Genomic DNA, 72089 nt, shown 5'->3' with positions numbered 1-72089 from the left:
AATTCTGCCTGTGCCCCTTTGAGATCACTTTTTATAAAAGCCTTTTGTCAGTTTTCCAACCCAGGAATGTCTTTCTCAGGGACTGGGAGCCATCTCTATGAAGTGTAATCACTGAGGGAGGTTCAGTTCAGTTCAGTCGCTCAGTCATGTCTGACTCTTTGCGACCCCAGGTAGTACCCCTAATTGCCAGATTCTGTATGAGGGGGGATGAGCTTAACTTCAGAGGGCAAATTGATCCAAACTGTTAAACTGCCCCCTTTCATGAAGGTTCAAAAAGTGGCCTTTTCCTTTGAGTACAACCAATTAGCAAACGCCAAGGGTCTATAATTTCCCCACCTAGCTCTTAAAATCTCCAACCCTTTATTTCAACAGAGTTGAGCCCAGACTGAATTCTGGCCTCAATTCCCCATTTTAATAGCATTGAATAAGGTCTCCCTTGCCTGTTTAATTTTGTACAGCACAAATTTGGTTTTGACAAGCTTATTTCTTTGCATGTTCGTTGTAATATCATTTTTTTTTCCTGTTTCCAAATTCTTCATTTGTCAAAACACTCTCCTCTGCTAACAACCGAAGAGTGAAATCAAAATGGCCCAAACAGTGAGGATGTGTGTTATCATTTATCATAAAGTCCAGAAAAGGAGTGGTATTCACCCTGATCCAAAAGTTTAGTGATATAATCAAAGAGCACAGGTGTTTCTGGGTCCCAATTTGCTTTCCACAATGTTGGATAAGTGCTGAAATTCTTCAATCTCTTGGTTATAAGATGACTGCCAATAAAAACGAGGCTGCATGCTTCCCTTTTAAAGAGAAGAGAGAGAGGAAGAAACTTTCATGTATCTGGCTTGAAAGTTGGGAAAAGTTAATACCAAGACTTCCAGCAACTTTCTAATTTTAATTTTTGCTTATATTTCACTGTAATTCAATCATATTCCTGAAGCAAACACTAGCTGCCATATTGACATTGTTAAGAGTATATGGTGAAATGACTGTTAGCTTTCAATAGTACTGTCTACTGCAGTATGATATTCCTAGAGTTCTTGAACTATAAACCTTAGTTGATTTCAATATTTTTTAACTTAGACAAATTAAAATTTAAAATCCTAATATTTTTAAAGTGACACTTTCCAAATACCAGTCTTTTTCTTTGATGTACGTTTCATTCTGAACATGAATTTCTATATAGTAACTGCTAACACTCTGATAATTCTCTTTTACAGTTCTTCACTTTTAGCATTTTGCTGGAAATTACTGATTTTGTGTTATATTTGCTGAGGTTTTAATATAATTTAATAACTACATAATAAGATTTTTCTTCTCATGGTATGAATGTTTTCCACCATTCTTTTCCAAGCACAAAATTAATGATCATCCTAATCATAACCTTTAACTTCATTACTGAAGAGTAAGATGAATATTTAACATTGAATTCATTACTGTAGGTCAAGAAATATAGGAAAAAATTGAGGATACATAAGATAATCTTAACAATATACCTTGTCATCATATAATGAAAATATGTGTATTCAAATTGGTATATTAAAGTTAGATTAACCTCAGTTTGTATTGTGAATAATTCATTGTTACATTAAAGCAAATGGCATGTGATAGGCTTGTTATTTTGAGTTTATTTTTGTTTCTCTTTGTCATTTGATAATTGTAAATCTGTGGCTTGAGACTTGGAAGAGATATACTTTCATTGTTACCTGTATGGCTTCTTTTATAGCCTCTCCACGACGATTCCAAAGATGTAACTTAAGGATGATTCATGTGAGCACATGAGTTACATCATGTGCATTAAAATGCTATGATACTGCTTTCTTACTTATTTTAAATTTTGGGGAAGAAAATTTCCATTTGTTAAATATGGCATTACCGAGTGCAGACTCGTTCTTTTCCAAATCTGTTCTCAGAATTTCTCAACAAATTATCTCAGCAACTTTTTAACCCACTAGAAGGATTTGATCTGGTTTAGGCATCATTTACCTCTGAGAAGTCACTGATGACTCTTAATTCATGTGCCAATTTGTGGGTTAGATTCCAGTGGGTTTAAAAGAAATCTATAGATTAAATACATGAAAGATTATACAGGTGCTGTTCATTCAGTCTTACTGAGTTTCAACTACAAAAACTCTGTAGCTATTTTTAATGGCAAAGATAAAAATATCTGATAAATATTAAATATGTTCTTAAATATACATTTGGTATTTAATTGGAAGATATTTTAATGAGCCTTCATAGTTTAATGAATTTTATTTAGATATAGTAAATTATAGGCACTTTATGTGTAAATATTTCCAAAGAATTTTGACAAATGTGAAAACCATAATTAAAATATGGAGTATTTCCACCTGTCATAGAAAATTCCATTTGGTCCTTTGCAACCAATCCTCCTGTATGACTGCCTACAGACAACCATTCATTTACTTTATGATTGCATTAAGTGATTTGTATTGTCTAGATTTTCCATGTAAATAAATTCATATAGAATCTTTCATGTCTATCATCTTTTGCTCAGCATTATTATTTTGAGATTCATCCATATTGTAGCATACATGGACATCCATTCCTTTTTATTGCTTAATCGTATCCATTATAGGAATGTGCTTGCTGCGGTTTCTTTTAATCCATTCACCTGCTGACTGTGGCTTCCCAGGTGGCACTAGTGATAAAGAGCCCACCTCCCAGTGCAAGAGACCTAAGAGAGGCAGGTTAAATCCCTGGGTCAGGAAGATCCCCTGGAAGAGGGCATTGTAAGAAGAGGGCATTTCAATCCACTCCAGTGGAGAAATTCATGGACAGAAGAGCCTGATGAACTACAGTCCATGGGGTAACTAAGAGTTGGACATGACTGCAGTGGCTTGGCATAGTTTTGGAAAAACAGTTTTTCAAAGTGGGAGTTCCCAGCCTTTGTATTTTTACATTTGCATGTACAGAGATTTAAGTATATATATGAAAACTACTATCTACCTATTTATCAGGGAAAACTACTATCCAATCATGCTTACGGTTGATATGATATAGAACATACTAATAAATTCTGTATGCAAATGTTTACATGTAAATATATACTTTACATGCCGTTTCATAATCCTTGTTGTTTCTTCAATTTATGCAATGTTTGTCTATCTCTGTGTAGTAAAGTGTTTTGCAAGATTATTCTGATGAATTTTAATGGCGTAACATAGTTTGTTTAATCAATAACTTTTTAAATTGATTCTTTTTTATTATAAGAATCCTACAAAGTGATTTTATAGTTAATTTTGATGTGCATTTCTGATTAATTCCTCCAAATAAATTTCTAAATATAACATTATGGGTCAAATAAAATGACTATTTTCTGTAGGATTTACAGGTTGCACTGCATGAACCACAGGCTCCATTCCATTTTCAGAAGATGTTGTTGAGGCAGTCATGCATGGTATGGCTATTTAACCCATCCTGCAATTTGAAAAGAAACTATATTTTTGAAAACCCTACAGGATATTTGTTTTATTTTACATTTATTTGGCTAAATAAGAACCTATAATTCAGATTTTTAAATACATAAATGTGATTTCATATCCTTCCTTCACTCAGCTTTATTTTATATATGTTATTAATTTTTAGCCATTTGAATTTAAGTTGGCTTCATAAAATAGAATTTTCTCCCATATACATCTTGAATATTTTTATCCAATTTGATTAATTTTTTTTACTATGTAGAACTTTAAATGACTATATTTAAAATTGTTATTAATAGTTTATATAAATTACTTTCCCTTTTGAATACTTATTTTTTTGTTTATTCCTATATTATATAGATAAATTATTTACATATTTATTCAAAGAATATTACAATAGGAAAGTTATATTGATAATAAAAACTTACTTTGTGTAGGATATTTTAATCTATTCTTACGAGCCACTTATTTTTATTTCAGAACCATACTGCCTACAATGTATTTCTATTTTTAGAGGTACAAACTTCTCACCATATCTTTTCCAAAATTGTGTTAACGATTCTTAAATATTTGTTATATAATGTATGTTAATCTATGATTATCGTGAATCATAGATCTGATTAATTAAGGAAGATGTTAAAACCAGTTTTAGGTATATTTAAGGAGTTAGCTATTTAAATACTATTTAATAGTGGAGCTTTAGGAAAAGAATGTGAAAGCAGATACAGAAATGTTTAGTTAACAACCAACAGAGCAACAAGTGATGATGACCTTTGGAGTTTTCTGTCTTACTGGACAAAAATCATTGATGTCTAGAACAGATAAATATCTACCTATTAAATTCTCCTTCTTCTGAACTATAAGATTGCTCAGTACATAGAAAATCTTTTAGGATACAAGCCCAGTATAGCATTATAGAGGGGAAAAAAAACAAAAACAAAAACAAAAAACAGCAATCACTTCAGCCTACTCCCACGTTCTGTTAATTATTCTGACAATCCAAGCTTGTGTGATCATAAATAATCTCCAGAGATTATTCATAATCACAGAGGGCTATCCTCATTAGGTTTGGTCTATTTATTTTCATAAGTATAGGAAAGAATTAATCATGACTGTTAAAAGATAAACTGAGACATATTTTTTAAAATGTAAGAGTTTATTTGAGCAATAACCAAATCCAGCAGCATCAGGCTGGAAGTAGGTAGAAGGGCTCCACAGACAAGGAGATTAGGGCAAGAGTTTTACAGAGAAGTAGAAGCAAAGTCAGAAAGAGTTTGGCTACAGCTTAAGTGGTTGCAGTATTTGGGAAAGACTGATTGTCTGTTTATGATTGGTTGTCCTTGGGTTTCTATTTCTTCCCCTTGAGCGGTCATAGGTTAATATTTTGGTTTACTTACATAGACTACTAAGACATTAAAACTTCCTCCGTCTAATAATCATGTTTTTTAATTATTTTAATTCTAAATAATGTCATGGCTGCAGTCAACATCCACAGTGATTTTGGAGCCCCAAAAAGAAAATCTGTCAATGTTTTCACTTTTTCCCCATCTATTTGCCATGAAGTGATAGGACTGGATTTCCTGATCTTAGTTTTTTGAATGTTGAGTCTTAAGCCAGCTTTTTCACTCTCTTCTTTCACCTTCATCAAGAGGCTTTTTAGTTCCTCTTTGCTTTCTGCCATTAGAGTGTTAATATCTGCATATATGAGGTTGTTGATATTTCTCCCAGTAATCTTAATTCCAGCTTGTGATTCATCCAGCCTGGCATTTCACATAATGTACTCTGCATATAAGTTAAATAAGCAGGGTGACAGTAGACAACCTTGACGTACTCCTTTCCCAATTTTGAACCATGTCCATTGTTCCATGTTCAATTCTAAACTGTTGGTTCTTGTCCTGCCTCCAGGTCTCTCTTCCCGACCCAGGTATAGAACCCGGGTCTCCTGCATTGCAGGCAGATTCTTTTACTGTCTGAGCCACCAGGGAAGCCCCTAGAAACTGAGCCAGTTCTCTCCAGGGGACTTTGTGTAGGGCATTGGTTTCACATATAAAGTGAATTTGTGTTCCTTAATTGTGTCCTTGTCAGAACTGATTAAATGAAAATCATTCTCAAATATGGCACCCTAGGTAGGAAATAATTAAACAACTATTAGAATTTATGCTGGAAGCTAGGAAAAGACGTGCATGAACTTAAGCAGCCCATGAAGTATTCTTCTATAACAATATAGTTTATTGGCTATCTCAGGTAAGTCTGTTTTGGCAACTTGAAGATGTCTTGCAAAAATAGTAAAGTATACTTTTCATAAAAATGTAAAATTTTGACTCTAATGCAAATATAAAATACATACATGACAAAGATTGAATTAATTATGCCTAAAATCCTTTCTCTGTTCTTACAACCTTTCTCTTTTTTTTTTAAATATCTTCAACGTGGTGTTCCTTCTCCTACACCAGGGCTTTCAACTATTCCACATAGAAAGGGGGAAAAGTCTCTTTAGTTGGTTTGTATTACAAAGATGATTTTTCTCAGACAGGGACTTTAGTCCGCCAGGCTCCTCTGCCCGTGGGATTTTCCAGGGGAGAATATTAGAGTGGGTTGCCATTTCCTCCTCCAGAGGATCTTCCCAACCCAGACATTGAACCTGCTGGTGCTGCTGCTAAGTCACTTCAGTCGTGGCCGACTCTGTGCGACCCCATAGATGGCAACCCATCAGGCTCCCCCGTCCCTGGGATTCTCCAGGCAAGAACACTGGAGTGGGTGGCCATTTCCTTCTCCAATGCATGAAAGTGTAAAGTGAAAGTGAAGTCACTCAGTCGTGTTCGACTCTTGGTGACCCCATGGACTGCAGCCCACCAGGCTCCTCTGTCCATGGGATTTTCCAGGCAAGAGTACTGGAGTGGGGTGCCATCACCTTCTCCATCTCAGACACTGGCTAGGTGATAAAAAGTTCTTATTATCTGTTTCTATACTGAAAGGAATAGTGATTGCTTGGCCCACTGTTTATGCTTTTAATGCCAATTCAGTCTTCCATTCACCAATAAAGCTTTATTAATTTCCACACTAGTTATTTAAAAAGGAATACATACTGCAAAGGTGAGGATTAATTTTATTTTTTTTAATTTTTATGTTATTGATTTTTATTTTTCCGGAGCTAATTCATCATAGTTTTATGGGAACACACAAAAACACCTATTTCTTCCATTATTAGGAATCTTGACACTGTTTCTTGAAACATAATAGCCCTAGCATTACTATGATAAGGTACACTTGACTGCTTTGACAACCTGACTTCCATTTAATCCGCCACCACTTTTAATCTTAATAATTCTGTTTTAGCCTAACACTGGAGGTGATACCAGCTCTAGTTAAATTTTTTTCAGATGCCTCAAACTAGTCCCTGGGCAATCACCATTAAGCCAATTTAGAGGAAAATAACATTTCTGCCATATTAGGGAAGTTATAAAATGTCTCAGTTCTCCTTAAGTTTACAGTTAGTGCAGTGAATATTCTGTATGATAAGGAGAACAATCTCACAGGACTTTGTGGATAGAAATAACAAGACTTATGAAAATTCTCTGCCAAATAGTCCATGTCCTGAATCATTTTTCAATGAATTATCCTTTGAGGTTTCATTTTAGGTTGCACTCTTCCCATTAGTTTCATTCTTCATCCTGAAAGGGGGAAAAAAAAGGAGAGACAGAGTGTTCTCTGAGAATTCTATACCCTTAGCATATCACTTGAACATAAGAGCAGGGCAAAAAAAAAAGTCAAGGATTTCATTTGAATAAGAATGATTTATGTACTGAGTGCTGAAGGACATGAATACATTATAGGTATCTTTTGCATTTGACTTTTATTTCTTTCTTAGCAAGTAGATGGTTTCAGAGAATGCTTAAAAACAATTCTAAAACAGTATGAGGCATTTATTTCTCTCAGTGGCATAGATTTCTATATAAATTGTTGAGCTATACATGAAGTAAATCTCAGACTGCTCCATAAAGTTTAGACTAGTGGCATAGTTACTTTTGCATTTTTGAAGTTCACTGTACAGCTTTATAAACTTCCATGTGTTAATATACTTCAGTATTTATGATTGATAATTTTCATACTAAATAATTAGAGAGTAGCAGGGGTGTGGTTTCCATTTCCTCTAATCTGAATTCCTGGCTGAACAATTTAAGAACAGCTTCTCCCTCTATTTTTATCTTCCTGATACTTAGCATAGTCTTTGCCATATAGAAATCACATCATTTATAATATGATGGATTTTGAGAAGCCAGCTTATTATATTCTGAATTTTAAAGCTTAAGGATTAAAAATTCATGAATTAGTGTTGCTACTTATAATTCAGGAAAATATTTTAGAAAATGTCACAAGGGATTCTAGATAGATGAGAGTATGAATAATTGTATGTGACACTGAAAGTTAAAAAATTTTTAAATGAATAAAATTTGCACTCCTTGGCTTGATAAATGAGGTAATTTGGGAGATTCCAATTGGATGTAGCTGTTGCTTCAGCAGCTGGAAGTTTTACCACGTATTTATCCTATATTCAGACATATTCGTCTCATACTCTAAGAAGGCAAGGGCCACGAAGAGTTTGGTCACCACTATTAGCGTGTCTGCTGCTCCTGCTGCTGCTAAGTCGCTGCAGTCGTGTTCGACTCTATGCAACCTCATAGACGGCAGCCCACCAGGCTCCCCTGTCCCTGAGTCCCTGGGATTCTCCAGGCAAGAACACTGGAGTGGGTTGCCATTTCCTTCTCCAATGCATGAAAGTGAAAAGTGAAAGTGAAGTTGCTCAGTCGTGTCCAACTCCTAGCGACTCCATGGACTGCAGCCTACCAGGCTGTCCACTGGATTTTCCAGGCAAGAGTACTGGAGTGAGGTGCCATTGTCTTCTCTGAGCATGTCTGCACCAAGCGTCTTTTCATAATGCTCTTCCTTTTCATTTTCCCTGCTGTATCTGCTTCCAATCCACATATTAAATTTATAAAGTTCCTTTCTTGTGATTATTTGAAACAAAAGTCATTTGTTCTTAATTTGCCTTTTTTTTTTTTTTTTTTTTAGTGCCTGGTCATATGTCAGATCAGTTAGGAAATATTCAGTCAGTTAGTGTTTAACGATTTGCAACACTCTCTGCTTAACCGGCAGTGGTGATCTTGTGTTCAGATTCTGAATTAAACTTATGCGATGAGATAGTCTTCACCCAAGACTATTAGGTTGAAGAATGAATGCTTAATTAGGCAAAGTCAGAGCATGAACATCGAGAATATTGTAGAGATCATGTGATTGCAATATCAGCTTCTTTGCATTGGGAACATGGGCATTCACAAGTGATGAGACCGTGTGGGTGCAGACCACTGTTAAAGAAAATGTGTTCCATGAAATTCATTAAAATGGTAAGGTTGACTTTATTCATGACCATTGTTATAGACACAGGGACCACTGTGATGGAATTTTACAGTGAGAGAGAGACATCGAGCCAACCTTGAGTGCCCACAGCATGGGCAAGTGGGAATTCATAAACAGAGGTATGAGTAGGGGGTCACTGGATGGAAAACTACTACATCAGGAGTAACGGGGACTCTGGCTAAATCAATCTTGCAGAATAGTTGCTGAAGACAGGCCAAGGTCAGGGATCAGACATCACGTAGGGGTGGTAGATAAGAAACCTGATCAGAGAGAGGGGGTAATCAGAGTATGGAAGGTTGGGGGGGGGGTCTGGATAAACTGTTTTAGCAAAGTTCTTGCTGAAACTAGACTTTGCAGGGAAGTGCACAGTTGTGCCAAGGAGATGGGTTAGCGGTTTGACGAAAGCTTGGCAAAACAAAGAATTGTTTTGACCACCTCAGGTCAGGAAAGCTTTCAGGAGCTCATCTAGTTTTGTAATTTACTAATTACATAATTCCCTAATAAATTACTAATTATATAAGCCCCTCAAAGTTATATCCACCAGGGAAAAGTAGCACAATTTCAGTGGTTATAGGCTTTGATGGAGTTGGCCCATTTAGGAAGATAAAGAATTAAATGCAACATCATCTTCTACTGCAGAGTAGGTGTTGACTCAATTTATGCCAGCTCTGCAGCATTAGCTCTTCTGATCTCTGCATTCCCTTATTCTGTCTGTATCTCTAGGCTCCTGCTGCCCTACAGATTTTTCTAATGATTTTGCAATGGACTTGCTGTTCTCATTATTTGTGATTGAAATACCTACAACTGCTTTCTGTTTTCTTTTCCCAAATTTGCCTGAAACATTAATAATTGAATTACTGAGCCAATAATGACATACAATTTTAGTGGGAACTTATTAATTACTCATCACAAGCTCTGCTCTATTAAGGCTTCACAAATAGGCTAATATACCATGAGAGTCTGCATTATTAAAACCCTCTTCAGAGGTCCTACCTAGTTTAGCAAAATATTCACACCTTAACCTGAATTCTTAAAATCTGTTGTAGTAACTGTATGAAAAATCTACATTGTGAGTTCAGTTCAGTTGCTCAGTAGTGTTCCACACTTTGCAACCCCATGAACCGCGGCACACCAGGGCTCCCTGTCTATCACCAACTCCAGAGTCCACCCAAACCCATGTCCATCGAGTCAATGATGCCATCCAGCCATTTCATCCTCTGTTGTCCACTTCTCCTGCAATCTTTCCCAGCATCAGGGTCTTTTCCAATGAGTCAGATCATTGCATCAGGTGGCCAAAGTATTGGAGTTTCAGCTTCAACATCAGTCCATCCAATGAACACCCAGGACCGATCTCCTTTAGGATGGACTGGTTGGATCTCGTTGCAGTTCAAGAGACTCTCAAGAGTCTTCTCCAACACCACAGTTCAAAAGCACCAATTCTTCGGCACTCAGCTTTCTTCACAGTCCAACTCTCACATCCATACATGACCACTGGAAAAACCATAGCTTTGACTAGATGGACCTTTGTTGGCAAAATAATGTCTCTGCTTTAGAATATGCTATCTAGGTTGGTCATAACTTTCCTTTCAAGGAGTAAGCATCTTTTAATTTCATGGTGGCAATCATGATCTGCAGTGATTTTGGAGCCCAAAAAAATAAAGTCTGACACTGTTTCCCCATCTATCTGCCATGAAGTGATGGGACTGGATGCCATGATCTTCGTTTTCTGAATGTTGAGCTTTAAGCCAACTTTTTCACTCTCCTCTTTCACTTTCATCAAGAGGCTTTTTAGTTCTTCTTCACTTTCTGCCATAAGGGTGGTGTCATCTGCATATCTGAGGTTATTGTCATTTCTCCTTGCAATCTTGTTTCCAGTTTGTGCTTCTTCTAGCCCAGCGTTTCTCATGATGTACTCTACATAAGCAGGGTGACAATATACAGCCTTAACGTACTCCTTTTCCTATTTGGAACCAGTCTGTTGTTCCATGTCCAGTTCTAACTGTTGCTTCTTGACCTGCATACAGGTTTCTCAAGAGGCAGGTCAGGTGGTCTGGTATTCCCATCTCTTGAATAATTTTCCACAGTTTATTGTGATCCTCACAGTCAAAGGCTTGGGCATAGTTAATAAAGCAGAAATAGATGTTTTTCTGGAACTCTCTTGCTTTTTTGATGACCCAGTGGATGTTGGCAATTTGATCTCTGGTTCCTCTGCCTTTTTAAAACCAGCTTGAACATCTGGAAGTTCATGGTTCACGTATTGCTGAAGCCTTACTTGGAGAATTTTCAGCATTACTTTACTAGCATGTGAGATGAGTTCAATTGTGCGGTAGTTTGAGCATTCTTTGGCATTGCCTTTCTCTGAAAACTGACCTTTTCCAGTCCTGTGGCCACTGCTGAGTTTTCCAAATTTGCTGGCATATTGAGTGCAGCACTTTCACAGCATCATCTTTCAGGATTTGAAAGAGCTCAACTGTAATTCCATCACCTCCACTAGCTTTGTTTGTAGTGATGCTTCCGAAGGCCCACTTGACTTCACATTCCAGGATGTATGGCTCTAGGTGAGTTTTCACACCATTGTGATTATCTTGGTTGTGAAGATCTTTTTTTGTACAATTCTTCTGTGTATTCTTGCCACCTCTTCTTCTTTTTTTTTTTTTAATTTTAGTTGGAGGCTAATTACTTTACAATGTTGTATTGGTTTTGCCATATATCAACATGAATCCACCACGGGTGTACATGTGTTCCCAATCCTGAACCCTCCTCCCACCTCCCTCCCCATACCATCCCTCTGGGTCATCCCAGAGCACCAGCCCCAAGCGTCCTGTATCCTGCATCAAACCTGGACTGGTGATTCATTTCGTATATAATATTATACATGTTTCAATGCCATTCTCTCAAATCACCACCCCCAACAAAGTCCAAAAGACTGTTCTATACCTCTGTGTCTCTTTTGCTGCCACCTCTTCTTAATATCTTCTGCTTCTGTTAGGTCCCTTCCCTATCTGTCCTTTATTAGAAATACACTCTATCTGGTGGGATATTAGCACCACCCCACCCCCCAGCAAAGGGAAAAAAACTTTGCTTAAAAAAGTAACTTGACTTTATGATGTGTAGTCTGCAGTTATTAGTTTCTTAGCTTTCCATTGTTCTTAACTGAACCTTATGATAAGATTTATAGCCCTAGTTAACCCTGGTCCAGGAAATAGTCACCTTTTCCAATTTTGTTATATTTCTGTCATTTTAAAATGTAAGACAGGTGGTTCAGTGGTAAAGAATCTGCCTGCCCAAACAGTGATGTGAGTTTGATCTCTGGGTCAGGAGGATCTCCTGGAGAAGGAAATAGCAACCCACTCCAGTACTCTTGCCTAGAGAATTCCATGGACAGACGAGTCTGGAGGGGTCCATGGGGTTATGAAAGTCCAGACACGACTTAGACACTAAACAACAACAAACAGGATGAAATGGTTATTTAAACTAGAACTCAGTAGCCCTGAACTGGAATTACAATAAGCAGTGATCACACATAAAGGTTTCCTTCTATGAAAGCAATAGTGATATAGGCAGTATATATCCTTGGTTAGAGAGAATGAGGAGAAAATACTGCTGCTGTTAGTACAGTTATAACCTTTAGTTTACGTAAAAAATACTAAAGGGTAAATCATCTTATCTTTCATAATGTGATTATTATAGATATTCTTCTCACTAATTTCATTATACATTTTTATCTTAGAGATTCTAACATGCGATGGGAAAACAAGATGGAAATATATTCCCAAAGAGCAGATGTTATTGATTTAGAATCATTCACTTGAAAATGTTAAAATGTCAGATTTTTAATGATATTTTATTGTCATTTGATTTCATAGGCATATAAATCCAAAATTAACATGTGCATTAAACTTCATCTCTATAGAGGGGAAGATGAATATTTGAATTGGAACTTCTGTTCAATATAATTGTTTTCCTAAGTCTGCTCATGTCCTACCAAGCCTTTTCTTTTTTTTTAATTAATTTATTTTAATTGGAGGCGAATTGCTTTATAATATTGTAGTGGTTTTGCCATAAAGCCTTTTCATAAAAAGAGAAAGTTCTGCTTCCGTAGGGTAGTAGAGGGTGCTGGATGATAATTAAGTACATTTGCTTTTCTTTCTAGTTACAAAGTTGGATGAAAGCCCCCAGCTACCCTGAGGATAAGTGTGGCCATGAGACTGGGTACTGCAACATGGGTGGAGTGACAGGCACACCTCTTAGCCTGGATCTAGGATTCAATTCTCCCTATAATTTCTTTTCTGTAAAGCCCTGAAATAGAAGAACCTTATGATTCTAAACCACCCGCTCCCAAATAGCCACTTAAGATTTCATGCAAGAGAAATAAAGTTCTATTATGTCAAGTCACTGAGAGGTTTTGCTTTCCTTTATATTTGCAAAAGTAACTCTAAACAATAAAAGGGTTCTGACAACTTGTGCTTAACCCAGTTAAGAAAAAAAAAAATCATAGTCAAAAAGTACAGTAATTGCTTTTGCTGCATTTTTGATGTTTTATTTAAAGTAGCATTTTAAAGTTTGTTATTCTTAATTAAAACTTTTAAAAGTAATTTGAAAGTCTATGATACAGAGTGACCTATAATTACTCTGGGTCATGGATTTATATCATGAACCTTCAAAGGTGGTGAGTAAGCCAGATCTGGCTGATTACTCAGCCTAGCTGTCCAGCACCTTGCATCTCAGAACTGGTTTTATCATTCTCCCCTGTAGAACTCAAAAAATGATCAAAACTTACATTGTCATTCAATACTACTCAGTAAAAAAAAAAAAAAAAAGCTGCTTACAATGTTAAAAAAAAAGGCTATTTAAGTCATAAAATATTCTTTCTTATTAAGAAAATACATCCTGCAAAATGATTTCATACAACCATTCTACGTGTGTACTCCTTATGTATTAAAAAATAAAATTAAATTAAAATAAATAAATAAATAAATAAAAAGAATTCTACTATATTTTATTTCGTATATTTTTGCTCATGAACTTTTAAATCTATTGTTATTTTAGCACAAATGAATGTTATCATATTGACAGGTCTTTACAAAAATTATATTTTAAGGAGTCTCAAATGAGATAACACTTTTAAAATACTGATGTCTAAGTGCTTTGCTAAAACAGAATGCTCAAAAGTACTGGAAACATTTTTTATGATGGGTGGCTATTCACATGCATTTTGATTATTCTGAGTAGGAGTTGAGGGATATTTGATGTAATCGTGCAACTTTTCAGGGTAAAACAACACATTTGACCTTATATTTTGAAAAACGATATTTGTTGTAAGATCTAAAGAGTTAACTGAATTTGATTTTGCTGAGTATATCTTTTTATTTAATTTAATATTTTGTATTTTACATTAAAAAATTTAAGCATAAGTAACTCCATTGAGGAATAAAAACTGGCATGACTTCAAATGCAAAGAAAAGACCACCACTGGGAAAATTTTTCATGGAAGTTATGCACCACTTATCTATTCGCTTTCACTGGGTCAGAAACTTCATGATTTATTTTGAACAAATGCTGGAGTCTCTATTTTAAATAAAGTACTTAGAAATCAACTTCTTGTAATATGTTAAATGTTTTGACTTTCAGTGATACTTAGCATATCAGTTGATGTCAGAATGTTAAAAAGGCAGTGTTGAATCACAATTCAAAAGAATCTGAATAAACTTAAGGTGAGAGTCCCGGCAGATGAAGCAATGTTTGTTAAGGAAAAAAATCACTGCCTGGGATGCAGAATGTGCTTCATATGTAGGTCAAATGGATAAGAGCCCACCAGAGTACTCACTTTTACTATGTTATTTAATGCAGTTAGATGAAATTATTTTGATAATAGGCTGATGATTTGTTTAACCAAGCTCAGTAGTTTATTGTTTTTTTCTAAACTAAAACAATTGTATTTCCCTAATGACTGCTGAATTATCAAAGGTATAACTAGACACAAAGGTAAATTGGGGAAGAGATAAAAATTATATTTCTAGATTTAAAACAAAGGTTGTTTACTTATTTTATGAGTCAGGAAAGAATGAGCTAATTTGCCTTAAAAAAATTGTCAGGGACCTTCAGGTAACTGTGATCTAATCAAAATTGAATCAAATTATCACATCTACAAATTCATAGGTGGATCTGTTTATAATGTTTTAACCAACTAAATCTGGATAGCCTTAGGAATATTGCCTGTTATTATTAGAACAAATGCATAAGCAGAAAATCAATGTAAGTTAATTTTAAAAAGAGGCACAGCTTGCATAAGCAGCTAACTGCTGAAAGTTTACCATCCTCAATTTCAAATGGAGACTGAGTTATAGAAACTACTGAAGAAGAAAAAAGGGAAGCTCCATATGTCTTTTCCATATTGAGAAATATGTCCAAGTAAAGCAAAAGCGCAAGGTTTATACTCTGTAATTTTTATAAGGACCTAGGAAAAAAAGTTTCCCAACTTTTTTTTTTTACAGTGAATCAATTAAGAAAGACATAAACATGATATCAGAGAAGTAGCTACCGAGCGAAATTATGGTTTAATGAAGATCCTTGTTTCTCCTTTTGGAGAATACTATTATGGAATTTAGTAATTACTTTCAAAAGAACATTGCAATAACTCTACTCAGGTTCATAAAGCTTTTGTATGAAGTACATGAAGCACATTATAAACATATAAATACATATATTTTTTGTCACAACTGAACTGTAACATTTAGTATATTCCGAGAAGCTCCATCAACAATGAAAATGTTTGGGAGAATGAACCAGAGGATCAATCATGTTGTGTTTAAAGTGCCATTCTGGAAAATCCACTCATAACCCTTTACAGTAATTCTGATACAATCTATAAACACTGCAATATAATTTGGTTAAACAATAAAGGAGTGGGCCCTTTCTTTGGAATGACTATTACTTAGGGTATCTGATAGCAAAGCCCTCCAGGGTTACCAGGAAGCGTTCTGGTTTTTGTTCTGTTTCTGTCCAGACAGAATTACTCTTAGTACTTTCTTATACTTTATTTATTTTTTATGCCATATTTTATTAGAGTTGGTTTTAAACATGTCTAAACTTAAGTAGTGCTACAAAATCTTAAAGAAAAAATTCCCTCTGAAAAATCTCAAACTTAACTTGAGTCTTGGGTTTTATTTAATACAAAGATGTTAGAAGATATTTTTCCTTGGGCAGTCTGAAACTCAGGTTGGTAAATTTCTGGCTTAAGATTGTTGGACAACAAAAAAATTTAATTCTTTATCTTTATTTTTTTTTCATTATGGAAAATGTTAAAGATATTAGAAAGTAGAGGGAATAATATCTTGACTCAGATTCATCCAGATCTCAACTTCCACCAATGTCTGTTTTATTTCATTTAGCAGGACCCCTTGCCCTGACACAAAGGAAAGACATATTTTGTATTAAATACCAACTTAAAACATTATTATCATTATATTCATATAATTCCATTAAGTTATCATATGTCTATTCAGTATTCAGTTTGTTTTACATTTTGTTAGATTTGGAATTCAAATAAAGTCCATTACACTGCATTAGGTTGTCTCTTAAAGCTCTCTTACCTAGGTTATCACTACATTTCTTTTTTGTCCTTGCTACATTTGATTGAATAAGTTTTAGTGATACTGCATTTTTACATATCTCCTGCTGAGATAGAAGTCCCTGATCCCATAGTATATACCGCATAAGCATAATTAAGAATCACCGTGATTAAGAAACACTGTCGCCGATACAGCTCAGTGGAGAAGAAAACTGTGAGCACTGCTAACTCCACCTACTATTTTACATATCTGATAATAAACAGAGAAGAGTTGTCATTAATAATTTGGTGTCTTTCACTCATCTCAAAACAAATTTCAGAAATATTTCCTTGATTCTAGGCATGATCATTTAACACAGGTTGTTTAGGCAGTAATAAAGACATCATGCTGAGGTATTTTAAGCTTTTTTTTTTTTCCTTTTCAGCACTACCAGTAGTATATTCCTATTCATACAAGATGCAAGATGAGTGAACAGTCAAATAATAATGGGAAGTTCTTGAATTGTTATGTTATGTATTGTCACATATTTTTAATATTAATCTAATATTAATATTATTGTTTTGCTAATCAAAACAATACCAAAAATTATATCATGAGGTCAGTGAGGTGACCAGTACATTTATACAAGAGGTAGAAAGTTTTTTTTAAAGATGTTTAATAATTTAACAGTACATTTAGAAAATTACTTTCGTTCTCAGGTTAAATTTTAGAATGTTACGTTAATAAAGAAATTTTTATTACCTTATATTTTATGTCTTTAAAATTTTATTAAATTTAAAAGAATATAAATTCAATTATTGTGTCAAATATTGATACACACCAATAAAAATTGACAATCATTATTTCATGAAAATAGAAGTAAAAGGTTTATTCCAGCCATGCAATGTTATTATTATAGTCTGCATCATCATGTTCTATTTAATCTATCTATTTTACAATGTTTTTAACTTGTCCAAATTTACAAAGCTAGTTAAGGTCTGGGTTAGAATTTGAACCTAGTTTGATTTCAGAGTCCATGTACTAACCATTAGATAATGCTTCCATTTTGAATGTTTGTTTATGTTTTAAAATATGAAACACATAAAACACGACCAGAATACTTTCATTGTAAGCCACACCCTCAAGTTCATTTAGTATATCTTTCTCAAAAGTAAACACTAAACATGAATTTGATAATTTAGACTTCAAGTCCGTTTTAATCCATGCAAGGGAATTTTAAATATATGCTCTATTTATTGTTTTGTGGATTTCTTTTAATCCATGAATCGTTCCTTTTATCTGTGTCTAGTTAGATTTATATCATTCTCTTCAGTTGGTATATAGCATTTCAACCATTATGATAAAACTATGCATTTATCCCTTGTTTTTCACTACTGCAAAGAATGCTGCAATATTTATCCAAGTTCCTGCTATATATTTGTGTGTATATATTTCTTACCTATGCTATGCTAAGTCGCTTCAGTTGTGTCCGACTCTGTGTGACTCCATAGATGGCAGCCCACCAGGCTCCACCATCCCTGGGATTCTCCAGGCAAGAACAGTGGAGTGGGTTGCCATTTCCTTCTCCAATGCATGAAAGAGAAGAGTGAAAGTGAAGTCGCTCAATCGTGTCTGACTCTTAGCGACCCCATGGACTGCAGCCTTACCAGGCTCCTCTGTCCATGGATTTTCCAGGCAAGAGTACTGGAGTGGGGTGCCATTGCCTTCTCCGATTTCTTACCTACGTGCCTATAAAATGATGTTACTGAAATGTAGTATATACACTATTCTAATTTAATTAGACATCAAGTAGTTGTAAATGTTTTAAGTAACTCTGATAAGTAAACTTCTGAGATGGGCCCAGAGGAATCCAGACTTTGTGTATAACCATCCCTCAGTATCTTGGGGGAATTGTTATTATAGTCTCCATCATTACGTTCTATTTAGTCTATCTATTTTACAGTGTTTATAGGGCCCACTCTGGTACTCAAATTTGAGGATGCTCAAGTTCCTTATATAAAATGGCATAATGCAATTGGCCCTCCCTATGTGTCATATCCCTCCCATGATATAAGGTCATATGTCAGGGTGGAGGGATTTGTAATTGTAATTAGGTCCTTAAACTTCTAAGTTAATCAAATGGAAGATAATTTCTGTTGGAGCTGAATCCTTTGATGTTTAGAGGTTCCGAAGGTGGGAGCACTGAAGCATCAGAGGTTCTCTTCATTACTGACTTTGAAGAAGCAAGTAGCCATGGACATATTCTACAGCCATAAGGAGATAACTTCTGCCAGCAACTTGTCCCTAGCTGAAATTGCTGATGAAATTGCAGCTCAGCTGGGATTGATTGCAGACCTGTGAGACTCTCAGTAAGGGACCCAACTAAGCTGTGCCTGGACTCCTGAACCATAGGAAATGGGAAATAAAAAATGTGTATGGCCCCAAATCACTGTGTTGTGAAATACGGACAGCATTTTCTCATATCTTTGCATTTGTTATCTGACCTATAGGTTGGGTACATATTTGTTATTATATATATATCACACAGAAATGCATGCACACTTGTTCTCTGTTTTGTGTTTAACAATTCCTTTCATTTTTCACATTCAAGGTCATAAAGATATTGTCCTATATATTTTTAAGAGCTTTGACCTGGCTTTTGATGTTTTTAACATTTATGTTTTAAATTCTCTTGAGATTTATTTTTATAGAGTGTAAGGTGGCCATCTGTTATATACAATAAAAGTCTGATATTTCTAATACCTACTATTAAATTATCCAGCTGTTTCTCTTGAATTTGGAACATCACCAGTAACATTTACCAACATTTCAGTGTGTTTCTATCTCTTGTTAGATTTAACTTTGTTTTAAGTAAGGACCACCTGTATTTTTTTCATTTTGGACATGGCTATTGTTGCTGTCAGTATAGAATCATATGGAAACAGGGAATTAGTCTACATAGCTCTTACAAGTGAGAGCTGGGTGAAAGAATAGCACAACTATGAGAGTGGTATGATTAGATCTTAAATTTTCCTTTTTTATAATTAAGTATACAGGGTTTTTCAGTAAATATAAATTCATTAAGAGTGACAAGTATAATGTATGGAGAAGACAAAAAATGTGTGTGTTTGCTAACTTAAGAGGTCTGTCATCTCTTGAACAGTATTTAAGAAGCACATGAAAGCACTATTCATAATGGGAGTTAGTCTTACAAAATAGTTATTTCCTTAGAATTTGGAGTTTAGCAAATCATTCTGAACTACTAGTATGTTATGCTGTTAACTAGCAGCATAGTCGTCTCTGGCAGCTGAATTCGTACTTTCTCAGTGGTTTCGACTGTGTTAACAAGATGATCTGACACAAAGAAACTCAAGAGGAAACTAAGCTGACTGCAGAAAAGTAATTGATGAAATAATATTTCTCATTTTCTTGGAATATATGAAAATATATTTACATTTTATGTTTTCTATTGGACATTACATTATTTGATATTTAGTTTCTGAGCAAGATATTTGTTACAGCTAAATTTGCATTTCAGTTCTGGAATTCCAAGAAATAATTCTGTAATAGCATTTGATGTGAAAGCAATCTTAAGAAGTTTATTTTGGTAATGAACACATATGTGTGTGTGTGTATATATATATATATATATATATATATGTATATATAAATTGGAGTTGAGAAAAAAGATACAGTAGGTGGCAAATGCATTAAACATTTGCAAATTGTAGACTATAAAACTTTTGTGAGACAATAAAAAGTATAGAATACCTTTGGAACTGAATTTATCTCCAATAGAAGAAATAAAAAGTAAAATGAGAGGAAAGTAGTTGCCAGAGCTAGGTCACATTTTTAGCTGGACACTGCTGTACTTTGTCGCTGAGTTTTGCAAGATGCAACTAAGGTTAGGTAATTATGTTCATTCCTGAGTAAGGCTGGAAGATGCATTTTAAGTGTATTAGTCAGAGTCAGCTCAGTATTATGGAAATTGCATAAAGTAACATAAAGGATTTAATGTAAGAAATTGCTTACACAGGTGTGCAGGAGCTGAGAGAGCAAACAAAGAAATGAGGTAGTCCCAAACTAGGAACTGCAGGAAATTGTTCCCATGTCTTTGACTGGGAAAATGAGAAGGATCCTAGAAACTCAGAGGGGCCTCCTGGACATCCAAGTCTTAAAGGAGGGATACATTTGAAGAGTGCACTAATGTTCATTCCAGAGGCCAGAACAAACTGGAGGTAGTACTCTGACCTCTGTCGCTGTGGGGGCAATATTGTAAGGAACAGCAAGCAGAAGTGGAGACACAAAGTCCCTTCTCCTCAAACTTTGCTTCCAGATTTTCCTCTAGTTTCTCCTACTGCCAGAATCGAATGGAAAGCCACTGACAAAGAAATAAAGGAAAGGCAGGTTATATAATCCTAGCTTGAGCATGCCCAAATAGATTGGAAGGGACTTTTTCGTAGCTAAGAGGCCCTGATGCTGGGGAAGATTGAAGGCAGGAGGAGAAGCGGATGACAGAGGACAAGATGGCTGGATGGCATCACTGACTTGATGGACGTGAGTTTGAGCAAGCTCCAGGAAATGGTGATGGACAGGGAAGCCTGGCATGCTGCAATTCATGGGGTTGCAGAGTCAGACACACCTGAGCAACTGAACAACAACAAAGGGACAAGAGCTAAATGTGGGGCCTATTCAGCACATCCACACATATCTTGTTAAACATACTGATCTTTTGTTAAAGAGTAACATACTTTCCCTCACTAAGATCCATGTATCCTTTACATGAACAAAGACACTCTCATCCTTTCATCTAAGATGTATCTTGGTATCCATCTCAGTGCACTAATCATGAAAGAATATTTGGGCCATTTTATCTTTTAGTCTAGTCACAAAACTTTATGAATATCTTCACAGTTTAAGGACTCAAATATAGAGTTATCCACAAAAAATAATTAAAGATAGAAACATAAAATTTAGTTAATATAAACTAATTACTAGGAATACAACCAGCAGGGAAGAAAAGATGTATATAATTACTATAATTTTCTTTTTCGTATTTAGGTTCAATGGTTTATTTATTGCCCATTTTATATTGTTTTTGATCTCAGCCACCACCTCAGCTGGTCAGTGTCTGGAAAAACAGAAGGATGATACAAACTTTCATTCCTGAAGGGCCTGAATCCTCAGAGGTCCTTCCTATTGCTCCCTGTAGAGTTCATTAACATTTAGGAGTAAGCTCACAAAAAACCCTAGGTCAAAAATATTCTCTTTGTCTCAATTGTGTAGCTGTCTTGCAATCTGTCCTTTATAATTGAAATTAGTAACTTCAGCAGTATCTGTTAGCTCCTTCTTTGCCTATGGGTTCATAGAAATGAGAAGAATAAAACACCCACATGGCTACATCAGCTTCTAATTCAGTATAATTATTTTGGTATCACTCGATAGAAACAGTCTTACTATTGTGAATTAAGACTTCTAAACTGGTTAACTCTATGGACATGAGTGAGCAAACTCCAGGAGATAGTGAAGGACAGGCAGGCCTGGTGTGCTGCAGTCCATGGGATTGCAGAGTCAGACACGACTTAGCGACTAATCAGCAACAAGCCAGTGGAGCGCAGAGTTGCAGAGAAGGGAGGTAAAGCTTTGAAGCAGTATTAGAGTCTAACAGTGAGGAAAGCTACACTCAATCCCACCACTTCATCTTTATATCCAAGCTTTTTTTTTTTTCCTTTGGCACCACAAAATATTAGAAACACCCACCCAGTAAATAGCTCTTTAATCTTACAGAGAATATTATGTCATACAAATAATATTAGATCAGTTGCCTATCAATGCACTGTGCAGGGAGACCAGTATAATCCATGGGCGTGAGCACATTGCTGCATAAGTTTTGTTGTGAAATATATTTCTTCAAGAACATGGGTACCATGACTCTGGATAAGGCATTCTACAAGTCTACAGATAACAGTGTTGAATCATTTAAAGTAAGAAGGCAAATCCATACCCAGAATTAAAGGGAATGTTACAGGGAGGGCAAATGGTTGCCTACTCAAGAAAGGGGCCCCAGAGTCATTATTTTGCTCTTCTGGTGACTAGTTGCTCTTCTTAGAGGAAGAATACTTCCTCTATATCAGGGGTCAAGAAATCATCTCAGGTTTGGCAGGCTTACTCATCAGTAATTGCAAGGAAAATGTTTTATACTGCTGAGCTCATGCTTAGCCTCCAAGTAGCTAGTCATGGCCACTTTGTACATGGGCCCATTATGCACAAAGCAAATTAAAGAGAATAACTGATATGCATAGATCATATAGTCTTGTTCACCAGATTATTAAAGGTTGACTCTGCAGTGAATATTCATTGATAAACATTCCAATATAACACAAGCATCTTTGCACTCTACACCTTTGAAGAGGTCCAGCCACATATTTTCTTTTCGGATCTCCAAGTCAATCATCTTTCAATTGTGATCTTTCTAAGATCCTAACAACTTTAAAGTCTTGAACATTGCCCTTGCATCACTGAGAGTTTACACTATTTTTGGTCAAAATGGAGCAATCAAATGCAAGACTCAAAGTTCTGCTTAAGGAGAGCTTAGGCATTACTAAGCTGTATCAGGTAGTATCGGGAAAACTATCAGAATGTTAATGCTGCACAAAATGTTTCCATTAATGGCTGCATATTAAGCAACACCACCCTTAATCAGGTATCTGTTTTCTTCTTCATAAAACCACTAGTATTGAGAAAGTGTTCATGGATTCACTGCTGTGGAATGAAGTAAAGGAGAAATTTAAGAAGATCACATGCACTGGAAGCTGAGCCATATGCATCTGGAATTTATTTTTATCATGAAGAGCTATTCAAGCCTGATCATGTAATAACCTATTTCTCATTGATTCTGGGTTACACTTATGCAGAAATGATTTTTATAACATGCTGGATCAGACAGAGTACAAATTATAATCAGAAATTTACTTGAGTGTATGATCAACATTTATTTTCTATTAAATTCCAATAGTAACACAAGACTTGTTTCTCAAAACTAGAAGGAAAAGAGCATGGTCCTTAACTCTTGAAGTCGATTTAGTGATTCTCTTATAAAGGCTCTAAATTGGCTCTATAGAATATTCTGCTTGTCAAGGATACAAAGAATATATTTGGATCTGTTTTGTCATGAGGGAAAAATAATAGAATAGGTTTCATAGCAGCCTGAAATTGCTCCAGAATCTTCTCTTGCTCTGAACCCTACTCAAAATGGCAACTTTATGGCTAACCCATTAATGATCCATGAAAACACATTTGTATATAATTTTTTATTACCTCTAAAATTGAAAAAGCCCCTTTAAGAATTGTTCCTCTCTTTCTGAGTCATAATGCAAGATATAACAAATTGTTATTTTGGAAGGTCTATACCGTACAGGGAAAGACCTCTAGACAGAAATTTCACCAAGGTCTTAGATATATGACCCTTATTATTAATGAGTTTCTCTCCCATTATCTAAGGTGAACACCACTGGTAAGACCCATGCATCTTAAAGACTTGCTAGTTTGTTTATTTTTTTTTAAATTAGGTCCAGTCAGCACACCATGAATTTAATTGACCATTGTGATTTTCCATGGGTTACAATTAAGTTCTTGGGGAACTTGATCAGTGGTACTCAAAGTAAGGTCCATTGTACAGTGGCAATTTGAAAATTCTTTGCTACTGCCCCACAGTAAGTATATAAATTGAAAATAAGCTTTTACTTACATTATTATAAATGGACATAATCCACAGATTAGACATCAGATAGCACTGGAGAAATTATAGACAAGAACAGAAGAGCTGGCATGGTCCTGGGGCAAGACTTTGAAATTGTACTGTTATTCTAGTCAGTTGACAGCAAACAACTAGGGTGATGCATGGAAATGAGTCTAGAGGAGAATAGGCATTTGCCAGATCAATAGCCACAAACCAAGTGCTGGGTTACATTTGTTCCAGGTGAGATAAATACCTGGAGAGTGTTTTCAACTGAGTCTGCCATCTGATTAAAATTTTTATAATCCACGATTTATTGTTAAGACTCATTTGCTTTTTACATAAGCAATACAGCCAAGTCAATGAGATGTTACAGTAATCTTTACATCTTCCAAATCTTGGGGCACTGACTTTTACAATTCCTTGTTAATTATCCTGTTAAGAGTAATTTACAGCATTTTCCATACTGTGCTGTAATAGCTTAAATTAATATTTTAATTAATTGTACACAACTGGACACTTTTTCTGAGTGAAAAGGGTGTAAAAATTATATCTGGACAGTAGGTGTAAATAGAGTTTGGCCAGGATATATGGTAAATGTGTCTCTCTAATCATTAGTCAGAAGCCAATGTAGGATTCTTATTATGCCTATTATGATTTTGGAAAAGAAAATATGAGGTATATCTGCCAAAACTGAGGTTGTTTCTCAAGCACCTGGTATATTGGTTTGGCTAAAAAGTCCCATTTGGGCTTTTACATGCCACCTTACAGTAAAACCCAAACTTTTTGGCCAACCCAATAGATTATGCTTATTGCAATTAGACATTTAAAAACTGATAAAATAAGTACAGGTGGGTCTGCAAGCCAGCTATCTCACTGTGAGAAGTCTTTGTGTCAAAAGTCCTTTTGTCTTCTGACAATGATAGGCAGAGTGTTGTTTTGGTCCCCAGAAAATTGCATTATGTTAAAGGTTTACAATGACAGCAAAAGTCACTCAATTGCATCCAACTTTTTGCAAAACCCATGGACTGAAGCTTCCACGCTCCTCTGTCCATGGAATTCTTCAGGCCAGAATACTAGAGTGGGTATCCGTTCCCTTCTCCAGGGGATCTTCCTGACCCAGGAATTGAACCGAGGTCTCCTGCATTGCAGGTGGATTCTTACCAGCTGAGCCACCAAGGCAGCATGTTAAAGGTTAATGTCTATACATCCTCAAAATTTTTGAATAATTCTCATTTGTTGGTATTATGCCACCTTTATAAATGACCCCTGTTCCTTTGGAAATAGCTTTGGAATCATAATTGCATTTGTATTTGTCAGTATTATAGTCTTTTCATAGTGAAATGTTGCCTCTCTCAATCAAGGGATTACAGAACTTTGAATAAACTAAAATCCAGAAACTTCTTAAGACTTTGTTTCTTTCCACCACGACAACACAAATGAATCCCCTTTTAACATGAAGATTTTTTTTATCTAACAAATATAAAGTAATGTTTTAATGTTTTATTTTATTGCTAATAATACATCATTAATTGACCGCTGCAAAGATTATGTCAAAGTATATTTTTACAGCTAATTAATTCTTGCTGAGTATTATGGTATTTATGATTATACTGTCTGATTATTAAGTGCTAATAGTTGGTATCTGTTGCTCTGACTATGACTACACTCATGGAAATCATTTCACCCATCTCAGTGGTGCCATTTTTCATTACTGTTTATGGTCTACACACCAACCACAGTGGAATTTATGAGGATGATGTCAGAGCCCTCACTCATGCCTTTTAAGCCTTAGTGAAGTGAATACACTTGACTTGCTGAAGGATATATCAGGCTGGTGGTTTTGCCAGTAGCGCATGATAAATACATCCCAGCACTCCTAGTTCTCTAAACCTTTAGAATTTTTCCTCTTTATTTTTACAAGGATATTGTTAGAATCTTAACCTAATTGAATCTAAACCAATACAATTTAGCATCAAATTTAAGTTTTTCATACTGTTTTGAGTTACCTCCAACTATACACAGCTAGTCTTTTAAATCCAAAATCATCAAGTATACCCCCCTAAATAAATTCAAACTATTCTAATGTTATATTACATTATTCTGTGACTAGCATCCTTAGAATGCATTCAGCAAATATCCCCCAGGTTTGTGCTGATATGAACTAACTAAATGCTCAAGCTATTTGCAGCATAAGCTCTCCTGCTGGTTCGGAAATTTGAGCTTATTTCCCTGGATCACACTGGAATTGATTCTCGTTGTGCCTTTGGAGGTAACAAGAGGATGAGGAAGTGTGTCATATAAGAACAGGCATACCTTCTTTAAAAATATTAAATTGGGGGATTTTTAAGATATTATTATTTTTGCCCCTTTTTCTTCTTTCTATTCCCACACATCTCTGAAGCTTTGCTTATTTTTTTAATCATTCTTTTATTTTGTTTTTGTTCTTCACATTAGATATTTCTATTAATATATATTCACATTAGTGGATTATGTCTTCTGCAAGTTCAAATCTTCTTTTGCACTCCTTTGGTGATCATCTTTCATTTTTGTTATTATAATTTTAATATCATAATTTCTACTTGGTACTTTTTAAACTTTGTCTTCTTATTAATGTTCTGTACTTGTTGAGTCATTGTTGTCATATTTTAATTTTATTTTCTAAGCATAACTGACTTTAACTTCTATCAATGTATTTATGATAGTTTTGAAGTCTTTGGTTGCTAAATTCATCATATGAGCCCTCAGAGGCAATTTTACTGGTTTTTGTTGTCCCCTCTGTATGAGTCACTTTCCTGTTTCTTTTCATCCATCTTATACTTTACTATGATTGTTGGTGGTGAAAATAGGACATTTTAGATAATCTGCTGAAATAATTCTGAATTATGATGGCACTGGGAATTGTTGCTGCTATTTGTTTGCTTATTTGTACAGTGACTTGCGTGGACTAATTTAATAGCATCTGTTTCCTGCAATGTGAGGCCAGTGGTGATGCTGCTTGTTCTTTTTGTTTACTTTTTATTGTTTTTAAGTCCGACATCCTAAGGGTCACTTGTGGGAAAACCTAACTTTGAGACTGGCTGGAGATTGGTCAGAGGTTGTGATGAAGAACATTGAGCCAGTAAAACCTTCATTCTGTTGAATGGCTCTGTGTGGTTTGGGAAACATATTTAAATTCAGGTGGTTTAGAAGGCTGTCCCGGCTTTTATTTTCTGCTCCTGCAAAGCTTCATTTCATCCAGTGACTTACAGGTAGTTGGGGCCCCCTCAAGTCTCTCCTAGGCATGTGCATGCTGCCTTGTACTTATGCTCAGACTTCCTGAACACTGGGGATATCTCAAAGATTATGGAGACCCACTGCGCCCATCTCATTACCCAGATTTCTGTGTTATATTTTTGTCTTGTATAAGTGTAGGCTTTTACACTTAAAAGTGCTTGACTTAATGGATATCACAGCTGGGATGTTGGCCTTCCCTGATTGATTGCCCTGGGGTTGCCATTGTTTCTGGCAGTTCCCTGGGCCTGGTGATTTTCCTGTTCTCTCAATCTGGACCACCCCTCAAGCAGCACAACTGCAAGTACTCTTGGCCTGCATAGCCTTCCTATAACTATTCTGCCATTATGCTCAGTGGATGGCTAGCAGCAGACCCTAGCTAAAATATCACAGCATACAATTGTTCTAGCCAGGTTTTAGTACTATTTCTTTCCCCCTCACTATGCCTGAAATATGGGGAAATTTTTCTCCCATATTCTGTGGGAACTTGATCATAATCCTGAAAGTCAATCTCACAATATTGGAGGGGATGGGGCTAGGTCCCCCTGGAGTTTTTAACTCTCAAACTTGTCCATGCTGAGCTTCCAACCATTGGTCAATTACAGTTCCAGTTTCCCTACCCACCACTCGTCCCCCAGGTGAGTCTCTGCTCTGGTAAGCCATGATTCCCTGTGTTCCTTTGTCTCTGCCTCATGGGGGTGGTGCTTTGTTCTGTATCCCCCTCCCGTCTCCCGCCTCTTCAAGATTAAAGAAGAGTTGTTGATTTTTAGTCTGTTTAGCTTTTCACTTGTTGGGACAGAGTAGTGACTTCAAAGATCCTGACAAGAGGAACAGGAAACTGCAAGCTTCTAGCAGTATTCCTTGGATAAATACCACCCAATTTGTGGTGTGACGTGAGGTTTTGTTCAATTTCTAGGTTTCAAAAATGGTTGTTTTTTTGAACTTTTCTTCCAGTTTACTGTTGTTTTTAGGGAAAATATATGCTACCATTCAGGAAGTTCTACTCATCTACACATAATGGTGTGTATTTATAATGTACAGTGTATAATTCAACACTAGCTATTGGATTTGGGTCTTTGGTATATATTCTGTTTCCACTAAACATTTTGACATAGTAGGTAAAGTCATCATGAGTGTTTTAACAACTTTGTCTCCTAATTTAAGTTGGGGTTGAGTTAGATTAAGTTGAGACTGGTTTTGATTCATTCGCATTCCTCCTATTACGTTCAGCACCACCTTTTCCAGTAGACATAGTTCCTAACGCTCCAGTAATTTTATAGGCCCACAGAAAACTTTAACAGAATTTTCTGGTAAAATCAGAAGAAAAAAATGAATGAAGTTTTAGTTGAAAAAAAAATCTCAACATGTAATATTAATATATTTGTCTTTAAACCAAAGATGATATAAAATATAGACTTCATTTATTTATTTTTAATAGAGGAAGGAGATCATGAATATAACAGTGCCCCAGGCCCATGAATGCAAACTTCTGCTAACTTCTTGCTCTTTTACATTGATTATTGTGGAATTTTGCACTTAAGGCACTCTCTTCCTTTCTACTCAGAGACATCTTATCACTTACATTGGTTTCAGCAATCAAGTGGATAAACCCTTCAACACCCTGATCTGTCTTTTGCTTGATATTTTCAACACTAGGAGTACCCAGTGTCAGTATACCTCAGAAACTCTCAAAATTGTTACCTGTACCTTGGCATTATTCTGAAATGCTTCTATCTGAAACAGTAGCTTCAAATTCCTCATACTTTTCATCCTTAGACTATCATTTCTGATTATTCCAGTCATCTAATTTTGTTACTAATACTGTTCTTCAACCTCTGCTCCCTTAACTTCAGTCATTAATCTCAATTCAATCCCTTTCTCTGTCTTTCTTTCCTTACTTAGACTATTTTCTATGATATTCAACTATTTCTTTTCAAATATGCTTAAGTGTTATATGTATTTTAAAAAAACTTCAGTACAGGATCAATGCGATTATTTGCCTACTTCTGTTCTATGCTGAGGCTTTTCCCATGCGGTTAGAGAAAATAACTCATATAGAGTGGTTGCTTCTAAGTCACTTCAGTCGTATCTGACTCTGTGTGACCCTATAGATGGCAGCCCACCAGGCTCCACCATCCCTGGGACTCTCAAGGCAAGAACACTGGAGTGGGTTGCCATTTCCTTCTCCAATGCATGAAAGTGAAAAGTGAAAGTGAAGTCACTCAGTCATGTCCGACTCTTAGCGACCCCATGGACTGCAGCCTACCAGGATCCTCCGTCCATGGGATTTTCCAGGCAAGAGTACTGGAGTGGGGTGCCATTGCCTTCTCCAATATAGAGTGGTACCACGACACAATTTTGTTGTTGTTGTTTAGTTGTTGAGTCGTGTCCAACTTTTGTGACCCTCCCATGGACACAACTTTCCCTATTAATTACCCTTTTATCTTCAACTCATTTCTTTCTATTTTAATTTCATATTTGAATTTAAACACAAGTTTTCTTACAGTTTGAAATATTCTTGGCCTCATGGTGACTCTCCTTACTGTTGTATATTTCCTCCCATTTTCAGTAAGTTTCATATAGTAGAATATATAATTTACCTTCAGTTTGCTTGCTTCTCAGTTATTTATCAATATACTGCAATCTGATCTCCATCTGAATGATTTTGCTAAAACTGATATTGATATAAATAACCTAAACAAATTTAACCTGATAGGTATTTTCATCTTGTTTCTTATTTAAATTGTTCCTATTTTGTTGTTGATATGATTGCCCATTCCTTCTTTCTGGAAATTTTTCATTTTTTCTCTAGCTCTATTGTGATCATGCTATAATTTTCTTTCAGTCTTGGGCATTTTTCTTCTACTGATCTTCTTGATTTTAACTTTGAACCTTCTTACTCTGAACGTCATTCCTAGGTGATGGTCATATGCATTTCTTCAGTTACTAACTGTATGTTGATTTTTCTCATATCTTTGTGGTGGTTTAGTCACTTAGTCATGTCTGACTCTTGTGGCCACATGGAGTGTAGCCCACGAAGCTTCTCTGTCCATGGGATTTCTCAGGTAAGAATACTGGAGTGGGTATCCACTTCCTTCTCCAGGGGACCTTCCTGACCCAGGGATCGAAGCCGTGCCTCCTGTGTTGCGTGTGGTTTCATGCAATGCAGGAGAATCCTTTACCAACTGAGCCACCATTACTTTCCTAACTTAAAGCCATAACTTAAGCTGCCTATGAGAGAAATATATTTGGACATTTCTGTGAGAGTCAAACTTAATAAGACCCAACTGATCTTATATGCTCCCCATCAAATTGTTTTATTTTCTTATGTTCCCTATCTCAGAAAATGCCTACTCCACCCACAGTTACATAAGTTGGAAAAGCCTCATTACTCACAGCTCTCTCTATTAAATACATAGCTCATCAATTATTGAATTCATTGATTCTGTCCTTTAATTATTTGTTAAAGGCATTCACTTGTCTACATACCTCCTGCCATGTGTTCATTTACATACCATTACCATTTTTCACTTGAATTCCCACAGCCATTTCAAACTCTTCTTACTGCTGTTTTTCTTTTATCTCACAATATATATACTTCTTAGTGAAGACATAAAAATGCTTCTAAAACACAAATATCTCCATTCCACTTGTCTACCTAATAGTATTTAAGAGCTTCTATCACCCTCAGGAAAAAGTTGAAATATTTTAATGTGCCATATATATATAATCATTCCTTGGTAAACTCACCCATGCTTATCTTCCCAGTCTTTTACAGACCACTATTACTTTGTGTTAAATGTATAGACACTTTCTTACTATTCTCCAAATGTGTCATTCTTTTTCTCTCTGATGACTACATGTGTTACTCTCTCTCTGCCTATAACACTCTTTCACTCTTTTATTTCCAGAAAAATTTCTCTCATCTTCAAGACCCTCTGAAATATGAATACACAGATTATGTTGGCTGTTCTTCCTCTTTTTCTTCATATGCCCAAGAATACATCTCCTATAACATGCTTTATAGTGGTGCTGTTGCATTTTACTTGTTTGTAACTCTTATGTCTTGTAAATTACTGGGGGCAGGAAATACTGTGTAGCATTCTTATCAGGACAACTGCTGCTAAATCGCTTCAGTGGTGTCCGACTCTGTGTGAACCCATAGAGGGCAGCCCACCAGGCTCCCCCGTCCCTGGGATTCTCCAGGCAAGAACACTGGAGTGGGTTGCCATTTCCTTCTCCAATGCATGAAAGTGAAAAGTGAAAGTGAAGTCGCTCAGTCGTGTCCGACTCTTCACAACCCCATGGACTGCAGCCTACCAGGCTCCTCCATCCATGGGGATTTCCCAAGCAAGAGTACTGGAGTGGGGTGCCATTACCTTCTCCGGCAACTAGGGTTGAGCAAAACACATAATAGTTCAGTTCAGTTCAGTCACTCAGTCGTGTCCGACTCTGCAACCCCATGAATTGCAGCACGCCAGGCCTCCCTGTCCATCACCAATCCCAGAGTTCACTCAAACTCATGTCCATCGAGTCGGTGATGCCATCCAGTCATCTCATCCTCTGTCATCCCCTTCTCCTCCTGCCCCCAATCCCTCCCAGCATCAGGGTCTTTTCCAATGAGTCAACTTTTCGCATGAGGTGGCCAAAGTATTGGAGTTTCAGCTTTAGCATCAGTCCTTCCAATGAACACCCAGGACTGATCTCCTTTAGGATGGACTGGTTGGATCTCCTTGCAATCCAAGGGACTCTCCAGAGTCTTATCCAACACCATAGTTTAAAAACATCAATTCTTCAGCATTAGTCAAATGCCTTTTATAAAGACAAGATGTCTAAAGAAAAGAAGTTCCTTAACTAAATATTATGGCCAATAAATATTTAAATGGTTTTGTAATTCACTGTGTGTGGAGCTGAATAGAAAAGATTTAGCTGGTATATTTAATTACTGGTTAGTATTGGTCCAACCTGGGATGTTTTAAGTCTATATATCTTGTATATATATAAACAACTATAGCTTATGCAGGCTACGTTATCACACTTTGATGATACTACCCCAAAAACTATAAGTGTATTTTTTGGATTGGATGTGTCATCATCCAATGATGAACTAGATGAACTAGAGCTTTATAAAATATCTAAACAGTATGAATGCTTTTATATTTCATTTTAAATTAATTTAGCAATATAGTAATTTTCCCCTTCCCCTGGAGGAGGGCATAGCAAGCCACTCCAGTATTCTTTCCTGGAGAATTCTATGGGCAGAAGAGCCTGGAGCATCATAGTCCATGGGCTCGCAAAGAGTTGGACATGCCTGAGCAACTAACCCTTTCACTTTCATAGTAGATTAAACACAAATTATGCATTTTTTATGTAAAATATATAATGAAATACATGTCCTTTTAGTTGAGAAAATAAAATATTAAGGTACATCAAAGAATGGTCTGAGAGAAACATTATAGTTCTTTTATCTATTTTCCAAGCAAAATTTTAAACACCTGTAACACAAATGTCAACAATGAAAGTGATTTTATGATGAGACAAACATAAGTCTTTGTCAGCATCCATTTAAGTGTTTCTCTAGAAGCTCCACCTCAACATTCTAAAATTGAATTGAACTACTTTATTTTCCAAGGCCTTTTTCTTCCTGTGTTATTTCAATGAAACCATCTGCAATTAATGCAAACCAGAGACCTGACCTTCACAGATGATTTCCACTTTACCTTTACGCTGACAACATAATAATTAGCAGGATATTTTTGATTCTGTGTCCTACACATCTCAATGAATTCACAATGTGGAATAACCTCTGATATTACTTTTCTTTACCACTGCCAACATTATATGTTTGACTTGTATATATTTAAAAATATGTAGGCCCCATTTAGGCCCATTTCAGGTTTGGTGGTGAAGGAGAAAAGGGAACACAGAAGTTGGATGGTATGTATCAGCAGACCAGTAGACCAGGATCAAGTAAAAGATGGCCTGATGGAAGACAGTACATCTTGCCAGTTTGTCTGAAATTCTCTGCAGATTTCTCCCTACATATACCACAGCTGACCAGCAAACATGATACCTCTTTTATTGAGGAGCTACAGAGTATTTGAAAGCTATACCAACTTGCCTGTATCCTAATCTGATCTTTAAATTGCTTGTTTACTGTTCGGTGGGAAGTTTAGGAGAAAACAGTTTCAACTCTGGTCATCATTTTGGCTAATCTTGCATCTAGGTAGTACTTTTGCAGTTTTCCGTATTCACCAGTCAGTGTTGGAATGCATAAATGCAAGTTATTATTTAAAGCTCTGAATTGATTCCTTATCTCTCATCTACATCATTACTATTCATGCAGCAAAAATTGGATTGGAGTATTCTTAAAATAATAGTCTAGAATTGAAATTAAAAATAAATATTTTGGAACAAAATACAGAAAAATATAAAAAGAAGTAATATATCAGCTTTATTAATAATGAAACATTGATCATTAATTGATTAAATACAGCCATTTACCAGCACTTTGACTTCATGGTTTACTTGTGACTCTTTTTAAACTTCAGCAAATGCAAGCACATAGAATGTGTTCTCTATGTCTGGCTTCTGTCACTTAATATGTTCATAGGATTCATTCATCAGTATATATGGCTGTTCCTAGTATATTTTTAATGTACTCAGTACTATAAACAATTATATGAACATAACTTTTGTTTGGCCATTTTAGTATTGAACATTTATCTTGTTTACTTTTTTTCTAGATATTTACTATAACAATAATGTTAATATGAACATACTAGTATCTATAGTACATATCTTTTGGTGAGTGATGTACACATTTTGATGGGAGTATATATGGGAAATGGAATTCTGGGTCACAGAGCATGTATGTTCGAACTTGGCAAGTAATATTGAGATATTTTGTAAAAAGGCATACCCTTTAATATTCAGTCTATAAAAGTCTTCATTGCTCTGAATTCTCAATATGCTTAATGTTGTTAATTTTTTTTTAATTGAAGCATAGTTGATTTACAATGCTGTGTTAAATTTCAGGTGTATAGCACAGTGATTCAGTTATACATGTAAATGTATTCTTTTTCAGAGTCTTTTCCATTATAGATTAATAAAAGATATTGACTATAGTTCCCTGTGCTATGCAGTAGGGCCTTGTTGTTTATCTGTTTTATATATAGTAGTTTGTATCTGCTAATCTGAAAGGCCTAATTTATCTCTCTCTCCTCCCTTTCCCTATCAGTAACCATAAGTTTATTTTCTAGGTCTGGGAGTCTCTTTCTGTTTAGTATAAGTTCATTCATATCATTTTCAAATGATTTGGATAAATTTGAAGGAGACTCCTCCATATTTACCCAAATCATTTAGAAACTTATTCCCAAAAAAAAGCTGCACATGTTTGATTTACAGTCACCAAAATCTTGAAGCAACCAGCATGCTCTTCAATAGGTAGCATATTCATAGTCTGGAATATTACTCAGTGAGAAAAAGAAATGAGCTATGAATAATGAAAGACATGTTTGAATCTGAAAAGCATACTGCTAAGTGATAGATGAGTCTGTTCCCTGGTGGCTCAGTGGTAAATAATCTGCCCTCAGTGCAGCAGATGCAGGTTCTATCCATGGGTTGGGAAGATCCCCTGGAGCAGGGCATGGTAACCCACTACAGCAGTCTTGCCTGGAGAATCCCATGGACAGAAGAGCCTGGAGGATTGTAGTCCATTGGGTCGCAGAGTCAGACACAGCTGAGTATGTATGCACACATGCATTGGAAAACTGTGTTTAACTTGAAGCTGCCAGATTTTCTTCCAAAGTGGCTCCTACCATTTTGCATTTTTACCAACAATAAATGAGATTTCCTATTGCTGCTACCCAAACAAGCAATTGTTATTTTCATTTTTTATTTTTTATTTTTAATCATTCTAATAGGTGTGTAGAAATGTTGTGTTGTTGTTGTGTTGTGTGCTCAGTCATGTCCGACTCTTTTCGATCCCATGGTCTGTAGTCTGCCAGGCTCCTCTGTCCATGGAATTTTCCAGGCAAGAATACTGGAATGAATTGCCATTTCCTCCTCCAGGGGTCTTTCTGACCCAGGGATCAAACCTGAGTCTCCTGCACTGGCAGGCAGATTCGTTACTACTCTGCCACTGGGAAGCCCATTTTAAATATTTTCTTGCATACAACAAAATTGCTAAATTCATTTATTATTGATTAACATGTCTGTTCCATGTGTTCTTAATATCTATTTTTACTTATGTTATCCTTAAAACAAACATGAGATTTCTGGATCTGGAATCAGACATTATTACTTGCCATAATCTCACTGGGAGCTTCCCTGGTAGCTCAGACGATAAAGAATCTGCCTGCAATGAAGGAGACATGGGTTCTATCGCTGGGTCAGGAAGATTCCCTGGAGAAGGGAATGGCTACCAACTCCACTATTCCTGCCTGGGAAATCCCGTGGACAGAGGTCCTGGAGGGCTACAACCTCTGGAGTTGCAAAGAGTCAGACATGACTGGACAACTAACACTTTCACTTTTCACTTTCACAGTCTCATTAGTTCATGTGCTCATGTTTTCCCCTTTTGTACAACCCAATGAGAATTGGTTGCTTAATATGGCACATGCAGAAAAGGGTTTCTGATACCACCTACCAGGGACTCAAAAAATATGAATCTGGGAATGTATATAGAAATCTCTATACATATGCTTAGTCTCCTTCTAAGACTAGGAAAGAAATCTAATTTTCCTAATGTAAAGTAATCTTCTCCATGAAGAAAAGGGAAAGTCCCCTTTAGACTATAAATGAATGTCTCTGGGTTTCATCCTTCTTTGAAATATAAACACATACCTGTGAGGAAATAATTTCTGTATCCATCTAGGGGTCACTATGTTATCCATTTGTAACTTCCTGAGCTTGTCTCTGAAACTACGTACTAGATTTCTTTGCTTAGAACATAATATCTCGCCTCTTCAGGAACCATGATAATACTCACATTGCATTTTTATATTATTAGGTCAATTGTGCATTTTTGTTCATTTAATATATCACCTGAGAATATTTACTGTTTTACTTATTCCATTAGCATATCCATATCTTTTCAGTGTTTCTTGCCTTAGAGAACTGGCATGGACATTTAGTACAATGCGGAATATAATCAGGGATGCCAAGGCTTTCTTTGTTTATTCCATTTTCAGAAGAAAACACTAGTTTTTCACTATTAAGTAGTATGGTGTTAGATGTGATTTCTTTTTCTAGAAACCATTTCCTTCTATTTCTAATTTGATATGAGTTTTAAACATATATAGATGTTAAATATTATCAGAAGCTTTCCTGCATGTACCAAATAACCTTATATGTTTCATTTTTATTTGGGTCAATTATACTGATTAACTTTTCAAAGGCGAAATCAATTACAGACTGAACAACATTGTTGTAGTTCTATTTGAATACTAATGCTAGATATAATATTTTGTTCAGAAATATTTATTTATATTAATGAGAATAATTGTCCTATAATTTTCATTTTTTATGAAATCCTTGACAGTGTTAGGAAACAATGTTATGATGAATGCATACAACATTGTTGGAAATGGGCTCTCCTTTCATATTCCAGGAAGAGCTAAATAACATTTTAAAACTTGTAGAAATCGCAGCAAAATTAGGTGGCTTGGGAGATTTCTCTCAATATATTTAGAATTTTATTTACTCAAATGAATAAGAAAATTTTGTTTTACTATTACTTAAATATCCATTTTTGTAGTAATTTTTCTAGAAATCTATGTATTTCATCAACATGATAAAATATTTATTGGCATTAATTTTAGTAATACAATCATATATATTTACTATCCATAAAATTCAAGTAGTGTGCAATTTCTTACTTTTTAAATTATATATATACTATTCATCAATATTTCTTCATGATAACTTTTGTGTTTTTTAAAGCATACTTTTTCATTAGTATTGTCTTAGAATTGTCATTCTCATTGGTCATTCAAAGAGGCAGATTTACAAACATTTTTCTATTTATTTTTTATCTTATTTCCTTCTATTATAATATTAAATTCTTCAAATTTTAAATTCTTATTTATATTTTAATTTTTTCAAATGAAGAAATTTTAATTTCTTCAAATATTAAATTTTCCAATTCATTTTGCTCCCTTTTTAATTGCTATGTGGTCTTTTAAAGTATAATTTTCTTCCTGTTATTTATTAGTGAGAATTCTTTAGATATTCCAGTTAACAGCTTTTTGTTAGAGATAAGTATTAGAAGTGTTCTTTCATAGGTTTTTGCTTGCTTTTGTATTTTCTTAGCTATATTTAACTTGTATATAAGTGAGATTCATTGAGATATAAATTAACATGAGATAACATGAAAACTTTTATGCCTAGAAATTGATGAGTTTCAACAAATTTACAGTCATTTATCAAGAATGAATTAGCACCACAGACAAGAATTAGAGTGTTACTACTGCCTGAGGAAAGTCCCAAAAGGCCTTTTGTCCCCTCCACCACCTCAGCCTTGACCTCTTTCCCTATAATTTTCCCTTTTTCAGAATGTCAGTATTTGAAATTATACTTTATGAAGCTGTTTATTCTCTAAACGTTTTCACTTAATGTAAAGGTCATTATAGTATTTATTCATGTTCTTCCATTTATTAGTATTTCATTCTTATTGATGAGAAATATTCTCATGTTTTGAATTAACCACAAATTATATCTAATTCATCAGTTGATGGACATTACACTGTTTTTAGTTTGAGATTATTATGAAAAATCTGCTTTAAACATTCTTTATTGAAATGATATTTCTCTTTGAATTTCATGCCAGCTACATTGAAAATTAATTGCCATATACATATAGATCTATTATATTTCTGTATTGTCCTTTTTTCCCATTGTTATATATGTCTCTAATTATGTGGATCACAATAAACTGTGGAAAATTCTGAAAGAGATGGGAATACCAGACCACCTGAGCTGTCTATTGAGAGACCTGTATTCAGGTAAGGACGCAATAGTTAGAACTAGACATGGAACAACAGACTGGTTCCAAATAGGAAAAGGAGTACGTCAAGGCTGTATATTGTCACCTGGCTTATTTAACTTATATGCAGAGTACATCATGAGAAATGCTAGGCTGGAAGAAGCACAAGCTGGAATCAAGATTGCCGGGAGAAATATCAATAACCTGAGATATGCAGATGACACCACCTTTATGGCAGAAAGTGAAGAGGAACTAAAGAGGCTCTTGATGAAAGTGAAGAAGGAGAGTGAAAAAGTTGGCTTAAAGCTCAACATTCAGAAGACAAAGATCATGGCATCTGGTCCCATCACTTCATGGGAAACAGATGGGGAAACAGTGGAAATAGTGTCAGATTATTATTTTTTTTTTTACTCCAAAATCACTGCAGATGGTGATTGCAGCCATGAAATTAAAAGATGCTTACTCCTTGGAAGGAAAGTTATGACCAACCTAGAGAGCATATTTAAAAACAAAGACATTACTTTGCCAACAAAGATCAGTCTAGTCAAGGCTATGGTTTTTCCAGTAGACATGTATGGATGTGAGAGTTGGATGGTGAAGAAGGCTGAGTGCCGAAGAATTGATGCTTTTGAACTGTGGTGTTGGAGAAGACTCTTGAGAGTCTCTTGAACTGCAATGAGATCCAACCAGTCCATCCTAAAGGAGATCAGTCCTGGGTGTTCATTGGAAGGACTGACGTTGAAGCTGAAACTCCAATACTTTGGCCACCTCATGCGAAGAGTTGACACATTGGAAAAGACCCTAATGCTGTGAAGGATTGGAGGCAGGAGGAGAAGGGGACGAGATGGCTGGATGGCATCACCGACTCAATGGACATGGGTTTGGGTAGACTCCAGGAGTTCGTGATGGACAGGAAGGCCTGGCGTGCTGAGATTCATGGGGTTGCAAAGAGTCAGACACGAGTGAGCTACTGAACTGAACAGAACTGAACTGTAACAATACAACAGTGTCTCTTGATTGTTTTAACTATATGGTAAGATTTGAATTAAACAGGAGTACTCCAAATTCGGTCATTCTTTCAATAGTTTTCTCTATTGTAGGTCTTTCATTTTCTCATATAAAATTTTCAATAAAATCATCAATGTTTCCAAAAATGCTTGCTGGATCTTGGCATTGTATTGAGTCTGCAGATTCATTTGGAGACCATTAACATCTAACTATATTGAATATTCTAATCCATGCATATATTTCTCCATCTTAGATCTTCTTTAATTTTTTCAGCAATGCTATGCTTTGTGGCTTTTGGGCTTCTGTCCTACAAATCTTGCAAATATTTTGTTTGATTTATCCTCAACATTTCATGTTTTTATGCTGTAATAAGTGGTTTCTACTTGTTTATTATTTTATAAAAATACAGCTGATTTTGCTCATTGAACTTGTGCTCTATTACTTCAATAAATGCACTTTTTAGTTCCTAGCAGCAATTTTAATAATTATTTAGAATTTTCTATGTTGACTATTGGTTTCCCAGTGGCCAATATGTAAAGAAGATCTCCTGGAGATCTTCTTGGAGAGGGCATTGCAACCTGCTCCAGTATTTCTGCCTGGAGAATCTCATGGACAGAGAAGCAAAGAGTCAGATGATTGATGTGACTTAGCACACATGCACATGATATTATGTAATTTGTAAATAGATTTTGGATTTCCTTTTTAGTCTGCATAGAGTGTATTGTTTTTTCTTTCTTGTTTTATCACATTAGTTAGACTCCACATAATGTTTAATAGTCATGGCCATTCAATAAATTTTTCTGATTTAGGAAAGCTTTCTTTCATTATTAAATATGGTTGGCTGTAAGATATTTTTAAATGCCTACTTTCAGTTTGAAGAAGTTTCCTTATTTTTCTAGTTTATTGAGATAATGTCAAATGGCATGGATATAAAATTGTGGAGATAATGTATGATTTTGAGTGGTTTTTTTGTTTGTTTTTTTTTGGTCAATGTAGTTTCTATATCTCTCTGGCTAGCAGAGGACTAGGTATGCTTCAAAATTGGATCATTGGATCATTTGTAATCAATTCAAAATACTGGATTAGAAGATCTGGCACTGAGCTTAAGTCTCTAAATTGTCAGTTTAAAACTCTTCAAGAGGTTTAATCCTGAATGCCTGGGTCATTCACTAAGGTCTTGAAGGTTAGTACCCTTGAAATACATTTTTATTCCCAGAATTTTTCATTTTGAGGAAAAAAAAAAAGAAACTTTTCTGCTCCTTAACTCTTGATTGGGATCATCAAATGGCCCAAGCAGAAATACAGCACCTTTTTAGTTTCCCTTCTTCCTTAGGTTTTTAAACCTTTTATAAATCCTAACCTTATTAGCTCTGTGATGCTTTCAAGTAGATGAAAACATTTCCTCCTGGTTTTACAGTTGATATCAGCAAGAGGGGTTGATCTGAAGTAGCCTAGTCTGTAATTGGTAGGAAAAAAACCTGAAAATACTTTGAAAACAAAGTAAAGTCATCTCTATCATTAATGCAGAAATTATTTATAATTTATTTAAATATCCCTATTAGGATATTCTAGCTACAACTTTCTAACTGCAATAGCAGTTTGAAAGATATAGCTTTAATTATTAACTTTTAATAGTAATTTTTTAGAACAATTGAAGCATATAACACATATCAAATGCTTAATATTTATTTTGTATTGCAGTTTGTACTATTGATATTATATAATGAAAAGATGTATATATTTATATTATATGATGAAAAGTAGATAAATAATAAATGAGAAATGTGATTTTAAGTCATTTTGATACTACTGAAAGAATGAAAAAGTTATAAAAATCATTTAATAAAATATCAACAGTTTACTTTGGCTTATCTCCCGTATACCTTTCCTAAGGCTGCTGAAACAAATTACCACAAACATGGTGACTTAGAGCAACAGAAATGTATTCTTTTTCAGTTCTGGAGTCAGTAGTCCAAAATCATTTTCTCTTTGCTGAGATCAAAATATGAGCAGGGCCACACTCCCTCTAGAGTCTCTAGGGGAGAGTCTTTATTTGCTGTATTCCAGCATGTGATCAGTTCTTTACTTGGGGCCACATCACTCCAGTCTCTTCTTCTGTCAACAATTGCCTTTATGTGAAATGATCCTCCTCTGCCTTTCTTTCGAATGTATACATATGATTGCATTTTGGGACCACCCAGATAATCCAGTCACTCTCTCCATCTCAAGATTTTTATCTCCATTACATCTGTATTGTCCTTTTATGCTGTCTAAGGCCCCATTCACAGGTTCCAGAGACTAGGGAGTGAGTATCTTTTGGAGGCCATTATTCAGTATATCAAACTTCTCAATTCTGCCAAAATCAGGAAGAAAGATTTACAATAATGATATTTTACACATTGATTTTACACCACTTTTTAAATAATGTGCCATGGTGTTGATTTATTTCATTGTTTCTATGCTGCAAATTATGAGAGAAAATAGAAATGGAAGGATGACATATATTGGTGATTTATAATCAGACTTTGTATTAATAGAGATATCAAAACATCTTATATGAATATATTTTGAAAAACGTCTAAAATGTTTGTAGGAAATATTTACTATATACCTATGACTTTAAACTCTTTCCTAGTGGTTCCAACAGTAAAGAATCTGCCTGCATGCAGGAGACCCAGGTTCAATCCCTGGGTCTGGTAGATCCCCTGGAGTAGAAAATGGCAACCCACACCAGTATTTTTGCCTGGGAAATCCCATGGACGGAGGAGCCTAGCCGGCTACAGTTCATGGGGTCACAAACTGTCATGCATGACTGAGTGACTTACACGTAGTAAATAATATCCACTTAAAATCAACCACTTTAGGCTTATCTGGAGGACTGAATTTTCATTATCTCTCATCAAGCATTTATTGGTTGTGTTATCACAGAAATTTAAGAAATAGAATCCATTTGGTTCACTAGTGAAATTCCAAATATTTCACATTGTTCTGATTTAGATTACTCTGATTTTTTTTACAGTTGATCTTGGACTCATTTCTGTTTTTCTGTAATCATTTTGTTTTTATTAGTTTTATAAAATTGAGCCATATTTCAAATACCATAGAAAAATGCAGAAAACAGAAAAATTTCATGTGTTACTTAAAAACGTTTTTAGTTTTGTGATCTTGAGTTGGATAATAAGATTCTCTTTCTTAATTACTAAGTATGTTTTGGAGCAAACCAGAGAGGTGTATCAGTCAAATTAAGAAGTGTTTGCGCTAGTTCAGGCAAGGGACGACTAAATTTCAGAAGAGCAAAGTGTTGATTTATGTGCAAACAAAGGACATCTAAAGTAATATTTATTAAATGACATTGACAATAGCTTATAATGGATTGTATATGGGGGATTTGATGGTGTACTTGCCTAAGAAGGCAAGCTTTGGAAAAGTATAGGATTTTAAATGATGTAAGAAGAGATTATGATTTTATAAGGTTCATGCCCAAATTGGTATTTTCTTCAGATATTTGTGGGGTAATATCAAATATGTCATCAGAAATATGTTTGAGTTACAGAGACAAGGTCTTCTATATAGATCTAAATTTGATAGACAGAATACCTGGGTTTGAAGCCTGGCTTCACCCTTTAACTTGATGTAAAATCTTGGAGAGATTACTTAGGTTCTTTGAGTGTAAGTTTCCTTTTTACAATGACATTTAATAAATGCTGTTGTTTTGCTCAGATGCTCAGTTGTGTCCAACCCTTTGTTACCCCATGGACTGTAGCCCGCCAGGCTCCTCTGTCCAGGGGATTCTTAAGGCAAGAACACTGAAGTGGGTTGCCATTTTCTCCTCTAGGATCTTCCCAACCCAGGGAACAAACCCATGTCTCCTGGGTCTTCTGCATTGGCAGACAGATTCTTTACCACTAGCACCACCTGTTACCTATGTCAAATAGTTACCATAAAATAATATTTATCATATAAATCAAGAGCTATCTAACAGTTAAAATGTGGTGAATGTTAATTCTTAATATGTTGTTATGACAACAGTGTTGATGATTAGGGAATGCATATTTTACTTTTACTAGGGAAGAAAATTCATATCAAAATGAGCATTAACTAAGTTCACATGAAAGAACAATGTAGTATTAATCTTTTCAAATTATGTTGATCATGTTGATGAGATATCAACCATATATCAATCTATTTTTACTCTATTAGTATTTAAGAGACATTTCTGAATCACTAACGAGGCAGTTTTTGTGTTAAATTTGTAGCTATATGTAGTTATAATTTCATGGCTGCAGTCAAAATCTACAGTAATTATAGACCCCAAGAAAATAAAGTCTGTCATTATTTCCACTGTTTCCCCATCTATTTGCCATGAAGTGATCAGATTTGATGCCATAATCTTAGTTGTTTGAATGTTCAGTTTTTCACTCTCTTCAATCATTTTCATCAAAAGACTCTTTAGCTCCTCTATGCTTTCTGCCATAAGGTGTTGTCCTCTGTATATCTAAGGTTATTGATATTTTTCCTGGCAATCTTTATTTTTTGGGGCTCCAAAATCACTACAGATTGTGACTGGAACCTAACGTTTGCTCCTTGGAAGAAAAGCTATGACCAACCTTGACAGCATTTTAAAAAGCAGAGACATTACTTTGCCAACCAAGGTCCATCTGGTCAAAGCTATGGTTTTTCCAGTAGTTTTGTATGGATATGAGAGTTGGACTATAAAGAAAGATAAGCAGCACCAAAGAATTGATGCTTTTGAACTGTGGTGTTGGAGAAGACTCTTGACAGTCCCTTGGACTGCAAGTAGATCCAACCAGTCAATCCTAAAGGAAATCAGTCCTGAATATTCATTGGAAGGACTAATGCTGAAGCTGAAAGTCCAATACTTTGACCACCTGATTTGAATTACTGACTCAATGGAAAAGGCCCTGATGGTGGAAAAGACTGAAGGCAGGAGGAGAAAGGGATGACAGACGATGAGATGGCTGGATGGCATCACTGACTCGATGGACGTGAGTTTGAGCATGCTCCAGGAGTTGGTGATGGACAGGGAAGCCTGGAGTGCTGCAGTCCATGGGGATGCAAATAGTTGGACATGCCTGAGTGACTGAACTGAACTGATATAGTTATAAAAAGTATTTTATACCTTATATATTCTACAAGTTACTTAACGTTTTTTAAATGTACTTTTTACTGATATAGAGGAGTTTTTTGTTTAACTCTTAATGGTTTCTTATATGTGTTTGTGTGTGTGTGTGTGTGTGTATAATTTTAGCATTATGTAAATATTTAGCTTTGATTCCAAGTAGTTAACTATTTATCAAGCTAAAGAAAAAAATTCTGCTTTATTAATTTCTTCAAGAAAATATTTTAAGCTTTTTCTTTTTTTTTTTTACTCACTATTACTGGTTTATTATAAAGGATGCCAGATGAGGAGATACATAGGGTAGGACTGAGAAGGGTACAGGAGTTTCTTTTTTTTTTTTTTAATAAATTTATTTTAATTGGAGGCTAATTACAATATTGTATTGGTTTTGCCATACATTAACATGAATCTGCCATAGGTATACATGTGTTCCCCATCCTGAACCCCCCTCCCACATCTCTCCCCATACCATCCCTCTGGGTCATCCCAGTGCACCAGCCCCAAGCATCCTGTATCATGCATCAGACCTGGACTGGCAATTCATTTCATATATGATATTATACATGTTTCAATGTCATTCTCCCAAATTATCCCACCCTCTCCCTCTCCCACAGAGTCCAAAAGACTGTTCTATACATCTGTGTCTCTTTTGCTGTCTTGCATCATTACCATCTTTCTAAATTCCATATATATGCATTAGTATACTGTATTGGTTCTGTCTCCATGGAATTTGGGGTATGCCATCTTCCTGGGACATAAGTGTGAAAATATTTTGACTTTAAAATAATGTACAATTGATTTATTTCTCTATTTGTATTTGGTAACATAAAGTATTTTAATTAGTATTAAAATTGATAAATTTTCAAGTTACTGAGACGTTGAAGAAAAATTTAATGCCATATAGCAAAGTTATTGAGGACTATTACAATTAATTTAACACATGGGAGTGTTTGAATTTCATCTATTTTTCAGATAATAAAATCATCACTTATGATTTCTCTCTGAAAAGTTAAGGAAGCTCTAAAATAAATAACTACTAGAAAAAAGTATTTTCCTCTTCTGTGCTTTATGGTGTATTCAATTATTGCATAAGATCAACAAGTACTCTGTTATATACCTTACCAAAGGATATAGAGTAGTTAAGCTTAAATAATTCTTTACACCAGATATTTAGGGTAAATGCTTCCCAGATGGCTCAGTGGTAAAAAATCTGCCTGCAATGTAGGAGATGCTAGAGACTGAGGTTCAAACCCACTCCAGTATTCTTACGGTGAAAATCCCATGGACAGAGGAGCCTAGGGGGCTGTACAATCCATGGGGTCACAAAGAGTTGGACACAACTTAGCAACTAAACAGCAGCAGCAAATTTAGTATAAGTATGTTATAACCAAGCCCCCTCTTGTCACCTGAGGGAAAGCTACTTTTGCATATTTTTAAATGTCAAAAAAATGTTTTAATGTACAAAGGTCATGGAATTTAAAACTGTCTAAAAATTGAGCTTTATTTTTCTTCAAATATTTTCACATGTTTTGGCAAACATGTATAAATAAATATCATGTTATATATGATAGTAAAATTTTAGTTTACCATATAATAATTATTGTTGAAATCATTTGTTTACACATTATGGGTTATTCCAGTACAGTTGTTACCACTACACTCCTTTTTAACTCAATTTGAAATAGTTACAAAGGTAACTTTAGACATAGTAGTGATAATATAATGGGCTCTCTTTTACCACTGTGTGAAAATCTAACCTTTAATTATTGTAGATTTAACTTAAAAGTGGTATTTCTGCAACATAAAGTGATTTTTGCACTTAGAGATCTTTAGCTCATTCAGCTCAGTTCAGTTCAGTCACTTAGTCTGTCTGACTCTTTGCAACCCCATGGACTGTAGCACGCCAGGCCTCCCTGTCCATCACCAACTTCAGGAGTTTGCTCAAACTCATGCCCATGGAGTCAGTGATGCCATCCAACCATCTCATCCTCTATTGTCCCCTTCTCCTCTTGCCTTCAACCTTTCCCAGCATCAGTCTTTTCCAAGGAGACAGTTCTTCACATTAGATGGCCAAAGTATGGGAATTTCAGCTTCAACATCAGTCCTTCCAATGAACACCCAGGACTGATTTCCTTTAGAATTGATTGGTTGGATCTCCTTGCAGTCCAAGGGCTCTCAAGAGTCTTCTCCAACACCACAGTCCAAAAGCATCAATTCTTCAGTGCTCAGCTTTCTTTATATAGTCCAACTCTCACATCCATACATGACTACTGGAAAAACCATAGCTTTGACTAGATGGACCTTGGTTGGCAAAGTAATGTCTCTGCTTTTCAAAATGCTGTCTAGGTTGGTCATAGTTTTTCTTCCAAGGAGTAAGTGTTAGGCTGCAGTCACCATCTGCAGTGATTTTGGTGTCCCACAAAATAAAGTCGCTCACTATTTCCATGTTTCCCCATCTATTTGCCATGAAGTGATGGGACTGGATGCTATGGTCTTAGTTTTATGAATGCTGTGTTTTAAGCCAACTTTTTCACTCTCCACTTTCACTTTCATCAAGAGGCTTTTTAGTTCCTCTTCACTTTCTGCCATAAGGGTGGTGTCTTTTGCGTATCTGAGGTTATTGATATTTCTTCCAACAATCTTGATTCCAGCTTGTGCTTCATTCAGCCTGGCATAATCTGCATATAAGTTGAACAAGAAGGGGGCAATATACAGCTTTGATGTACTCCTTTCCCAATTTGGAACTAGTATTTTGTTCCATGTCCAGTTCTAACTGATACAGATTTATCAGGACGCAGGTAAGATGGTCTGATATTCCCATCTCTAAGAATTTTTCACATTCTGTTGTGATCCACACAGTCAAAGGCTTTGGCATAGTCAAGAAAGCAGGAGTAGATGTTTTTTCTGGAATTCTCTTGCTTTTTCAATGATCCAAAAGATATTCGTAATTTGATATCTGGTTCCTCTTCCTTTTCTAAATCCAGTTTTGAGCATCTGGAAGTTCATGGTTCCCATACTATTGAAGCCTGGCTTGGAGAATTTTGAGCATTACTTTGCTAGCATGTGAGATGAGTGCAACTATGCAGTAGTTTGAGCATTCTTTGGCATTGCCTTTCTTTGGGATTGGAATGAAAACTGACCTTTTCCAGTCCTGTGGCCACTGCTGAGTTTTCTAAATTGTCTGACATATTGAATGCAGCACTTTCACAGAATTATCTTTTAGGATTTGAAATAACTCAACTGGAATTCCACCACCTCCACTAGCTTTGTTCGTAGTGATGCTTCCTAAGACCAACTTGACTTTGCATTCCAGGATGTCTGGATCTAGGTGAGTGATCCATCGTGGTTATCTGACTCATGAAGATCTTTCTTGCATAGCTCAGCTTTTTTGTTGGCTCAGTTATTTAACACAAACTCTAAACTCAATTCAGAACAAATCTAAAACAAATATATTAGATCTGCAGTCCACTCCAGGTAAAGTTCTATTGACAGTCAGTGAGTTATGAAGAATGAGTTGCTCATTAACAATTTAAATATTTGGCAAAACTAATACAACTATGTAAAGTTTAAAAAATAAAATAAAATTAAAAAAAAAGAAAAAAATGACTTAAGCAATCCTTAAACACATAAAAGCTCCAACTGAAGGTGGAAAGAGTTGAACAAACTTAATTTTAATTGACTAAGGATCATTTATGTCCTTGGAGAAGGAAATGGCAACCCACTCCAGTATTCTTGCCTAGAGAATTCCGTGGACAGAGGAGTCTGGTGGCTCCTGTCCACAGGGTCGCACAGAGTTGGACATGACTAAAGTGACTTAGCAGCAGCAGTTATGTCCTTAAGGACTTAGACTTTTAATTATTCAGTTGTAGAACTACCTGAGCCCACTTGTTCTTTCCCATTTTGCCAAAGGCCTTACTTTCATAGATTTCTGTTCCTTCAGAAAAAAGTTTAGTAGGATAAGATATTTTTGATACAATTTTGTCTTCTAGTCATTTTGTATTACTTTCCTACAGGAGCAAATATGCTTGTTTGATTTCTGTCAATGTTCTTGTAAAATGATCTTGGCAATATTTAAGACTGCTGCTGATACTTGTGTAAGTAATATATAAAAATTTAATTTATTTATAAGAAATACATTCTAAATATCTATGAAGTTGCAATTTTCTTCATATTTATTTTATATGTAAACTTTAGTTTAAATATAAATAAGTTATATCAAGAAATAAATGAATGTCATGACCTGTTTTATAGATCATCTTCATGATGATAAGTCACTTGGCCAGACTATTTTTAAAATCACTATAAATGCAAAGAACTTTGCCTTCTAATGCCACTTAAACTATATTGTTGGTGTACGTTTAGTTTTAGATTCCTTGGATGCAACATCTTCAAATGGGGTGATAACTAGACATATACCCATTAGAGTAGACACAAATTTTCTCTGTCCCTAGAGATAATACAATTTACAAAAAGATGTTATTATTTTAAATATGAATATTTTAATCCCTATTACTGTGATAATTTTAATGAGGTGTGAAAGTGAATGCTCGGTTATGTCCTACTCTTTGTGACCCCATGGATTATACAGTCCATGGAATTCTCCAGGCCAGAACACTGGAGTGGGTACCTTTCCTTTCTCCAGCAGATCTTCGCAACCCAAGGATTGAACTCAGGTCTCCCACATTACAGGCAGATTCTTTACCTGCTGAGCCACAAGGGAAGCCATTTAATGAGGTAGACTACCTTAAATATTCAAGGTTCAACTATGAATACTCAGTTTCAGAGTTTAGAATACTCCTCAGTTCTTAGCGTCTTGTCTTTGGTAAGGCATCACATTTTTTTTTTTTAATGTTTCCATTAAGTAGTTACTTTATATCACTTTTGCAGTTGAGTAATTTATTGTTTAAGTCATACATTTGAGACTGAATTCTGTTATAGTTTCTCATTAGAAGTATATAATCTTACGCAAATTTTATTTAAATTGAAATTATGCACTCTTTTGGGAATAGCCATGGTGTTTTTTTCTCTTTTCTTTGGATGTTTTATTTATGTCATTTTCCCTGTGATTTCCAAGTATTTTTCTAGAAAAAAATAATGTACAAAAATAGAAAAAGGAAATCCTTTTGTTTACTTAGATACTCAGGCTAATTTACAATACTAGTACCAGGAATTTGAACATTATAAAATCACATTAGCAAGTGGGTATGTGTGCCTGGGGAGGGCAGTGGAGGTTACGTCCTGAGAGGAGCCCTAGGGGCCAGACACTCCTGAGCTGCAGTTTTCTGGTAATCTTCAATAATAAATGATCATGCCTGTGGAAAATAATAACAGCGGTGGTACTAGTATATGTTTTAAAACTAGCATGTAGCTCTTTAACATGAAGCACATAATTCTTTTAATCTCCAGAAGAAATACATTATGTTTTTAATCTAAGGTGATATTGCATATTATTGGCAATTAATGCCATTAGTAGGTATTGATTTCTAAAATAAACTATTCAGCTTTCATACTGTCTTCTATGCAGAGTATCCTAGTCAAGTACTGTCATTAATAGGGACTTGGACATTAAAAGTATCTGTCACAAGAACAGCTATCTCAATTATATTTGCTATGTTTTTAATGGAGATCTACTTCCTAAAATGGAAGTAGGTATCCAGGTTTATTTAATTTATTTTCTACATATAACAAGATAGTTCTTTTTCAAAATCAGATTAAATTTTGTTCCCAGAACACAGTGGCCACGGTTTAGATTTGTCATTAAAGTGACTGAATCAAAGTTGACTTTATAAGAAAAATATAATGATTTTAATGTTTCTATTGAAGACAAATTTAGTGTTTAATGTCACTAATATTTCCTGTTATCTACTAAGTAATGTAGAGAGGAAAACACTTACTTGAATAATTTCTACATGGAAGATTTTAGAGGAATAGCCTTTCCTCCTTAGAGTTAATTAACAGCAGCAAAAATGATGCATAACAGTACAGCCACTGGAAAACAATAGGAATTTGTAATTTAATGTTTATAGCCTTTTCAATTTACCTGTATTGATTTATTGACTGTGTAAACCTGTATTGGTTTATGACTCACTTTTCCTATATGACATGGATTTGTTAATCATTGAAAATATTTGATTTTATCAGTAAAATTTTCTGATATGTTCTGATACATTTTATGGCATTTTACTATATTCACCTATCCAGAACTAATGAGCACACTTCTACAGGTAGAAAATTATTCTAACAATTTATTTATGATGGCAGATGTAAGTAATGATAACCATTATTTTCTCCACTAAAGGAAGGGGATGCTGATGAAAACGTATCCAAGCATAAATAATTACATATGTGTCTGGCTACTTGGGGATATTTAGAAAAATGGATTTAAGGGAATATAAGACTTCTCTGGTGGCTCAGACAATAAAGCGTCTTGGTTACAATGTGAGAGACCTGGGTTCAATTCCTGGGTCGGAAAGATCCTATAGAGAAGGAAATGGCAACCCACTCCAGTACTCTTGCCTGGAAAATCCCATGGACAGAGGAGCATGGTGGACTACAGTCCACTGGGTCACAAAGAGTCAGACACAACTGAGCGACTTCACTTCAAGCCAGCATTCAAGAATACAGGACCTATTTAAATCATGATAAAAAATTTCTTTCCTTTAAGAATATTATTGCCTTTGGTCACATTTCTAGCCATTCAGTGTATCACTCCAACATTTTCTACCAGTTTGGTAATAGACTGCTGAAATCTCCTATGATCTTCCAATTCAGAACACACAGAAATCGACCCCCCCCCCCCCCCCACACACACCTCCTCAGATTCCAAAATGAAAGAAAAACACTCTGTAGGTAGTATAACTATTGAGGCAATATTCACATGTTAAAAACTCTTTTCCATTTAAGGACTTGTAAGAATATCCTGAGTTACTGTAGTTAATTACCCTTATCCATTGTAAATTCTTTTAATTTCATGGCTACAGTCACCATCTGCAGTGATTTTGGAGCCCAGAAAAATAAATTCTGACAGTTTCCCCATCTATTTCCCATGAAGTGATAGGACCAGATGCCATGATCTTCATTTTCTGAATGTTGAGCTTTAAGCAAACTTTTTCACTCTCCACTTTCACTTTCATCAAGAGGCTTTTTAGTTCCTCTTTACTTTCTGCCATAAGGGTGGTGTCATCTGCATATGTGAAGTTATTGATATTTCTCCCGGCAATCTTGATTCCAGCTTGTGTTTCTTCCAGCCCAGCGTTTCTCATGATGTACTCTGCATATAAGTTAAAAAAGCAGGGTGACAATATACAGCCTTGACATACTCCTTTCCCTATTTGGAACCAGTCTGTTGTTCCATGTCCAGTTCTAAATGTTGCTTCCTGACCTGCATATAGGTTTCTCAAGAGGCAGGTCAGGTGGTCTGGTATTCCCATCTCTTTCAGAATTTTCTAGTTTATTATGATCCACACAGTCAAAGGCTTTGGACGCTTACTCCTTGGAAGGAAAGTTATGACCAACCTAGATAGCATATTTAAAAGCAGAGACATTACATTGGAACAAAGGTCCATCTAGTCAAGGCTATGGTTTTTCCTGTGGTCATGTATGGGTGTGAGAGTTGGACTGTGAAGAAAGCTGAGCACTGAAGAATTGATGCTTTTGAACTGTGGTGTTGGGGAAGATTCTTGAGAGTCCCCTGGACTGCAAGGAGATCCAACCAGTCCATTCTAAAGGAGGTCAGTCCTGGGTGTTCTTTGAAAGAAATGATGCTAAAGCTGAAACTCCAGTACTTTGGCCACCTCATGCGAAGAGTTGACTCATTGGAAAAGACCCTGATGCTGGGAGGGATCGGGGGCAGGAGGAGAAGGGGACAACAGAGGATGAGATGGCTGGATGGCATCACTGACTCAACGGTCTTGAGTTTGAGTGAACTCCAGGAGTTGGTGTTGGACAGGGGGGCCTAGCGTGTTGCAATTCATGGGGTCGCAAAGAGTCGGACATGACTGAGCAACTGAACTGAACTGAACCATTCTTTGGCCAAAAACTTTACACTCACACATGCCAATACCGGTATGTTTCCTTCACAAAGTCTGGCAAGACTTCGACTATGCATTTATATTTTGGGGTTTATTAACAATAAAGTATACATCACTTAATATGCCCACACTCTCCTTTGTTTCTTTAGTAAAATAAGTACCATATCTTTCTCTTACTCAAAAGCAGCTATTTTGTTTCTTTCTGTAATTAGTAAATACATCTACAGTTAACTCTCTGTATAGACAGATGTTGCATCCTTGGATTCAAACAACCTGCAATGAAAAATAAAGTTGTTTTTTTTTTTTAATCCAGAAAGTTTCAATGTGAAACTTGAATTTACCACACTCTAGCAACTATTTATATAGCATTTTCATTTATTTACAATTGTTTATATATTGCCATTGTATTAAGTGTCATAAGTAATCTGCTGCTAAGTCACTTCAGTCGTGTCCAACTCTATGTGACCCCATAGACGGCAGCCCACCAGGCTCCTCCATCCCTGGGATTCTCCAGGCAAGAACACTGGAGTGGGTTGCCATTTCCTTCTCCAATGCATGAAAGTGAAAAGTGAAAGTGAAGTCGCTCAGTCGTGCCCGACTCTTAGCGACCCCATGGACTGCAGCCCTCCAGGCTCCTCCGTCCATGGGATTTTCCAGGCGAGAGTACTGGAGTGGGTTGCCATTGCCTTCTCCCCATAAGTAATCTAGAGATGCTTTAAAGTGTATAGGAGAATGTATGTAGGCTATATGCAAATAGTATGCCATTTTATATGAGGGAATTTGGAACATCTGTGGATTTTGATATCTGTGAGGGAGAGGGGTCCCATCACAAACTGCTCTGGGGATAGGGATATATATATATATATATATATATATATATATATATAGTGTAGATTTATTTTTTTAATATGATTTACTTCTATTATCTCTCAGGGATTAAAGATATTAATATAGGGAAGAGTTGATAATCATATTTTGTTCTTAAATAGTTTTAATTGTTACTTGTCCTATATAGTAATATCACAAATAGTATGGTCATTCTTGTCACCCTTGGATATTCCCATTTAGACAAATTTCCAGTCAGATAATTGATTTCCTTCCTTAGTTAAATTCCTCTGCTTGTGATGCTCTTGAAGGTGAATATGTATAAGACAGCTTATTAATTAGCATCTATCTATTTCTCATCTATCTAACTAGTGTTCCACTTTATAAACATACAGACTTTTCACTGAGATTTTAGCTTGTCTGTCTTTCTAACCAGCCCCAGTGGAATCTGATACTGAGTTTGACACTGTAAAATCCCGCCTGTACACTTAGGTTTTGGTTCAGTTATAAACTTGACTGTACCTTGTGCTGGTGTAAAGGGTGTTGTGCAGCATAAGACACTGGGGAGCATCATCCTTAAAATCAGTGAATTGACTTCTTGTTACTTGTAATATCTGTCCAGCCAAGCTTATTCGTTCCACTGAGGCTCAAGGAAAACATTGCAAAAATGAAACTCATGTATGATTCCAAATCTAATTTTAGGAAATAGTTGGAACTCTCCCTCCATCACAGCTCTATTCAACTTTAAAGCAAAATTACCTGGTTTGAGCCATCATTTTCTTCTTCAAGGTGAAAATACTAATGAGGATGAAGTGTTTAAATAACAAATAAATGATTGTACCACCAAAACAGACACAAATACAGAGCTTTTAGCCTCCAGGAAGAAAAATGAGGAAGCAGAGTATGTGAATAATTGTTTTTCTTCAGTGTATGCATACCAAAGTGTTTTCCCAATGAGCATCTAAAGAGAGAAGTCCTATGGTACATTAAATGTCAATTCTCTCTTGATGTTGACTGGCCCTAGAACACAATTAAACTTAATAAGGAACCAAACATGTCAAGTGTTTTGTAACAGTTGTAAATTGTGAAAGTCATTTATAATTTAAAGCACCAAGTGGAAATATAAAATATCTTTCTTAAATTTTATTTCTATGCAACCACTGTTTATATGTTATTATTCAAATTAATAATTACCCAGTTTAAGTCTAGCTTAGTTGAGATTAAGTCTTTTGAGAAGAAATCTGTATAGGAAACAGTAACATTAATGATTTATTTTTAATTGTTTGATTACAAAAAGTGGCATTACCACTCAGGAAGGCTATTTTTCTTATTTAAATGTACAGATTTAGGGGCAATGACACTCTATATTTTGATGCATACTTATAATAATAATAATGGGAAACAGAGTTGAGGATTCAATATGTAACATGAATTAGCTTAAATATGTTTCTATAATGAGGAGATATGGTTAGTTCATTTTCCCTGAGGCAACTGGAACATAGAACATCTAAATGATAAAATCACATTGCTGGTACCTGGCAGTACCACAGTACAAATCCACATTTGACTGATTCAAATCCTGGAAACATTAAATCAATCAACATTGATTTATAGCACATTTTAATATTTACAAAAATTAGTTTTCATTGGTGAACATGTCTACAATTTAAATATCTTTGATTTATTTTAATCAAACTTTAAAAATTTACTGGTTAGAATTTACTTTACTTAAAACAATAGTTGTCTTCTTTCTTTGTATGGTAAGAAAAAAAAATATTTTGCATATGTATTTTTATTGCCAATAGTATATGCAGTGTTTAAGAACTTCCTACCCCCAAAAGAAGTTTGAAATATCTTGTTTAAACATTATGTGTGATATTTAACCTAAAAAACCTCTCTATATCAAGGGAAATTTGAAAGAATAAGTGATTTTTATGTCTTGCTCTCAGAATTCAGGAGAAAATTATTTTGCAAAACTTTTATTTATTTTTTTAAATTAAATTATTTATTTATTTATTTATTTTATTTTTATCAGTTCTATTTTTTAATTTTTTTAATTTAATTTTATTTTTATTTATTTTTTTTCTTATATGATATTATACATGTTTTAATGCCATTCTCTCAAATCTTCCCCCCTCCCTCTCCCACAGGGTCCAAAAGGCTGTTCTATACATCTGTGTCCCTTTTGCTGTCTCGCATACAGGGTCAACATTACCATCTTTCTAAATTCCATATATATGCGTTAGTATACTGTATTGGCGTTTTTCTTTCTGGCTTACTCCACTCTGTATAATAGGCTCCAGTTTTATCCAAGTAATCACCAGAATTGCTTTCTGTCTCTTACCGATTTTCCGGTTCTGCACATTTCATTTGAATGGAATTATACAATATCTGATTTTTGTGACCATTTTCTTAGCATAATGTTATGAAGATTCATCCATGTCTCAGTATGTATCAGTGAAAGTGTTAGTTGCTCAGTCATGTCCAACTCTTTTGCCACCCCATGGACAGTAGCCCACCAGGCTCATCTGTCCATGGAATTCTCCAGGCAAGAATACTGGAATGGGTAGTCATTCCCTACTCTAGTGGATCTTCCCAACCCAGGGATCAAACCTGGGTCTCCTGCACTGCAGGGAGATTCTTTACCATCTGATTGTTTATGGTAAAGATTCTTTACCATTCTTTACCACCAGGGAAGCCCTGTATGTATCAGTACCTCCTTTGTTTTTATGAATGAATAATATTCTACTGTATAAATATACTAAACTTTGTCCAATCATTCATCAGTTAATGGGCACTTTGGTTGTTTTCAGCTTTGAGGTATTATAAATAATGCAGCTATCATAACCTGTGTACAAGTTTTTGCATGGAAATATGTTTTTATTTCTCTTGAGCATATTCCCTGGAGAGGACTTGCTGGGTCAAAAGTTAACATGTTTGACATTTTGAGGAACTGCCAGACTACATTCCAAAAGTTATTTTGCATATTCTACTCCCACCATCCCAGTATGAAGATTCTGATTCCACAACAGTCTTGCTGATGCTCTTCTATGATAATCATCCTAGTGGATGTGAAGTCGTACCTCATTGTAGTTTTGAATTGTGTTACCCTGATGACTAATGGTGTTGAATTTCTTTTCATGGACTTGTTGACAATTTGTGTATCTTCTTTGGAGAAAAGTCTATTAGCACACTGCTATTTTTAATTGTTTGTCTTTATAGAATTCAGTTGTAGGACATCTTTATACAGTACACATATAATTCCTTTGTCAGATATATGATTTGTGAATATTTTATCCCATTCTTTAAAGTTGTCTTTTCAGTTTCTTGACAGTGTCTTTGAAGGACTAGTTTAAAATTTAATGAAAGTCCAGTTCTTCTATCTTTTGATCAATATGTAAATATCAAATATATTGGTATATACTGAAAAAAAAAGCTGTACTGTAAAATGAAATTTTAAAAATACCATTTTAAATAGGATCTAAGTATAAAACATTTAGAGATAGATATGACAAAATATATGCAAATAGATTGAAACCATATAAAACATTGTGGTTCAAATTTTTAAGGACAAAAACAAATTCTCTTCATGCATTATAAGACTCCATACTGTTAAAAAGCAATTGTTCTCAATCCCTTTTTAAGAGTCAAAGAAATAACTAGCAGAATTTTCACAGGATTTTTTGGTAGAAATTGACAGGGTAATGCCAAAACTTAGGGGGACAATTCAAAGAAACAAGAACAGCCAAAACAGCACTAACAGAGAAACAAAGTGAGTTACTTTCAAGATATTCTATGAAGTTGCAGTAATTAAGGGAGTGATAGTACTGGCATAAATGGTGATAAATTGATCAGTGGCACAGAAGAAAAGGCCAATCAATAGATTGGTGCAGATAGAGTTAATTGATTTTCAATAGGAGAAAGAAGTTTAGTGGCAAAAGATGAAACTTCAGCACAATTCTGGAATTATTGAATATCTATATACAAAGAAGTGCTTTTGATTCAAACTATGAGCTATACCCAAATTAACTCAAAATAAACCATGGACATAAATGTGAAACAAAATTCTGCAAGAAAATGTAGGGTAAAATTTTGTGATTTAGGATTAGGCAAATGTTCTATTGCAAATGGGACAGCAGAGTGATTATGTTAAGTCATATGTATGTGTGTGTGTTTATCTTTATTAAAATATCACAATCAACAGATTACAGTTTTGTTGTATATCCTAAGAAACAGAACTTGTCATGTTTAACAACACGCGAGAAAGAATTGGGGTTTTAGCTGCTGTTAATGGAATCTATTGGGAAAGGAAACAGAGAAGGCAATGGCACCCCACTCCAGTACTTTTGCCTGGAAAATCCCATGGATGGAGGAGCCTGGTAGGCTGCAGTCCATGGGGTTGCTAAGAGTCGGACACGACTGAGTGACTTCGCTTTCACTTTTCACTTTCATGCATTGGAGAAGGAAATGGCAACCCACTCCAGTGTTCTTGCCTGGAGAATCCCAGGGATGGGGGAGCCTGGTGGCTGCCGTCTATGGGGTCATACAGAGTCGGACACGACTGAAGTGACTTAGCATAGCATAGCATAGCATTGGGAAAGGAGTACATCAAGGCTGTATATTGTCACCCTACTTATTTAAATTATGTGCAGAGCATATCATGCAAATGCCAGGCTGGATGAAGCACAGATTTCTCCTGGAATCAAGATTTCCAGGAGAAATATCAATAATCTCAGATAGGCAGATGACAAAAAGCAAAGAGGACCTAAAGAGCCTCTTGATGAAAGTGAAAGAGGAGAGTGAAATAGTTGGTTTAAAATACAACCTTCAAAAAACTAAGATCATGGCATCTGGTCCCAACACTTCATGGCAAATACATGGAGAAACACTGGAAACAGTGACAGATTTTATCTTCTTGGGCTCCAAAATCATTGCAGATGTTGATTGTACCATGAAATTAAAAGATGCTTGCTTCTTGGAAGAAAAGCTATAACCAACCTAGACAGCATATTATAACGCAGAAACATTACTTTGCCAACAAAGGTCCATCTAGTCAAAGCTCTGGTTTTTCCAGTAGTCATGTATGGATGTGAGAGTTGGACTATAAAGAAACCTGAGCACCAAATAATTGATGCTTTTGAACTGTGGTGTTGGAGAACTTTTCACAGTCTCTTGGGCTGCAAGGAGATCCAACCAGTCAATCCTAAAGGAAATCAGTCCTGAATATTCATTAGAAGGACTGATACTGAAGCTGAAGCTCCAATACTTCGGCCACATGATGTGAAGAAAGACCCTGATGCAGGAAAAGACTGAAGGCAGAAGGAAACGGGGATGACAGAGGATGAGATGATTGGATGGCATCACCGACTCGATGGGCATGAGGTTGAGCAAGCTCTGGGACTTGGTGATGGACAGGGAAGCCTTGCATGCTGCCGTCCATTGGGTCACAAAGAGTTGGACAGGACTGAGCGACTGAACTGAAAACTGAATGGAATCAAAAATAGACTTTTACATTCCAGTCTAACAACATGGTATCTTCTATATATTTGGATATTCTTATAATGGCTTTCAGATTTTACATCCAATTTGTTTGATGTAATAAAAGGTATATGCACTCTTTCCTCAGGGTCATATCAATCTGTATACCCACCATCACGTAAGAAGACCAGATAATATTAACTTGTTATATAATAGCAGTGAGCTTTATTCTCACTGTATTAAAAATAAGTCTTCCTTTGTTACATCTGATATGACCTTGTGATACTTAATTTTTTTTTCACCCTGACTCTTGCTAATATTTTCTTTTTGTACTGTATTCAATTTTAAAATGTTTAGCTATAGCATTTAAACTTTGATTTCTGACACCCCTCATATTTAGTGCATTTTATCTTTTGTAAAAATTATTAGCTATTTTTCTTTAAATTTCTCTTTCTCCTTTCCCCCTCCATCTGAATTATTGATTAAAACTGCATTAGGCCTTTGGTTCCCCTTTTTATCAATACTTCATTCATATTTTATGAAAATGTGGCTCTGTATAATTCCACTTAAGTTTGAAATAATTTATAATAATTTCGTTTTATCACACACAACATTACCAAGATAACCAAACATTCTCAAGTAAAAGCAGCTCTATTACTTATTTTACTAACCTGAGTTTGCATCTTCAATTAGAATTTTTTCATACAAATTTTCAAGCTTTTAGAAATATGTTTTATCATATTTTCCTAGAATTTTATATCTGTCCTGACAGCTTGCATGTCATATTTCAAGAAATGGAGAGCACATGTATAATTTATGATTGCTGTATTTCTGGCTAATTCACTTTGGCAAGTACTTTATGAATATATGTAGCTTTTAATTTTATTTTAACATGGTTTATATTACTTAAGTTTATCTAACTTTTTCAAATACATAGATATCAAGCTGATACTTGTACTGCAATGATCTCCTTGAATACTAAAGCATATCTAAAATTCTTTTAAAGGAAAAATTCTGATTTATCTGTCCCAAAGTAATAACCATGTTCAATTACCAAGAAGAGAGAAATTATTATTTCAGCTAACCTGGAAGAGCTAAACTATGATCTGCCTGTCTAGCTTTAAATGTTTCTCCTTTGCCTTTTTTTTTTTTTTTTTAGCTTTGTACTGTGTATCAGGGCTTCCCAGGTGACACTGATGATAAAGAACCTGCCTACGAATGCAGGAAACATAGAGATGCAGGTTCCATCCCTGGGTTGGGAAGATCCCCTGAAGGAGGACATGGCAACCCACTCCAGTATTTTTACTTGGAAAATCAGAGGAGCCTGGTGGGCTACAGGCCATAGGGTTGCAAAGAGTCAGACATGACTGAAGTGACTTAGCACGCATGTACGCCTTGTGGATGGAGTATTGCTGATTAACAATGTTATGATAATTTCAGGTGAAAGCAAAAGAACTCAGCCATACATATTCATATATCCATTCTCCCCCAACATCCCCTCCTATCCAGACTGTCACAGAATTCATTTTTGTGTTTGTTTCTTTGTTTATAAATGTTATCTTAGTTTGCAGAATTCCAGATTTACAAAAAAAGTTCCCATTATCCCAAAAATACCCATTTGGAAATTTTATGATAAACAGGAAGAATTGTGCTGGAACCATAAGAAAACCACTGGAGAAGGAAATGGCAACTCACTGCAGTATTCTTGCCTGGAGTATCCCATGGACAGAGGAGCCTGGCAGGCAGGGCTTGTGACTAAACCACCACCACCACCATATGAAAATCACATAGCTTTGAGCACTTATTGGCAGGGACTGGAGGTAAATATATGTTAACAAGTGATTTGCATGAAAACGAATGGTGGTATTGCAAAAAAAATAAAATAATTTACAAGTCTTGGGGATTTATTGCATACAACTTGAGGTGAACTTTACCATGTTTAAAAAAAGTTTACCAAATAGCATTTTCTGAGGAAGAAACAAAATTTTCTGAAATGATATGAAAGTTGTTCATCTTAAATCAGTTAATTTATACATATAATCTTAATGTTTATATTGCAGATTCACTAAGTACATGTATAAATAATTATATGTTTTAAATCAGGAAAAAATTGAAAATTGTTCAATTTTGAGTGCTACTGAATTCACTAGATGGTAAACCTCATGTTTTGTTCTTTTATTGTTTTTGATCATACACATTTTTTTTTCCATATCTAGTTATCCAGGAAAGCTAAAGTCAAAGTAAAATTAGTTTAAAGAATATATGAAACATTATCACCTTTTTATTTCACATCTAAACCAGGGCAGGCCTAAATGATATATCTTCGATTATAGTAAAAAGAGAGCAGCTGCTAAAACTTAATTATCTTGCCCTTCATAGCAGTAGCCTTAATTAGGACACTGCTAATTAGCGTAGTATTCTTCCAGAGGGCTAAATAGAATTAACTTCTTTGAATTTGACCTGAAAGGATATGTCATGAGCTCTATAATTTTGAGAACTTGAAAGGCTCAGTTTAAAAATTCAACATCTTTTTAAAACATTCTGAAAAAAATTAAAATGCAGATTTCCCAGTTTAAAAAATATGAGAGCATTTCCTTAATAACTCAACTTTCTTCTTCTGTAATGAATAAAATATATTCTCATTAACTCTCAATTTTCTAGTATTTGCAAAATTTAGCATATGTAAATATGCTGAAATAATGTGGACTATAAAATATGTTTGCATTTAGTTACACAAATCTGCTAAATAAATAAATTCTAGTACATCACATTAAATCTTGCTTAAAATTAAAAAAAAGAAAATTTGAAAATTATGTTTTAAGTATTATTTATTAAGTAGAAACCTCATTTATATATACCATAATTAAACATCCAGTGGGAAAGAAATTAATTTAAAATCCCATCAGATTAAGTATGCATCAGATTTCAGCCAGAAATTCTATCCTGTTTTTTGTAAGATGTGATGGTTATAGTTAGTAGAAGATAAACTTTACATGTTCATAGGTAATATCTAGTCTTAATCAGCCAACTATTTTTTAAAACTTATTCAAGACTATAAAGAAATACCTGGCACTCAGAACCAATCTCACTGACATATTTTAAATTAAGTAAACATCATAAATGCTTCACCAGGATTATGTTCATATATAATATATACTGTATATATAAAATCTGTCCATCATCTGCTACTTTTTTCAGCTTGTATAATAATTCCATGAAAGGAAAATAAAAGGCATTTTGCCTTATGCTACATTTTGTTGGTTTTATTAAGTAATTTGGATGTGATCTTAGAGTAGATGCAAATTTAGAGCTAAATCATTATGATTATATTTGAATGAAAAACATTATTTATGAAGCTCAGGGAATTTAATTACACTTTTCTTCCCAACCACTCAAAAATGCTCCAGCAAAACAATGTGACCAGTCTATTACTGACCCCACCCCAAACTTCAAACCTACATTTATGGATAGATACATATTTTATACCTTATATCTTTAAGAGAATGTTCAGAGTCCATACATATCCAAATTATAACAAAGGATAGTTGAAAAATGTAAAGTGCTGCAAAAGTAAGTGTTCCTTTTTATGGCAACAGTGTCATTTTAAAGTTTTAGTTTGTTATGTTGATGGATGTTTTTATATTTCTGTAATTAATTCAAGAGTATTGTTAGTGTTAAGATTCCCAGGTTGATAAGGATGAGAATAGACTTTTAATGAATCAGGAATATAAGCCCCTTTAAAATTATAGTATATGAAGCTTCAGTGAGTTGAAGCTAGATTATATGAACCACGTTTTACCACAAGGAAAACATAATAAGATATTATATATATTATCTATTATTTGTACCAATATATTTTATATACATTATAATAGCTTCACAAGGACTGCATAAATTTTATGTAGAATAAAAAATAATGTATTTGTTTGCCTTCTGAAGTAGCCAATTTTTATCAAACTATAGAAAGTCTAACTTAATAACTAAATAATATTTTAATTTGAAATAGTATGATTAAGAAACCATTTGATTATTTTCTAACAAATACTAATATTTGAAGGAAAACAATTGATTATAGACCAACAATAACACTAAAGCTTACTCTTTCTGTGATATAAACAAAATATACTTTGAGGGTAATTTGTGGGGACATGATCCTGGCAGGAAATAAATGGCATACTCAAGCAGAATTAGTGAGGAGAATGTAATGAAAAGGGTATTACATAATAGTGTAATACTATTTGATGTTGTAACACAATGCTGTTGTTGTTCAGTAACTAAGTCATGTCTGATTCTTTGCGAGCCCATGGACTGTAGCCCTCCAAGCTTCTCTGTCCATGGGGTTTCCCAAGCAAGAATATTGGAATGGGTCGCCATTTCCTTCTCCACGGTATTTTCCCAACCCAGGGATTGAACCCGAATCCTCTGCAGTGGAAGAATCCATTGCTAAATTCTTTACCACTGAGCCACCATGAAAGCCAATGGCTTAGGATAAACCAACAAAGCGTATACCGGGATGAGTTTTCCAGTGGAAAGTTATTACTATCCCTAAACCTGAAGGGGGTAGAAATTAATCTGCCTCCTATGCTGTGTTTGCTGTCAGAGGGATAGAATCACGGGTACCACATAGCTTAGAATAGAGAAAGTTGAGGGCTGTGCATGACATTGGATATGCTACTGATGAAAGACACGTTACCAGCTTCCATTGGTAAATACCCAATTTTGGCTTTATGGCTGAATCTTAATTAAAAGTCAGAGAGTAAGGGGGACTGTTTACATAATTCCATAAGGTTTTGAAGCATAATATAGAGTGGAGAAGAATAGGATAAAAAGTTCTGGGATAAGTGGAAACTATTCCAACTCAAACTAGCATCACTTGATTACTTTCAAAGTGCTAACATTCTTTTTCACTTTTCAAATTTCAGAATCAAGCACAAGGAGAACTGAGTGGTAATACTGTGAACCTTACTGCCTCACACAAGATACAGATCCACTTTTGTACACACCTAATTTGCCTTTATGGCAACTAGACATGGACTGTCTAATTTGATTCCCATTATTCTGTGAGAAATTCAATTAGTAAAGTTTCTTGGGAGAGAAAAAATGGGCTTTCTGGTTCTCTCTGATTGTTTAGGACAAATTGTTCCAACAAGTAAATGTCAGACATTGAAAAACAAAAACAAACAAATAAAAAAACAAAAAATAAAAAAATCAAATAACTTTACATTTTGCTGCATTAAAAGTATGATATGATAAACCTGAAAAAATTTCCTATTATCTATTGAAAAATTGTATATCAGAAGCATTCTGATTGAATTTGGTAAAATAACTTGTACTCATATGCTTTTCTATTTTTACTGCTAAGTCACTTCAGTCCTGTCCAACTCTTTGTGACCCCATAGAGGGCAGCCCACCAGGCTCCCCCGTCCCTGTGATTCTCCAGGCAAGAACACTGGAGTGGGTTGCCATTTCCTTCTCCAATGCATGAAAGTGAAAAGGGAAAGTGAAGTCACTCAGTTGTGTCCAACTCTTAGTGACACTATGGACTGTAGCCTACCAGGCTCCTCCGTCCATGGGATTTTCCAGGCAACAGTACTAGAGTGGGTTGCCATTGCCTTCTCCAAATACCAAAGCTACAGAAGAGCTAATTTTTTTAAGACACAATTAATGACATTGTTCTAAGGATCCTAATGGGGAGACTGAGATCATTAAGCAGTTCATTAATAAATTCTTCAGCTTCCCAGGTGGCTCAGTGGTAAAGAAGCCAGCTAACAATCTAGGAGACCCAGAAGAATTGGGTTGGATCCCTGGATCTGGAAGATTTCTCTGGAGGAAGAAACTGCAACCCACTCCAGTATTCTTGCCTGGAGAATCCCATGGAAAGGAGGAGCCTGGCAGGTTATAGTCCATAGCGCAGCAAAAAGTCCAACAGGACTGAGCGACTGAGCATGCACACACAACACATCGTTGGAACCAAGTCAGTATGTTGCAGCAGCAAGCAATGGAGTAAATAGAAAATCTATGACTGCATCTCCTTTGCAGTTAGATGACTGACTCCATAGTTGGGGCAACCAGCTTGTCAGTAAATGATCAGTTAGGTCTTCTTGTTCAACATGGGTTGTGAGGTGAAGAGATCTAAGAAGTAAACAGCCCAGACTAGAGACCTTATCTTCCTCAGCTAACTTCCTTCTGCTGTCACAGCCAACATTCTACTCCACAGGAGAACACTGATTAGTACCGATCTAAAATGAATGATAAATCAGAAAAGGACATTGCAAGAATCATGATGTGTCAAGAAATAACAAGAAGGAAAAGCACAATGAAGAAAAGATAGTTGTGGATATAGGTAGCTTGCAAGCTTAGTCAGTCGTGCATGACTCTTTACAGCCCCATGGACTGTAGCCCAGCAGGCTCCTCTCTCCGTGGGGTTTTCCTATAAAGAATACTGAAGTGGGTCGCCATTTTCTTCTCCAGCGGATTTTTCCAGACAGAGGGATAGAATCCTTATCTGCTACGTCCCCTACGTTGCAGGGAGATTCTTTACCGCTGAGCCACTGGGGAAGCCGGTGTGGATAAGTGATAGAAGAATTTTGCCATAATTTAAAATTTTCAAGAAACATAACCTTCATGTATTCAGTTCTTATAAGACTATTATGTTTCCTCAAATAAAAGAACTAATAATTTGCTTCCCTGGTGACTCAGACGGTAAAGAATCTGCCTGCCATGCTGGAGACCCGGTTGTATTTTATATATGAAAGCTGTTAAGATAGTAAATCTTAAGAGTTCTTATCACAGTGAAAAAACATTTTTTCTTTTTATTTTATATCTGTATGAAATGATGGTTTGTCACTAAACTTATTGTGGCTACACTTTATATAATATACATTAATGTTCATTAAACATAAAAACCTGCTACCTTTAATGTCATGTTAATGCATAGTGAAGCAAGAATCAGATATAATTTTTATCCTATCATATTGGCAAAATATACAGTCAATGTGTTTGTATTTGAAGGCTGATGCAACACAAATGAGTACTGTCATATGTACTCTGGATGAATCACAACTGGAATCAAAGTTGCCAAGAGAAATACCAATAATCTCAGATATGCAAATGGTAGCACTCTAATGGCAGAAAGCAAAGAGGAACTAAAGAACCTCTTGATGAGAGTGAAACTGGAGAATGAAAAAGATGACTTAAATTTCAACATTCAAAAAACTAAGATCATGCATCCAGTCCCATCATTTAATGGCAAATATAAGTGGAAAAATTGGAAGTAGTGACAGATTTTGTACCTTTGGGCTCCAAAATTACTACAGACTGCGACTGCAACCATGAAATTAAAAGTTGCTTGCTCTTTGGAAGAAAACTTATGACAAACCTAGACTGCGTATTAAAAAGCAGAGACATCACTTTGCCACCAGAAGTCTGTCTAGGTAAAGCTATGATTTTTCCAATAGTCATGTACAGATGTGAGATTTGAACCATAGAGAAGGCTGAGTGCCAAAGAATTGATGCTTTTGAACTGTGGTGCTAGAGAAGACTCTTGAGTCCCTTGGCTAGTAAGGAGATCAAACCAGTCATTCCTAAAGGAAATCAACTCTGAATGTTCACTGGAAAGATTGATGCTGAAGCTGAAGCTCCAATACTTTGGTTACCTGATGCTAAGAGCTAGTTCATTAGAGGAAATTCTGATGCTTGGAAAAATTGAAGGCAGGAGGAGAAAGAGGTGACAGAGAATAAGATGCTTGAATGGCATCACCTACTCAATGGACATCAGTTTAAGCAAACTTCAGGAGACAGTGAAGGACAGGAAAGCCTGATGCACAGCAATGTGCACAAACAGTCAGACATGACTTAGCAACTGAACAACAACATATGTTCTCAGGTTGTATATGAATTGGCAGCCTTTTTGAAGAGGAATTTTCCAATATTTATCCATATTTTAATTATTATTAAATAATGGCAGATAAAAAAGTGGAAGACAAGTTATAATTTTATTCTCTCCAGATCTGCAAAAAGTTATCAAATCTAACATGACCACATTATGGCACACATACAATGCAATAGGATTCTTCCTCTATGAAATTCTTAAGGATATAAACATTTTGGCTAACAGTTTCTCATCTTATAATTAATTTCAAGATGCTAAGCCTAGCAATTCTATTCTGTGGAATGTATCTTAAATTATGCACCAGATGTATTCAAAAACGTTTACTGCAGCATTATTCATAAAAGACTAAGCAACAAATATACAACTGAATTGTGGTAGCAACATGGAATGAATTAATACAAAGTAATGGAAATAGATGAAGTACAACCATACACAATCAGATGCATTATTCTTAGAAATAAAGTCTTGAGTTAAATATCCAAGACACAATATGATTCTATGTATGAAATTTTAGGGCTGCGTGGCACAGGAGTGGCAGATATGCAGATATGCATAACCTCAGATATGCAGATGACACCACCCATATGGCAGAAAGTGAAGAAGAACTAAAGAGCCTCTTGATGAACATGGAAGAGGGGAGTGAAAAAGTTGGCTTAAAGCTCAACATTCAGAAAACTAAGATCATGGCATCCGGTCCCATCACTTCATGGCAAATACCTGGGGAAACAGTGGTTTACTTTATTTTTCTGGGCTCTAAAATCACTGTAGATGGTGACTGTAGCCATAAAATTAAAAGATGCTTACTCCTTGGAAGGAAAGTTATGACCAACCTAGATGACGTATTCAAAAGCAGAGACATTACTTTGTCAACAAAGGTCCATCTAGTCAAGGCTATGGTTTTTCCAGTAGTCATGTATGGATGTGAGAGTTGGACTATAAAGAAAGCTGAGCACCAAAGAATTGATGCTTTTGAACTGTGGTGTTGGAGAAGACTCTTGAGAGTCCCTTGGACTGCAAGGAGATCCAACCAGTCCATTCTGAAGGAAATCAGTCCTGGGTGTTCATTGGAAGGGCTGATGTTGAAGCTGAAATTCTAATACTTTGGCCACCTGATGCAAAAAGCTAACTCATTTGAAAAATCCCTGATGCTCGGAAAGATTAAGGGCAGGAGGAGAAGGGGATGACAGAGAATGAGATGGTTGCATGACATCACCAACTCAATGCACATGAGTTTGGGTAAACTCCGGGAGTTGGTGATGGACAGTGAGGCCTGGCGTGCTGCGGTTCATGGGGTCACAAAGAGTCGGATATGACTGAACGACTAAACTGAACTGAACTGAACTGAATGAAATTTTAAAAACTGGTCAAAGTGAACCTATACTGATAAACTGACTAGGCATGTACATAATGGATGTGACGTCAAGCTCTAAAAAAAAAAAAAAAGAAAGAAAAAGATATAATTATCCCTAATTTCAGGATGGTACTACACTGGGGGGGGGGGGCAATTGTGTGTCTTAGGGCAAAAGGTTATACTGGGAGATTTTTTTTTTAATCAATTATTTATTTAATTTTGGCTATGCTTGGTGTTCATTGCTCCTCAGGCTTTTTCCTAGCTGCAGCAAGCAGGGGTACTTTCTAGTTGCAGTGTGCAGGCTTCTGATTGTGGTGGCTGTTCTTATTGCAGAACACAGGCTCTAGGGTGTGCAGACTTCAGTACTTGTGGCAGGTGAGTTCAACAGTTGTGGCTCCTGGGCTCTAGAACACAGGCTCAGTAGTGTGATGCTTGGGTTTAGTGTCTTCACGGCATGTGGAATCTTCCAGGACCAGGGATCAAACCCATGTCTCCTGCATTGGCAGGCAGATTCTTTACCACTGAGACACCAGGGAAGACCTACCCTGGGAGTTTTTAAAGAGGTTCTATTTTGTTATTGTTGGCCACACTGCATGTCATGCAGATTCTGTTTCCTGACCAAGGATTGAATCAGGCCAGGGCAGTGAAAACCAGAAATCCTAACCACTGGGCAACCAGGGAAGTTCCAAGAGGTACTATTTTTGATAAGGCCTTCTTGTTTTATGTCTTTTAAATATGACTGAAGTGTCATTTGAAGATTAGATTAACAGGTGAAGAATGTGGGAACAACATCATTGCCAAATAGAAGATGATATAGTCACTGGATGACATTTGGCAGGAATTGGGGGGATGGTATAGGGAGGGAGGAGGGAGGAGGGTTCAGGATGGGGAACACATGTATACCTGTGGTGGATTCATTTTGATGTATGGCAAAACCAATACAATATTGTACAGTTAAAAAATTAAATTAAATTAAAACAAAAAAAAAGGAATCAAAATTTTCCTTCTTAGAAGTCATGATGTTCTATAAGTCAGTTGTCTTTGTTTTCTTGGAGCATCTTACAACAACCTGACACTATTAGTTTTCTTAAAAAATAGAATTTGCAAACTCATTTATACAGCCCATTGTTTCTGGACTGCTTGCAAAGGCTTTAAATTGGTCTTCTTTTTCTTCTTGCATTTTTCATAGTCCTATCTTTACTCATCTGTTTGAACTATCTTTGAAACAATACATCAGGTCCTGTAAGCACTGCTAATAAACTAATGGGCTTCCTTGGAGCCTCAGTGGTAAAGAATGCACCTGCCAATGCAGGAGATGCGGGTTTGATTCCTGGATCAGGAAGATCCTCTGGTGAAGGAAATGGCAACTCACTCCAGTATTCTTGCCTGGGAAATCCCATGGACAGAGGAGTCTGGTGGACTACAGTCCATGGGGTCACAAAAGAGTTGGACATGACTTACTGACTAAACAACAACAGCCCAACAATATACTAATGTGTTACATATTGCAAAAATAATTTTTAAACTTCTTACTAACACCTAAAAATACCACACATGATTTCTTGCTCCAGAAAGAGGGGGGAAGAGAGAGAAGAGAGACAAGGAGAGAAAGTACAGAAGAGAAAAGTACAGAGGAGACAATGAAAAGAAGAGGACAGGAGAAGAGGGAAAGAAGAGTGAACAGAAAGAGTTGGGAAGGGAGAACTCAGACAGTCCATACCTGTATGGGTTATGAGCATTATGTTTATAAACAGAGGAATTGGATACAATATAAACAACAAAATGTAGTTTGGAAACTGATAATTTGACAGACCAATGGATGGAAAAAAACAAGAGTATTCCCTAAACACTTTTCATTTCTAGCTATATATAGGTATTTTTTTTTTCCTCCTTTAGTGTTTTATTTTTTTTTATTTTTTTTATTTTTTAAATTTTATTTTATTTTTAAACTTTACATAACTGTATTATTTTTGCCAAATATCAAAATGAATCCGCCACAGGCATACATGTGTTCCCCATCCTGAACCCTCCTCCCTCCTCCCTCCCCATTCCATCCCTCTGGGTCGTCCCAGTGCACCAGCCCCAAGCATCCAGTATCGTGCATCGAACCTGGACTGGCAACTCATTTCATATATGATATTTTACATGTTTCAATGCCATTCTCCCAAATCCTCCCACCCTCTCCCTCTCCCACAGAGTCCATAAGACTGTTCTATACATCAGTGTCTCTTTTGCTGCCTCGTACACATTGAAGTATATGCCGTTTCCATAAGAATTAGCAAGGTCTTACTCACAATGATGTGGTCTTTCTCTCATGACAAAAGGTGGTTTTTCAAAACAATGGAGCATGTTGGCCAATTACTGTCAGAATGAACTGCTCAATAACAGCTATGTTAAAATCAGAACTGTTGATATTGGCAGAGTCTTTTGCATCCAGATGGATAATACTCAACCAGCCTATCCATCAGATTAATTCTTTTCATGATGCAAGGTAACATTTGATGATTTTTCATCCTGACAAACACATTGAAATGCTGTTTGACTGAAAAACAAATAATTTTTAAAAGTCATTCTTCATTGACTGTGTTTGTATATGTTGTTTTTATGTTTAATAATACCAGATTTCCTCTAGCCTTTTCATAGGGATATGATTTCTATAGGTAATGGTGATAGATTCTGAGGTTTGAATTTGAAACTAGTATCAACATTTCTAGCAGGAAGTCTGAATATTTCTGGCCTGGCCTGGCCTCATTTGGCATTTGCAGACCAACTCTGCCCAATCACAGTAATCTATACTTCTGTTTCTATTTTTAACTGACTCTGCATAATTATAACATATCGTTCCTACCTCATTCATCTATTTCCATCATCCATAATTTATCACTTGACTTTTATTCCTGTATCTTTAATTATTTCATTGTATTTTATATATTATTGGAACTTCACTAAAAACCTTATTTGTATTTAGCTTGGCATTTATTGGGTTTCACATTTTCAAACAGCCTCATGAGTGAAGGGCACAGGTAAGAAAAGTAACAATAGAAACATGAATATGTAAAAAAAAAAATGGGGTATTTTCCTTGACAACTGAGGCTATTATTTTTATGTGATGCATCCACACTAAAAGCATTAAAGAGAGCTGTCACACAGAATATTCTTAGGGAAGCTGAATCAATATTTTCAGAGGACTCTGAATAAACTAATTGAAATATTAACACATTTTACTAAATGGGCCAAAATATACTACAAAATAACTGGAATTTATTTTTCAGTGTCTAAGTTATTTTTATGAGAATATTTACTCCTAGAATATAAACTTCTTTCAGGTAGGAGCCTATTTCTAATTCACCTCCTTATCTACTCTGATTTTTAACACATTAACCTGTAAATCATTTAAACCAGTATTCCGAGAACTGTCATTATTAGCATTAATAAAGCAAATAAATGAGATTTATTGAGCTCTACAATGTGTCAGACACATGTTCTGCATGCTTTAATTAGTTTAAAATTTATAGCAACTTTATTAGGTAGGTACTGTTATCAATCTTATCATACCAAGGGTGTTATGTAATATGCTGAAGTCATGTAGGTAACAAAATCTCAGTCAATTGTGTGCTCTGCATAAAAAAGGAACTCTTTACAATGTGAATTTCCAAAAGAGAGCTAGAGACATTTTTGAACAATACTGAGTTGACTGGGCAAAAAATGGGAAAGGATGAGCTATCATTATCCCTTCATTAAACTAGGTCTATGGGACCTTGGCCAAAGTCAGCATAATGAGGTATTAATAAGAAAAGTTGTTCTGACCTTTCTCCTGGTTGTACTTGTGTTCTGAAAGTTGGATATTATTCTTTCAGTAAGAACCTGTTTATAATCAAATGAATTTTTCTTAAAAAACCAATGCAAATAATTATCTTTTGTTGTTTTTGTTTGTGTGATGAACTATAATTTTATTTATCTGAAATG

The sequence above is a fragment of the Bubalus bubalis genome, chromosome 13 (genome assembly GCF_019923935.1).
Source record: "Bubalus bubalis isolate 160015118507 breed Murrah chromosome 13, NDDB_SH_1, whole genome shotgun sequence".
NCBI lineage: Eukaryota > Metazoa > Chordata > Mammalia > Artiodactyla > Bovidae > Bubalus > Bubalus bubalis.
The sequence above is the reverse complement of the archived record's forward strand: the minus strand, read 5'-3'. Positions refer to the sequence as shown.